Source organism: Lissotriton helveticus, chromosome 8 (genome assembly GCF_964261635.1).
Source record: "Lissotriton helveticus chromosome 8, aLisHel1.1, whole genome shotgun sequence".
NCBI lineage: Eukaryota > Metazoa > Chordata > Amphibia > Caudata > Salamandridae > Lissotriton > Lissotriton helveticus.
In genome coordinates, this window is record NC_136069.1 from 758,553,586 (window position 1) to 758,625,674 (window position 72,089).

Sequence of the window (72,089 nt, forward strand, 5' to 3'; positions counted from 1 at the left end):
ATATTTTAAAAGGGGGGTGTAAATATAAATTTAGAATTTTAAAATTTATTTTATTTTTATTTTGAGGCTAAAACTAACCAAAAATGCCTTATGTTAAGGAGAGCACTTCAAAGTGTTCTGTTTTTAAAAGATGCTGTAAGATGACTCTGGTGTGTCTGCTCATTTTAATTCTGCTCTGGTTGATTTTAGCTGTGATTATCCCTTTGGAGATGAATAGAGAATTACACAAAGTTAACATAACAAGCAAAGCTCTGGTTAGCCAAACTAAACATAGTGCGTCTGCAAAAGTTATTGATCATCAGCCTAACATTCATCAAGATAAATCAATTGGTGATTTTTCAAGTAATACATTCACAAAGCTATTGAGTGAATATGTTAAGGTAATGGATGCAAAAGACTGCTACGTCTGCGTTAAGTTACCTGCTTCTGTTTCTGAGGGAGTAACATATAATATGCTTCCTCTCACTTATGCTGTAACATGTAGTGTGTTAACTAGTTTATTTTATCAAACTGGACGTTTAGAATATTATTATTCAAATTATGATGAAATTTTTGCAAATATTAAAATTGAAAATGCTTTAAATAAGCATAAGAAAGCAAAGCAAATGAGAGAATTTTTCCTTGTTACTAACGAACTTACTTATGAGTATACTTATAAAAATAATCTAACTTGCAAATTAAGTGCTGAAGGAAAGAAATTTTTGAATATGGTTGAGGAGAGAAGAGCAATTTATAAGAGGAATGAATTAGTCAAGCAGACTAAGTCAAGTTTCTGGCAGAAAGAGGATGAGAAATTAAATGGCAAAATGCTTGAAAATATTGCAATTCACATAGACAAACCAATTAGTGGAAAGCTTTGCATTAGAAGAGATAATACACTTTTTGATAATTACTTTGTAGGTGCAAGTAACTGTGAAGATACTTATCAGATTTTGGGAGGTTGGGGATTCAAAGGTGGAAAGGATCCAATCTTTCCTGGGATTTATTTTGTTTGTGGTGACAAAGCCTACTACAACCTTCCAGACCACTGGTATGGAACTTGTTATGTGGGAATTGTTTTTCCTAAAGTGTTTCATGTTGACAGAGATTCAGAAGGAGTGTTTAAAATTCATAATTATGTAAATAGAGTTAAAAGAGAAACTTTTACTGAAGTTCTGGGAGATATTTTTCAAGCAGTAATACCTTTTGTTGGTATAACCTTAAATGCAGGGAGAATTAGAAAATTATCCACTATAGTTGATAGATTATCAACTGACACAGCTGATGGGTTTCAATTAGTAAATGTTGAAGTTATTGCAATTAGATCCATGGTAATTCAAGATCGCCTTGCTTTAGACATACTCCTAGCAAAAGAGGGAGGAGTCTGTGGCATTTTACATGTACAACATTGTTGTACATATATACCTGACGAAAGTAAGAATATTGAAATGTACATTAAGAATATTACACAAATGCATTCAGAGATAATTCCTTTAGAAGAAGATGATTTTACAGGGAAACTTTCAAAAAGGTTTCAAGCAATTAAAAACTGGTTTCATGATATCGGAAGTTCAATTCTTGGCAAGATTTTGGCACCTTTGATTATAATAATATTCATTTTTATTTTGACCAAAATAGGTTGTTTGTTACATAAAAGAAAGAAACAGTTGAAAGAAAAGAAAAGAATCTATAAACTTAGAAAAGAAGAAGAAAGGGAGATCGAATTACAGGAGTTACATAGAGAGCGTTATGCTAATTCCAAAGATTATGCAGAAACAGACTTTTAGGTTTACTGATACAAATGAATTTGAATCGATTTCTTAGAAATTTAAATTACCAAAATTTTGAGTGCTGGTGTGGTGATTTGTTAATCACCAGATGAGGGAGTTGATGGAGCGAGATAGAAAACAAAATTTTGTTTAAACTCGTGAAGTCACATTTCCATAACATGAATAATAATATTAATGATTTGTGATATGTTGTGCTAATACAACTTAGATTAAACTTTACACATGGGGGGACTAACATGTGTGCTCATAAACGTGCATAATTGTTGCATCTTTTTGTTCGTGCAAAATAATAAAATAATTTATTGTTTTCGTTTTTTTGTCATTACTAACTGCTGCAAACTTAAAAGAAGCATGTGCTTGTTTTGCTTTTCCTTGTCTGTGTGATGTCATTTCTACTATTCTAGGTGCATATAAGTCTCATGGATTAACGAAGACTGGTAGATATAAACGCTGCTTTATTTGTTTGCATTGGCTAGGTAACATTTGATTAATCGGGTGGGTTAATTAATTAGTAAATCTTGGGGTGGATACAGAATCTACATTATTTCTTACATTAATACTTTTCTTGTGTTTGTTTTATACTAGAAAGCATAAGTTGCCTGCTTTTGGGCCTAGTTTACTCGAGCTACAAAAAGATGAATTTTACTTCTGCAAAAGTCACGAGACGCCCATTCTGAAATAAAATGTTCGTCAAAAGCTGCGTTCACAAAGCAAAAACTGACGTGCTATCATCATTCTGTCGGACATGGCCAAGGTCGAAAAAGAACATTTTGTCAGCCCTTAACTTGGCATCCGCGGAAGTCAATTGGAAGCAATGAGACATTTGTAGCAAACCTAGGAAGCTCCTGGTTGCATACAGAAAAGACAATGGTCCTTAAGAAAAGTGACCTAATGGAACTTTTGAAATGTGGGTGACATGTCACTTGTCACTCTCAGCCAATGGGACGTCGAAGATTTCTGAAAACTTTCCTTTGCGTAGTTTAGTTAGCGTAGAAAGGTATAAAAAGTCATGCCCCTAGGGATGGGCTGGCTGCTGCTTTCTGACTTTCTGATGAGGGTGAAGTGCTGTCGGACATTGCGTGGAGCACGTAAGAATCCTCAAAGAACTTTACTTTAATTTCTATCTATTTAGCTTAGTTAGGGACTTAGGTTTTAGAAATGCTAAACTTTAAATATTCACTTTAATTTGATTCACTTGCTTAAATTGTATTTTTCTCACGTTTCTTTACAATCATACTTGCTTCAATGCTAATAAAATTCATTTATAAAACTATCAACTTATATACCATAATTTAGTAAATGAAATCTTACTTTTGACAAACAAGCTGGTCTTGGTTATTCAGAAGTGTAGGTTACTATTAGCTAGATCACGTCGCCAATGGTGGTCGTTTAAATGGTTAGGTTTTATTCTAATGACAATATTCTTTCCGCAGATGTATAAAATTGTATATATTTTGTAGATAATGTATATATAGATTTAATCTGACCACCTGATTCAGTAGGCCCAAAATATGTCAGGTTTATAAATGGGTCCATAATTTAGTATAGAATTTTGTTTATAGGTTATGAAGTTGGGTAGCGTTGTTTATGATATATTTTCTATAGGCCGCTGGATCAGCATTCATCAGAGTGATCGGGCGTTATGAGCCCTGAGAGGTTAGTGGTTTACCTTTCTTTGCTATTACAATGATGTCAGCCCCTCCCCATGATTCGGGAACTGATTCACCCTTCTGTGCCAGCAACATAATGTTAAACATATCTCCTATGAGTGCTGTTCGGAATACTTTGAAGAACTCCACCGGAATCCCATCCGGGCCCGCTGCCTTCCCCGATGGTAGGTTGCCAAGAGCCGAAACCAACTCCTCTATCTGAAATGTAGCTTCTAGCCCCCCCTTTTCATCCGGAGGAAGCCCTGAAGGCCGCACCTCGCTCAAATATCTTTCCGCCTCCTCCGCACCCCCAGTATTATCTGAAGTATAGAGGTCTGTGTAAAATTGTCTAAAGACTTCCCTTATCTGGTCTGCTACTGTAACAGCATTGCCCTGGGCATCTATGATTTCTTTAATTTCAGATGTCGCTCCTTTCTGCTTAGTCCGAATGGCTAGAATATGGCCCACTCTTTCACTAAACTCGTCTGCGGTCTCCTTTTTAGCCAGGTATTTCTCAGCTGTTTTTTTGGCGATTCCTTTCAGGGCATCTGCTTTAAGCGCAATAACCCTTAGCATATTCTGATCTAGGGGGGAATGCTGCCGTATAGCTACTGCTAGATCTTCTTCAGCTCTGATAAGGTTTTAACGCAATTCTTCTGCCTTTAACTTCTCCTTCTTTTGAGCAGACAGTACAAAACTCAGTGTCTCCCCCCTGACCTCCGCCTTGAAAGTATCCCACACTACCCCTGGGGGTGCAGTCCCTCTATTTATATACCAAAAATCCTTAATCCACTTCATCATATATACCTGATATTCCTGATCCTGTAGCAGCGCCCTTTCAAAAGTCCATGGCACATTTCTTCTTTGAGCCTGCCCCAATCTTAATGTAAAAACTAATGGGCTATGATCCGATATAATACAGGGCTGCCTTTCAATTTTTGACCCATTAATCAAACTATTTGAAATTAAAAAATAATCAAGTCTAACCATAACTTGGTGAGGGGCCGAGAAAAAGGTACTACCATCTAGATTCGGATGCCATTTTATCCATGGATCTTCCAGGGTATTATGAAACACCATATCTGAAAGTGCTCTATAAGTTTTTCTTTTCCTCCCTATATACTGTCTCCCAGGTTGCAGGAATGAACTATCAGGCTCATGCAAATTAAAATCGCCACAACAGATAATTGGCTCAGGCCACTGTGCCAGTTCGGCCTCCAGAAACTGAAAAATATCTGGATCGTCCTCTGTAGACCCATAGATTGAGACCAATGTGATAGTCTCCCCTTTAAAGGCTATCTCCAACAACACCCATCTCCCCCATTGATCTTCTTTTTTCCTTTTCACTAGTGTATCTCTGTTCCTACCCAGCACTGCCACCCCTCTGGTTTTGGTCCCTTGATTAGATTTAGCTAATACTGCAAACCCGAACTGCTCCCTAAGATATGCTTTAGAACCCTCTATATGGGTCTCCTGTAGGCAGACCAAGTCCAAATGCAGTGTTTTGAGAAGTGCAGCCACTCTGAGGGGCATATTATCAAGGGGTTTTTGGCTTTAAAAGTCAAGAAAGCACAGATAAAATTATCTCCCTATTACCTAGCTGTCGCTAACACCACCAGTTAGCGACAGCTTGTAGGAGATAGCGACCATCTTGGGCCCCACTTTGCATGTCAGTGATATTTATCACTAATGACATGCAAAGTGGGCGTGCCAAGATTTTAGCGACTGGATACAGTCGCTAACATCGCTATCTCCTATTACCAACTTTTGGAGATATTCGCGCTAAGCGCGAATATCTCCAAAAGCTAACACCTGCCCTGAGCAGTTCTTAGCCATGTTATCCAATGGGAGGTGGATAACATGGCTAAGAGCATTAGCTCGGTAATGCATGAATATCGCGGACTTTTCAGCGATATTCATGCATTGCGGCCGATTTTTATCGCATTTGCGATAAACCTTGGTAATGCCAAGGTTTATCTGCGATAAAAATCGCCGCAGCTCAGCGGTAAATTTTTGTCTCTAACCAAGCAATAGCGATAATTATCGCTATTGCTTGGTAATATGCCCCTGAGTCTTTTATTTATTTCGTTACGTTAAGCCCGCAGACGTTTATCAAGGCTATTCTACATGCCATACAGATAGGTTTTGTATCCAATAGTTAGCACTACTAACTCATAATGAAAATTCCGCAACAGTTGATACCATGTATTGCCTTTCATGTACTGTATACCTTGTACCTTACTTCTTACCCAAGTGTGCTGTATCGTCAACGTGATACCGTGACTTTGCATACCTTTTCCTCCCTCCTTCCCCCCTGTGCCCCCCCTAGCCCTTCCCACCCTCTTATTTCCCCCCTCCCTCTTACAGGCAAATAGGTCGCGAGACCTATGTTTGGTCGCCTTAAATTGTGTGAGTCGCTTCCCTCTCCCACCTTCCTCCATCCTGTGCTATGCAACCCCAGATTCTTACACCTATATACCTATATACAGCAGTGTATTTTTAAGAAAAACATAGATCAAAAACATTCATATGGCCAGCCCCTTACCCGCCTTTCTTTTTCTTAATTTCTTCCAAAAATTGTTGAGCTTTAACTTCTGAGGAAAACATCCATACTTTCCCTTTTACAACTACCTTGAGCCTTGCAGGGAAGAGGAGATATGCTTCTGACCCGAGGGCCTGAAAGGGTGCTATCATCTGCCTGAGTTTCCATCTCCGCTCCACCGTGACGTGACAAAAGTTAGGTCTGGCGAAGAAGGTGGTACCCTCAAATGAGCGCCTGCTATCTGGTCCTGCCTTGTCTATGATCTCTTGTCTTAGCAAAAAATTCCCTAGGTTGACAAGTATTGCCCTGGGCAGTACGCCCTGACCTTCAGCCCCTACACCCCCCGAAGCTTGACCTTTCTTCCCTGCAAAAGGGAACCGGTGCGCCCTCTGTACCTCTATTTCCCACTGCCACTGGGATTCTGGAAAGGCCCCCTTTAGCAGGTTCACCACAAACTGCCTAACGTCTTGCCCTTCTGTCCCTTCTGCCGCACCCAAAAGTCTGACATTGTTCCGTCTCTGCCTATTTTCAAAATCCTCCATCTTCCAGCTCAAATCCTCCGTTATCTTCTCTTGCTCCGTCTTAAACGACTGCCAGTTCCCAACGTCATCCTCCAGTTTGCCTTTGCATTCCTCGACCTCTGTTACTCTGTCCACAACTTCATTATACAATTTATCACTCTCCTCAGAGCACCCTGAATTTTCTTTGAGGCCTGCTTTGCTCTGCGGCTTTCTGTTCTTGCCTCTGCTTGCATCTGCTTGAGAGTGCTGTATAGAATTTCAAAGGAGTCTCGCCGGGTTGAGGTCTCAGGAGGGGCAGCCCCGGTTGTGTCATTATCCTGATATACCTATGAAGTAGCCGAGTAGTGTAATGTAATGTAATGTAAATGCGTTTTATATAGCGCGAAATAGTTGCCCAGAGGCGTCCAAGCGCTGACATTGCAAAAAATTGTAAGCAGTAAAACCAATTAACACAGAGAGAGAGGAAAGTTTATTTATTGAACAGAAAGGTTTTCAGGTGTTTCCTGAACGAAGTCAGGTCTGCATTAGACCTTAGTTGAAGGGGTAGGCTGTTCCACAGCTTAGCAGCGTTCAGGGAAAAAGAACGTCCACCTGATCTAGCCCGGTTGACTTTGGGCACCGTGGCAAGGTATGCGCTAGCTGAGCGCAGCTGTCTGCTAGGGTGATTAGGGAACGATTGATCAGAGGGCCGGTTGCCCAGAAGGACTGGTGTGCAATTCAGAGGGATTTGAAAGCAATCCTGTCTCTTACAGGAAGCCAGTGCAATCTTGCTAATCCAGGTTTGGCGGAGGATCTACGAGGGATTTGAAGCTGGGTCCGGACTGCGCAGTTTTGGATCACTTGTAACTTCCGCAGTGTGAAGTCAGGAGCACCCAGATAGAGTGCATTTCCAAAGTCCAGCCTAGAGTGGATCAATCCCTGTACAACAATTTGCCTAGCTTGGAAAGGTAACAGGGGGAGAATCTTCCTCAGCATTCTAATAATGCCAAAACAGGTAGCAGACAACTTAGCAGCCTGATGGTTTAACGTTAGGGCACTGTCCAGCCAAATGCCCAAGCTCTTAATGGCATCCTTTGGTAGTGGAGGGGGACCCAGACAGGCCGGCCAGATGGAACTCAGCGAGGACGGGACTGAGCGTCCCAACATCATAACCTCTGTCTTGCCCCCATTAGTAGTCCCATGTTAGTCGCCTTTCATTGCGAGGGGGAGACCCAGAGGTGTGCCTTCTTAATTTTGAAGCTCTCTTCCTCTGCGTGGATTCTTTACCAGAGGTGCTAGACCCTGAGTCTGTTCCCTCCTCCTCCTCCTCTGAACTTTCTTCGGTAGAGATTATTGATTCTGAGTCTTCATTCACTGAGAAAAAGCACTCCCCCTCTATTGAGCCACCTACAGCCTTTTCTGTTACATGTTTGGTCTTGCTTTTTCCCCGTATTGTTTTTATCAGCCAAGCTATCCCTGCTGCCCCAGGTACTAGCTGGCTGTCTTTGGGAGTTCATTTCTGCTTCCATCAGCATCAAAGCCCCCAACATATCCGCATTCCCCACGTCCGTGCCAGCAAGCCCCTTGTTGCCTCCACCTACCGTGTCTTGCACCGCCTCGAGGATCGATCCTGCCGTGTGCGTCTCAGCTGCCACTGCCGCTTCTGAGCCTCGGCCAAGTTCAGGCTGTTGCCTGGCAACCAGATTCTCCCCAGCCACTGCCGCTTCCGCAACGTCCTTGAGGACGCTCTTCCCGGGCTCCAGCTTCCCCTGCACATCACCGGGCTGTCCAGAAACCTTCTTTCTATCAAGGTAGGCTGCCGCGATACTAAGTTTTTACCTTTCGAGGTGTCTGCTCCTTTTGAAGATTTGTCCATAATAGTGCTCCGCGTGGCTGTCAGTAACATTTCTGATTGCTCCGGGTGTCTTCCCACGAATCTCTGTTTTTTTCTTTAAAAATGGGTCCGGTACTTTACGAATCGCCCCGTGAGCCTTCCCGACGCTTACATCCATACTCGATGTAGCCGGTGTTGTTACTTTTCCTGCCGCTGGATCCGACGAGTCTTTTGGCTTATCCTGCTTTGGCGGTCGAGGGGGCATCTTGATCACCAGGTCTTGCTTCTTACTAGCATTCGCTAACGCTAGGACTTTCCCCTTTAGCCAGTCCCAACTCGACCAACTCCAGAGAAGCTTTTTGATGTAGCTGTACTCCTTCAGACCACCTTGCCACCAGCGTTCAAAGGCCATCAGGGGGTCCACAGCATCCTAGTCATTCCTTATCATAGCACCAGGTAGGAGAGGGAAAAAATGCGACTGCCTAGCACAACTCTGCAGCGGCCATCTTGCCTCTCAGTCGCCAGAAATTCAGGTTTCCAATGAAGAAAAAGTGAGGTTCAAATTGCGATCTGTGCTGTCTGCAGTGAAGATTGCCATTAAGTGTGCCTTTGCACTTGCAGCGTGAATTTTATTATTCAACTAAATCTATAACTGATATAAAAGAAGTTTTTGAAGGAAGCATACTAAAGGGATATTGTATAGGTTTGATAGGTGTTATACTTAGTTCGGTATTGTACTTTGCAAATATGAATCAATTGTCTATTTAATTGTGAGTTCTGATGACCACAGTGTAGGCAGGAGGCAGCGGTTAGCAAGAGCCCATGGCAACGTGGCGTTGAGTAGAGCTGCACAGTATTGATAATTTAGCGTGTGTGCAACCAGCAATGATAAGTGGTACACAGAGTTAGTGGCACCTGAAGCAACAATGTTAATAAAATCAAGTTTTCTTATAAATACTTTTTGCCCTTTTACGGGACTAAGTTGCCGTAGATCTCCAAAAACTATGATATGATTTTCTTTAAATAAGCCATCTGAGTCAATACTGCTATAGTATAGATTCAAAGCTGAATTGAAGTTGCGAACCCTGCTGTCCGCACTGTAGATCGAAGGCAGTAGTCAGCAGAGATATCAACGAATGATTTTTGTCACTTATTTTAACAAAATCAGAACACATACAGTACAATTGTCTCTGCATTAAATAAATCAAGGTGGAATTATCTACTGTCCGCAGTGTACATGCAAAGCTGAATTCAAGTTGTGAACCCTGCTGTCTGCACTGTAGATGGAAAGCAGTAGTCAGCACAGATATCGACGAATGATTGTTGTCACTTCTTTTAACAAAATTTAAATACATACAGTACAATTGTCTCTGCCTTAAAAAAATCATGGCTGAATTTCCTACTGTCCATAGGGTAGATGCAAAGCTGAATTCAAGTTGTGAATCCTGCTGTCTGCAGTGTAGATCGAAGGCAGTAGTCAGAACAGTTATAGACAAATGCTTTTTGTGACACCCTTTCACAAAATCTGAAGACCTATAGTACAATTGTCTCTGCCTTAAAAAAAGCAAGGCTAAATTCAATGCTGTCCGTAGTGTAGATCCAAAGCTGAATTCAAGTTGTGAACCCTGCTGTCCGTAGTGTAGATCGAAGGCAGTAGTTGACACAGACATTGAGGAATGCTTTTTTTGTTACATACTTTAACAAAATCTGAGGACACAGTACAATTGTCTCTGCCTTAAATAAATCGAGACTGAATTAAATGTTGTCTGTAGTGCTGATGCGCCACTGGTATCAAGTGGCAAGCTCTGTTGATCGCAGTGTACATTTGAAGGCAGTAGTCAGTATAGCTATTGAGGAATGTTTTTTGTGGCATCCTTTGACAAAATTGTCTCTGCCTTACATAAATCAAGGCTAACTTGAATGCTGCCATAGTGTAAATGGAAAGCTGAATTCAAGTTTTGAACCCTGCTGTCCGCAGTGTAGATTGAAGGCAGTAGTTGGCACAGACATCGAGGAATGTTTTTTGTCACATCCTTTAACAAAATCTGAAGACATATAGTACAATTGTCTCTGCATTAAATAAAGAAAGGCTTAATTCAATGTTGTCCGTAGTGTATATGCAAAGCTGAATTGAAATTGTGAACCCTGTTGTCCGCAGTGTAGATTGAAGGCAGTAGTTGACACAGACATCGAGGAATGTTTTTTTGTGACATACTTTAACAAAATCTGAGGACATAGAGTAAATTTGTCTCTGCCTTACATAAATCAAGGATAACTTCAATGCTGTGCGTAGTGTAGATCCAAAGTTGAATTCAAGTTGTGAACCCTGCTGTCGGCAGTGTAGATCGAAGGTAGTAGTCGCTACAGACATAAGTCTACGGTGCTGTGGCGCTGAATTCGCAATGGGCCTGTATCGAATAGGCACATGGTCATGGCAGCAGCCATGTGGCAGGGTCTGTGGTGGAGTCTCTTTTCTTTGCAGAAGTGAACCACGGCCAAGGCGTAGGCTAATTATTTATAGTCTTACATTGACATTGCGTGCTTTGGAGCAGCCTATTCCGCTTCTGCTTCAAGGGGGAGAGGAGACAACACAGCTACATGACTGAAATATTTCCCAGTGTCTGAGATAATATGGTTGCGTCCACTATGCAGTACACTACACTTATCAATAGTATACCTACACACAGGAAAAGTTTTTGGTTTGTGTAGTGAGTTGTATATAGCATATCACCGGTAGTGTGAGCATTGTGTACATTATTGTTGATGTGCGTGATCCTTCCCTTATACATAGTTGGTTGCCACATCTCTGAACATTGAGCTAGTGTGCTGTTGAGGGGATATATTATTGTGGGAATGTCCGTTGTCCTGTTTTGCACTGTCGCTGAGGTAGTAGAGGGGGAAGGTCCAGGAGGGGTGGTTGTACTGGTGGAAGAGCTGGGTATTGTGATTTTGTTGGATGTCGGAAGTGTATAATTAGTACCTCTATCAAATATTCCTCTTTAAATATGGGTGTGAGTTGAATGTAATGCAAGCAGTACATAGTCAACGTCCTTACACTAGTTAAATGTTGATGTTAATTTGTTAGTGGTAAGTGGAACTATTGCCTGTTTTTTTAGGTAGCATTGCAGATTTGGCTTCTTGTTGAAAATATGGGAAAGTGGTGAACATTATAATTAGGAATTATCATTTAAAAAACCTTTAAAATTCGCTGAAAAAACCATAGGTTTCAAGCTGGTTATAGTTAGGAATTATCCTTTAAAAGACCTTAGAAATTAATTGAAAAAACCATAGCTTTGTGGGGTATTATAGTTAGCTGGAGATTTCACTCATAGAAAACCATTGAAATTCCTCCGTTATAGTTAGTTTTACTAACTGTAACTCTCGCGCCTGCAATCCACTAGTCATTATGCCACATATTACATCATTCATGACATGGTCAGTGACATCACTGATGACATCTCAAATGACATCACTGATGACATCACTGATCACATCATCCACGTGACAGATACACCTCAGCATACAGTACTATAACCTTTCATCACTCACTGTAAAATACAGACTACCATATTTGAATCAATTGACACAGCATTACAATTATCTAAAAACTCACTCAGTGATTCCTAGATCTACACACACATCTAATCAATTAACTATAGATGTTTTCGTACATGTTGTCAATGATCAATAGAACACTATCAAATATACTTATACACCTATATTGACATTACACACTAGCACACATCCTATTCACATATGCAGTCATCCTACTCACTTTTGCAAATAGCACTTTATTTATTCATATAGATAGGAACTCATACTTAGTGTGTTACGAAATCACTATTACAAGTATACAGTTATCTATATAGTCACTCATGCAATCAATGAGTTTTATGTATACTTATTTATATACAACAACTGTCACATACACTGCTTTTTAATTTTTCTACTTTGCTGGACATGTACCATTGAGAAATATATTTGCTCATCATCACACCCATAAAGATATTCACTCACCCAAACAACTATTATAACATGTAGTCTTAACGTCATATACCTACTGAATTAACTATTCACATATCTTTGGGCAGTCACAGATCCCCCACCGAACCACACACACATTCACTCTCCCATACAAATTAACTAATCGATAACTAATATAGACTTTAACGTAGCTAGTAAGCAACTGGTGCAGCAGTTTACACAACTGACCAAGTAATACAGATATTCATACAGTTTAGTCACTATCCAATATATTTAGTAAGACACTATAACTTTCTCAAGTAAACCATCAATCACACTGCTACTAAATCCTCTATCCAGATATTTATATATCCACTGATTCTTCAATGCAGATTGGTGTATATATAATACATATTTAAATACCAAACCAAATCACATTCACTGGATGATGTTATAAGTGATGTCATCAGTGATGTCATTTGAGATGTCATCAGTGATGTCACTGACCATGTCATGAATGATGTAACATGTGACATCATCACCAGTGGATTGCGGGCGCGAGAGTTACAGTTAGTACAACTAACTATAACGGAGGAATTTCAATGGTTTTGTATGTGTGAAATGTCCAGCTAACTATAACACCCCTGAAACCTATGGATTTTTCAATGAATATATATATATATATATATATATATATATATATATACATATATATATATATATATATATATATATATATATATATATATATATATATATATATATATATATATATATAGCTTCAAATTCCCTCCTTGAGGCAAAGAGGCACACTGACTCTGGCTGGGTTGTTGTAAATTCATTTATTGTGTGGAACAGCACGAAGGCAGTAGGCGTCCTTTACCCAACGTTTCTACTTCTGCAAGCCTTGGTCACGGGTTCCATCTCTGACTTTAAAATGACCCACGTGATTCTTTTAATCACCGCAGGCCGTATTCTTTTGCAGAGAGCGCAGGGGGAATTAATTGACAAAGTTTTAAGGGTAGCGCTTTAATCTGCGTGTAATCTTCCTCTTTGATTGTCTGTCCCCCAGCGCTGTAATACAGGCAGCCAAAATGCACAGTTCGTTTTTCAAATTTCCACTTACTTATAGAAATCACAGCCCCAGCTCGCAGCGTCCAGAAATCTTTTTCTTTCAGCTCCCAACTCGCCACAATTGGAATTCCCAGAGGGCAAGCCGGCCCGGTTCTAACATGTAATGTCCAAACACAAATTGCCTCGCAACTTGAACCGGGACCCAGAAGGGCGGTCAGTGAGGCTGGCGCGGGGCTTCCAGTTGTATATAGCTTCAAATTCCCTCCTTGAGGCAAAGAGGCACACTGACTCTGGCTGGGTTGTTGTAAATTCATTTATTGTGTGGAACAGCACGAAGGCAGTAGGCGTCCTTTACCCAACGTTTCTGCTTCTGCAAGCCTTGGTCACGGGTTCCATCTCTGACTTTCAAATGACCCACGTGATTATTTTAATCACCGCAGGCCGTATTCTTTTGCAGAGAGCGCAGGGGGAAATAATTGACAAAGTTTTAAGGGTAGCGCTTTAATCTGCGTTCCACACAATAAATGAACTGGAAGCCCCGCGCCAGCCTCACTGACCGCCCTTCTGGGTCCCGGTTCAAGTTGCGAGGCAATTTGTGTTTGGACATTACATGTTAGAACCGGGCCGGCTTGCCCTCTGGGAATTCCAATTGTGGCGAGTTGAGAGCTGAAAGAAAAAGATTTCTGGACGCTGTGAGCTGGGGCTGTGATTTCTATAAGTAAGTGGAAATTTGAAAAACGAACTGTACATTTTGGCTGCCTGTATTACAGCGCTGGGGGACAGACAATCAAAGAGGAAGATTACACGCAGATTAAAGCGCTACCCTTAAAACTTTGTCAATTATTTCCCCCTGCTCTCTCTGCAAAAGAATACGGCCTGCGGTGATTAAAAGAATCACATGGGTCATTTGAAAGTCAGAGATGGAACCCGTGACCAAGGCTTGCAGAAGCAGAAACGTTGGATAAAGGACGCCTACTGCCTTCGTGCTGTTCCACACAATAAATGAATTTACAACAACCCAGCCAGAGTCAGTGTGCCTCTTTGCCTCAAGGAGGGAATTTGAAGCTATTTACAACTGGAAGCCCCGCGCCAGCCTCACTGACCGCCCTTCTGGGTCCCGGTTCAAGTTGCGAGGCAATTTGTGTTTGGACATTACATGTTAGAACCGGGCCGGCTTGCCCTCTGGGAATTCCAATTGTGGCGAGTTGGGAGCTGAAAGAAAAAGATTTCTGGACGCTGCGAGCTGGGGCTGTGATTTCTATAAGTAAGTGGAAATTTGAAAAACAAACTGTGCATTTTGGCTGCCTGTATTACAGCGCTGTGGGACAGACAATCAAAGAGGAAGATTACACGCAGATTAAAGCGCTACCCTTAAAACCTTGTCAATTATTTCCCCCTGCGCTCTCTGCAAAAGAATACGGCCTGCGGTGATTAAAAGAATCACGTGGGTCATTTGAAAGTCAGAGATGGAACCCGTGACCAAGGCTTGCAGAAGCAGAAACGTTGGGTAAAGGACGCCTACTGCCTTCGTGCTGTTCCACACAATAAATGAATTTACAACAACCCAGCCAGAGTCAGTGTGCCTCTTTGCCTCAAGGAGGGAATTTGAAGCTATTTACAACTGGAAGCCCCGCGCCAGCCTCACTGACCGCCCTTCTGGGTCCCGGTTCAAGTTGCGAGGCAATTTGTGTTTGGATATATATATATATATATATATATATATATATATATATATATATATATATATATATATATATATATATATATCACTGCTCCTTCCCTCAGACCTCGCCAAGAAAAGTCCACTCTCGCGAGGGACATTCAAAAAGATATTTATTCTTTTACACGACCAAACAGCAACAGACGCGTTTCGACAAGATGCCTTTTTCGATATATATATATATATATATATGTATTTCCTTGGATGCTGTCAGCTTGAAAGTGAATACAATTAGGCAGTGTGTTGGATGCCTTAGTAAGAAGTTGTATTATCGGCTGTTGTTTAAGGAAATAAAAGAAATGCAGACATGAATATGTGTTTGAATCTGTGGAGTAAAGCACACCTGCTGTATCTTATTTGGAAACAGCATGTTCCTTCAAGAATGTGCTGTGAACTTGTGACCTACTGGTTCCACTAGGTTCCTAGGTACATTGAGCTAAGACTCTATTGAGGGGAAGGGTGTTAATGAGACAGAATTGCTTTTTAAAGTTGAGGAGTGATGACACAATGTAATGTCATACAGATATGCTTTTCCTTCACACTGTGTTAAGTTAGAATGAGCCTATTAGAAGTTTAAACGCCATTTTACCTTTCTGCTGCTTCTGCACATGGCTAATACTGTTATTAGAGATTTGAGCCTAGTAGAATATTTTGCTTCACACGAGAATAATATGTTTTGTTATTGTATCAGCTTTGCTTGGTAAGCTATGTCTGAACAGTGAGTGCCGAGGCCTTCAAGGTTATTTCAACACAGTGGTTGTTGTGAGGTCCGATCTGCGCACGTTCTAGACATAACACATATGCAGCTGCAGTCAACTCTGGCTTTAGGCGCGTTTAATATTGCACTGCACAGAGCATGCAAACACACTTGATGGATTTTTGCATGCAGAGAGCTGGTGGAAGTTGATGTGATCCCTTTCCACTAGGATCGGAGGTATGGGGCCACCCTTCTAACACCCAAAGAGACCTTCTTTAGATATAATATAATATACTAGCAAGGGAGGTTAAGGCTTAGGTGCCATTTAGCCTTCTTCCCTTTAGCATTTTAACATGCTTTCTCCCTTTGTATTTTATGGACTAGTAACTATGCTGATAACGTTGTTTCTTATAATATGTTTGCTTGTATTAGCTAAGATACTGCGCTTGAGAACACTGCATTAGAAATAAACATTTCAAACTTGCACGCGTCTTCATTTACTCCACGTTCTGGATTGATATGTTGGTATAACAAAGGAGTGTTCATGTGTTCCACGTTACCTGAGGTGTTCTAAGTCCATGTTCCAGGGTTGTTTAAACATGGGGAGTTTGTAAGAACCAATGAGACACTGATTGCTAGTCTGGTAGGGGATTTTGGGTACTAAGGTGAGTTTTGGCACACCCTAATTCAATTCAATTCAATAAAACTTTATTCGGTTTTATGTCGAAAACCATAAAAGTAACACACACAAATACATCAAAAAATTAAAATACATTGTTTGAGTTATAAACAGCAGCCATATCCAATCAGGAGCCAGGCACTAGGTGTACAGCAATTACAGTTCATCGTACAAGAATAGGATAAAGAAAAAGTGACAGTGCATTATTAAAATAGCAATCCTAGCAGCATACAGGTAATAAATTAAAAAGCGAGCACTTATAAAGGTTCACTACAAATCCATAAACTTCCTTGATTTAACAATTGATTTTAAAAATTCAACTATAAAAACTATGCAATCCCCATTCAGTAATTGTAGGTGCATCATAGCAGGCCGGATTTGATCAAAATTAAGTTTTTTTAAAAGAGGGACCAGATAGCGTTTGCGTGGGGATTCATACAAATGACATAAAAACATAAAATGCAGCATATCCTGCGGAGACTTTCCGTCGCAGCCGCAGGGAACTGCCGTTTTGTTATAAATAAGACATTTAAGTCTAACAAGCATGTGATGGAACAAGTTCATACGATATCTAGTTAAAAGAAACTTCTCGTATGTGGACAATGTGCCCAATAGATAGGGCTCTGCTCTCGGGGTAGTTTTCAGCATAATATATGTCCGAACACTGGTTTTCTTTAACTCAATCGCTTCCCTTGTCAGTTTCCTCTCAAGGAGAAAGGCAGTTTTTATTGCCTCAACATCTCCTTTTCTCATACAAGTAGGGTTAACAAATAATTCCCCTCTCCCAAGACTGGCGAAACTCTTCCTGATATAGTTCAGCCACGGTACTGCCTTCAAAATATCCAATGCCAAACAATCCTTTAAAATCAGGTGGGTCAGGGAGATATCCGGATTCAGCCACGTTTTTAGACAACAAGTCAGAGGACGCAGGGAAAATACATCGCTGACGAACTGAATCCCCAGTTCCTCATGGACAGCTAGATTTGATGTTCCTCTTGGGACACACAATAAACGTTTGAGGAAATCATTCTCCACAATTTGAAGACAGTCTCCAGCATTGTGCCCCCATACTTCACTGCCATAAGATGCTGTAGCCACGGATTTGGCCTTGTAGACTTGCAGCATGGCCCATATGGGCTTTTTCCCTAGTTTGGAGGCAAAATAAAAAATTGCTGCATTCACCCTTGCCACCTCCCTTTTCTTTTTCAGAATGTGAGCCCCCATTTGAGCTTATTGTCAAAAAGGACCCCTAAATAAGAGAACGTGTTAGTGAGGGCAATGTATGAATCTCCAACTATAAATTGGTAATTCTTTTTTGGCTGCTGCCCTACCTGCATAACATAGGATTTGGTATTGTTTATGGTCAAATCCCTATCTGACATAAAAGCATGAAAAGTAGTTAAAAGAGCTTGTAGACCCCTTTCTGTCCTAGATATAAGGACGGCATCGTCCGCATACAATAAAACCGGAATCCCATGTCGACCTACTCTAGGGCAGTCAGCCTCCAATGCACTCAGAACGCTATCAAGTTCATTTATATAAAAATTAAACAAAAAAGGGGCCAGAATGCATCCTTGTCTGACTCCCTTTTTAATGTTAAAATCCTTTGCTACACTGAGGTCCTGCCAGAACCTAACATTTGCTTTTGTGGACCTATGCATATCCTCTAAAAAATTAACAATGCCATTCTCGACTCCCATTGCCCTCATGGACTGCCAAATCTTACTCCTGTTAACACAGTCAAAAGCTGATGACAGGTCCATGAAGGCAAGGTGAATAGTCCCCTGTTGCGCCACAGTGTATTTGCTCAGTATCAGAAAAAGGTTAAGACACTGTGAGATAGTAGAGCGCCCCCTACAAAACCCGTACTGGACATCAGACATCACATTATTGTCCTCTACCCATAGTGAGAGTCTCTGCAAGAGAACCTTTCCCACAACTTTCACCACCGAGTATAAAAGCGATATGGGCCTATAACAATGAGGGCTGCTTTTGTTGCCTTTTTTAAAAACTGGGACTATAGTGGAAGTTGCCCATGACTCGGGGCATCCAAGTTGTGCTGCAGCATTAAAAACAGACTCCAAGATCTGAGCCCAAAAGGGAGGGTCAGATTTGAAAAGATCAGGGGGTATCCCATCAGGACTTTTTAGTCAAGCAAATATTCGCTTTGGGACACCTTAGTATTGAAACAAATATTTTCAAAGACACAATAACAAGAATAAACATTTAACACAAAACTGTACTTAAGGCAAAGTGAAAACACATGCTAATTATGAAAAATACTGGACAGTTTATTCATCACATAATACTCTATTAAAAAAGATATTTCCATTAAAATAAATTTAAAAACCAGGGAGTAGACATTAAAGGTCCTCTGTGGTACTCCATCCCTTCGGGTTGTGGGGTCCCTCTCTCTTTTATTAGCGGTATCCCATCAGGGCCAGGAGCTTTGCCGGCAGTTAGGCCTGCAATACTTTCCAAAATTTCTTCTTTCCCAAACCCTTTTTCCGCATCCTTGGGGCCAAGTAAGGTTGTAACATTGTGTTCAGGCAAGCAATCAAACATCTGCTCGTAATGGTCTTTCCATTCCTCCTTAGACATGTAACATTCCAGGCCTCCCCCCCTTCTTGGTCAAATAATGGTTTATTCAGAACACTCCAAAACTTCAAGCTATTGCTGAGTATCTCTGGGTCCAGCAACTCCCCCCATGCTTCATCCTTAAGAGCTCCCTTCCGAGTGGATAAAGCCAATTTGTAGTCCCTGGAACATGCGGTCACATCGGCTTGTACTCTTGGTTTGATGGCTAAAACCTCCCTCAACCTTTTTGCGGCTTTAGAGCAGTTATGATCAAACCTTCTGGGACCCACTCTGGATTGATTCTTAGCTGGAGCCGAAAGCATCCCAGCCACCTTTTCTGAAATGGCCTTAAAGGCCACTAACACCTTTTGGGGTGAGTGCCTAGTACACAGGGCTATTTCGTTAAAAATTAGTTCTGGAGTTATTTGCGACCATCTTAATCTACGTTTCCCATCAGATGGGCGTAGTTGGCCCAGAGATATCCTCAATTTTGTCTATCCAAGGCCCTGACAGGTTAATAGATAACGGATTATTGTCACTAAATTCGCTACACACTAATTCACTGAGGTTCCAAGTCTCTATGCACAGTTCTGTGTGAGAGCAAGATCCCTGCGACAGTAAGTGATGGCAAGTTTGAATTTCCAACTCAGCACTATGTAATAAACTGCTGTGTAGTATTCAAATTTCAGAAAAAATGGAGCCAGATATAGGTTTGAGCTCCCGTTTTATTTGCTTTTTATCCACGATGATTTCAAAACCATTGTGAAAATGTGCCAACAGGAACCTCATTGTGAAAGAGAGGGACATAGTTAACAGATGCTAACCATTCACAAGTGGAGATGCAGTAGTCTAAAATTAAAGACATGATTTCATTTGCTGCTTTTCTCATGATGATAGAGTGGAAAGTAGAAGAGCTTGCCATTTTAGAGTTGCTTTGAAGGAGAGTAGTGGACCATTCTTCTGCTTAGTTTCTACAGACCTTAACAGTGTCAAAAATATGCAGAAAGAGGTAAAACAACAATATAATCTACAAACTGATTGCAGTGATATGTGTATAACTTTGTAAATATTTAATAAATTTACATTAGAAATGATAAAAAGGACCATTACAATGATGAGAAAAAATATATATGTATGTATTAGAGGGTGTGTGTTTAAGAGGTTAGTGGTGAATGTTTTGGGAATAGAAGAAAAATGAATCAGTGTCTGTGTATTAAATTGTGTATTTTATTGAAAAATAACAGTAGGTCTTGTGGAAAGTTGCAATGAGGAACTAAGAATGCTTTAAGTGTCTAAACATCTGCAGATTAGATACATTTGTCATTTGCATTCTGGGAGTTGTAGTACTTTTAGTAATATTATTAAACAGGAATAGTGTAGTGATAAATAAAAGATGAGTGTAGAAAGGTGGAATAGTACTGCATGGTTAACCCCAATTTTTGCCTGGTGTTTTGCTGGTTTTCGACTTAGTTGGACTGGGATCCTGCTATTCAGGGCCCCAGTCTATCGGCTTTCTCTATAAAATGGATTCCATGTACTTTAGGTACATACCAGAGTGGTTACTGGGTGGGTTACCCTTGTGAGTCCCTGTATATGGTACCTTAGGTACCCAGGGCATAGGTACCCCAGAGGCCTACCAGGGGCGGAAGCATGTATTATGCAACCCCTGGTTAGCCTTCCAAACTGACACCACAGGTCTGCACGTGCAGCCTGTGTAAGGTGGTGTAAGCACCCCTTACTTATATATAGTATACCTATATCTCCCTTTACATATAGACACATATTAACCTATAAGTCACTCCTGTGCCAGGCCTTTACAATCCTGAAGGCAGAGTGTTTGGTTTTGTGTGAGAGGGTGCCCTAGCACGAGCTGAGCCCCTCTGCAGCTTTTGGAAATATCTCCTTATAGCTGTTCTAGGATATAGCCGTACCATATACTCTTAAGTGCATTATAATCCTCGCGTTTGATGCTAACTTTGGTTTGGCTTTATCAAAACATGTTTAGTGTCAAACACTTTGTAATACTACCCCCCGCCAATTCTGGCGGCGGGGTAGCATTTAACCCTTCTAGAAGGAGAAGACATGTACGCACTGGTTAACTCGGTTGAAGTTAAACAGAGCCCCAGCATCACAAAATGGATGCTGCTGCCACAGACACGAGTCTGCCCTCCTGCTACTGGATGAAACGCCAGCAGGGGAGGCCTGGACAATAGGTTTCCTGTCCAGAGAGGTGCTGGCTCCTCCCCAGACAGGCTTTAGTGTATTGGGGCAGGGTGGGTTGCATTCAGTGAATGCTTTTCAGACACTGCCTGAGGCATACAAGGTACTCCATGCATTTCCCAGTTTAAACCGGTTGCTGGGTTGCTCAGCCCCAGCGCTGGCACAAAACTGGACAAAGGGGAAGGGGTGTAACCACCCCGTTCCTAGGTCCTCCCATAGGTGGGACCCTAGAGTTAGTCCAACCCCTAACCTTACTATAAGAATAGGAACCCAGTCCCTAGAACTTTAGATTACCCTGGACGAAACTCTGAAGAAGAAATCCTGGACCTTCGACATTTCATTTCGACTGAAAGACTGAAGAATCTCCCTTGAGGTCAAGAAGTGACCTCCCTGTCCAAACAGGCACCAAAGAAGCATCTTTGCTGGTCTGCATTTTTGAGGCTCCGGCCGGATCCCAAAGACTCTGCGACACAGGACATGGACTTCCAGACATTTCTGAAGCTGACACGAGTTCCCAGCAGAGCTGAGACCTGTAGTTGACACAAGAGACGTGGGACCGGAACTCCTGGACATCCTGCATTTTTTAAACTACACCTACTTCCCGAGGTATCCCGTAGTTGTGCATTGGGGTATTTGAAGTTCCTGCCCGAGCACCTTTTGCACCGAAGAACAGAGGCCAGCATTCCACGAGTAAACCGTGAGTCCCCTTTCTTCACTGCAGCTCGAGGATTCTTCACGGTTACTAGTCCATTGGCTAGTGAGCCTCCATGGAGGCCAATCCTTTTTTTCTTGAGCTTTCCTGGTTGCTCCTGATGTGCTCTGACTCCCCTTCATAGGAGGAGTCCCATCAGACCTTGCTGGTCTCAACCGAAGCCAATCTTGTCATCTTGTGTGGGTTGATGTTGCCAAGGCTTGTTGGGTCAAATCCGGATTCCTACACTGCAGCACTCGACATCCTTTCTGGTAAAAGCTCGAATCTAGCTTCCGTTCATCATCAACACCTCCTGGTCCTCGTGGCTGAAGAGTCAAGCTTCACCTCTTTCACCTGAAAACACCCGACATCGGCTGGCATGTTCCTGTCGCCATCCTGGTTACTTGCTAGTGACCCAGACTCTGTCCCCTCTGCTTTCAGGTTCTTCACATCTCTGATCCACCCTTGGATCCACCCGGACACTTTTCCTCTGGTCGCCTGCAGGATTTTTTCGCAGCTCTCCATTGGAATCGACAACGAAACCCGACACCAAAAGACACCTATGCACCCGGCTTCCCTGGGTGAGGTAACACAAGTACTCCGGTGCTCCCATGGGTCTTGACTCTCGAAGTGTCCTAGTCTAAAAGGGTTTGATCGTAGTTCACCTCTAAGTGCCCTTATTCTTTTAAATTGTAACTTGTTCGTTCTCCATAGAAATGCAATGGTGATTCGCGTCTGTGTTTAGACACTGCATGTGGCCCCCATGGGTCTCCTGCGTCCCTACCTTGGATGGTTCCTGGTTGCCCCAGTGGTTCTACAGGCCCTAGGCCTGATTTCTAACCCTCACGTGGTACTTATATCACTATTTTAGTATATGGGTTGTGAGGCCCCTACGGCATAACGTATACTGTGCAACTTACCGTATGCTAATTAAGTTCCTTGTATTGTACTTTTACCTCTGACCTCATAAAGAGACCAGAAGGGTTGTGTTTAGAATAAATACATATATATTTGATATATACCTTGTGTGGTGTACTTTTATTTGATCATTCAAGAGATTATAGACTGGTAAAACAACTTGCTTAACTTGCCTCTAAGTCTTAGCCTCATGGCTGCTCCCCACAGCTACCACTAGGATATCTTTCTATAAGGTTGACTTTAAACCTACCATGAATAACGGTCATTGGGATGGTGCAAGGTGCCCACTAGAATAGTGGACATCATATGCCAGCCCAACTTCTCACAATGAGAACATGTTGTCCGCCTGTATATGAATTAGAAAGAAGTAATAATTCTTAGGTATGAATTGTGAAGTGTTTGTCAATGTGGTTTTTTACCTATATGACCACTTTGCATATGCTAAGATGGTGAGAAATGTGTTTTGTGCTTGTACATCGTTATGTATACAGCAGGATTTTTGAGTTTGCTTAAAGATGCAGAGAGAAATGCATTTTGGGAAAGATGGCTTGAAGGTGTACATCTATTAAGAAATCACATATTTGTTTACATGGTGAGCTATGTTCAGTAAGGCTGATGAAAACTTCATGTAAATGGTGAGGGTAGTATTTTTCTTTAAAAATGCTTTGTTTAAAATTGAGAAGGACTCATAGTGGAAAATGCCTCGAGAATTCTTGTGATATTTTCATTTCAAGTGTAATTTTTGTTTGAGGTATGCTGAATATATGTTTTAGAAGTGGATAAAGTATTTAAGAAATAATGTAGGTATGCCATTCACAAAAGGTTGTGTGCTTTGACAAATTTCTAAATGTTGTTTTCATTTTAGAAACTTACTGATGCATGTGCATGGTCAGTAATAAAACAATGTATGTTTCTAGACAACCATGTATGCAATTATATATCAAGTGTGATACTTAGATTTCACTCACACATAGCCCAGAAGAAAAGCATGTATACAGTAAAACAGATAGTTTGATACCGATAGACGGAGATAACCAATGAGTCAGAGATATAGTGACAACTGTTATGTATCTAACAGCAATGAAGGTACTTTCTCAGTCGGTCAGGCAGTATTCAGGCATTTGTGGAATCACCCAGCCACTACACAGGCAGTCATCAAATCAGTGATTCACTATCCATAGACTTGCCCAATTATCCATAAACTACACATTGACTTCTGCAATCAGGCAGGCAGAAATTACATGGTCATTGAAGTATGCAGGCACTATGTATACATTCACCTAATCACCTGGTTACAAACTATTGACTTATGAAATTAACAAGGCTGTAACCTTGCAATCAGTATAACATTTGCGCAGAACCTATGCAGCGATCTAAACAACCACTTAGAACTCAATAAGTCATTGAAATACCATGGCACACACGTGCAATGAGGAAATACTCAGGCTCTACTCATGCACTCATGTAATTACACAAAGAGTACAATTGTAGTAAACCTATTTCTCATTCAGTACCTAAGCAGTCATTTAATTACTGAGCCAATAGTCTTGCACTTATGCAATAACCTCTGCAGTATACTTACTTGTTACCAATCTCTCAAGCTTTAACAATGGAATCATGCAGTCACTCAGACACTAGTCATGCACTAATCTAATTAGGTAGGCACTACTGATGCACTTATTCAATTTTCCAGGCACTACCTATTTAGTTATATAAGCATCAAAACACTACCTGTTCAGTCAACCAAAAACAATCGGGCAGTATCCAATCGCTGAAACACCATTCATCCACTCCTCCAATAGGCTGGGGGATATGCATGGCTTTAACAATCATGTATGCACTATCCATGTACTGCATAAATCACCTATATACTATGCATGCACTCTTTCAATTATCCAGGTACTAGAGTTACTCTCATTTAATCATCCTACCAGTAACTTTTCACGTATATATTTATATACACACGCATACATGTATACATATATATTCACTGCAAAAAACAAGGTTACAGGGATGTTATAGTTAGGAAATATAACTTTAAAAAACCTTGGAAATTCACTGAAAAAAACAAAGGTTACAAGGATGTTACAGTTAGGCTGACTTTTCACTTGTACAAAACCAGAGAGATTCAGCAATTCTAATTAGCTCAGCTAACTTTAACTGCAATGCACTGCTTATGACCTCACATATTACATCACTCATGACATGGTCAGTGACATCACTGATGATATCACTGATGACATCTCAAAGGACATCACTAACAACATAATCCACTGACTCGGAGTGTTTTTAGAAAGTTTATGAGTGTTAAATAGATATACCAAGGTTTATTGGTGAATCAGAGGCCCCCCTCCCCAAGACGATTTTGGCCTCAGGGATCCCATCCCCCGTGATCTTGCCATTTCTTTTTTTTCTTTGTAAAAGGGAGGAAGCCCGAGTGCCCCCATGGGCCATTTTTGGCCCCGGGGACCCAATTCCCTGGGCATGGCCACCTCACTGGGGAGCATGGGGGAGCCTCAAGGCCCCATCAGCCCCTGCCTGCTCCCACCTCCTGCAGGAGCCGCATTGCTTTTTACACCCAGGGAACTGCTGATATGCAGCTTCCTGGGTGTAAAAAGAAAAGTGTGCTCCACTTTGAACAAGTGAGAGCAAAATGAAAATGCTCTCGCTTACTCAAAGTGGAGCACACTGTTTGCTCTGGCATTGCAGGATTGGTGCTCCCACCACGACATAGGAAACTGCAATGTCCTGGAGTGGGCACACTGGGACATTGCTCGAGCCAGCCCTTCAGGATGGCAGTCTGCAGGGTCTACTAGGGCTCTTTGAGGGGGACCTCTTCTTTCCTTCAAATTTGCCCCGGGGAGCTGGTGGTTCTCAGGGCTGCATTTGGGAGCCGGAGCCCCTTCAGGCTTTGGCATTTAAATTATCACCAGGAGGTGGTGGTCCCTAGGGCACAGAGGGGTCCAAGAGGCCCCCATAATATTGAAATTAACTTTGGGAGGTGGTGGTCCCTGCGGCAGGGGGGTCTGCGATGCCCCCATATTATTTTAATGAGCCCCGGTGAGGTGGCTGTCCCCGGGGCAGGGGGGTCCGCTAGGCCCCCCAACATATTTGGATATTGCCCAGGAGTGACGCTCAGTGATATCATCTCTGATGTCATTGACCATCTAATGAGTGATTTAAAATGTGAGGTCATAAGTACTACATTGTGGGGCGCAAGTAATTGTTAGCTCATGTAACTATAACTGCTGAATTTCTATGGTTTTGAACAAATGAAATATGAGCCTAACTACAACATCCCTGTAACCTGTTGTTTTTTCTGTTAATTTCTATGTTTTCTAAACTTTTTAGTCCTAACTATAACCTGTCACCTTTGAGAGTGGGTGTGTGAGTGGCTGTGTGGGGCTGTAAATGGTTGTTTGAGTAGTACCTGTGTGAGTGGGTATATGAGGTCCTGTATTGGCATCTGTCTGTTAGTGGGTCTCTGAGCACCTGTGTGGGTCTATGAGTGCCTATATGATTATTTGAATGGGGGTGTGAGCACCTGTGTAGCTATCTGAGGGGGTCTGTAAATACCTGTGTGAGTCTGTGAATAGGTGTATGAGTACCTGTATGGCTCAGTGAGTGGGTCTGTGAGAGCCTGTGTGGGTCTGTGATTGGACATGTGAGTGCCTGTTTATGTCTGTGAGTGAGTGTGGGAGTGGTGCTATACATTCTGTTCATTTTTATACTTAATGTATTTAAAAGGGAGAACCATGGCCTCTCCTCTGACCAGGAGATGACAGGAAAGAACCACTCTTCACAGTCACTACACAACAAATTGTACTCCAATGAATCAATGATGAATTTACCTCCTTTAAGCATTTCATATAATTTTCCAATGTGAAATTCTTGATGAAACACACTTGCTTTGCCTTTGCTAAACCAAAGAAGTTAGGATTGTTTGTGCTTTACTGAAGTGGAGCTTCAACTGGGGTACCTCATTTTTACCAAGTCCCCAGTTTTGCCGAAAAACGTCTACCCAACTTGAGTACTTTCATTTGGTTAATTAGTAAGTGCCACCTCATTGGGTAAGCGTTTTGTGCATATTCTATGCTACAGCTGTGTAAAGGACTATGAGGTGTGCATGTAATTTAGGAAATCTGATTGTTCCTCGAACATCTTCATTTATAAATCTGTGATAACATGAACCCTCATCAAGAGAAGACAATGAGACTACAAAGAAGTGAATCTCTGCCAAACAAGGGTAATTCCCCTTAGCTAAAAGATGGAAGTGCTTATTTGTTTGGTGGAATTCTTGTCATCTTTCTCTTCATCAATAAAATGTCACCAAAATCGGTGGAAACGCGTTCAAGGGCATTTTGTTTATCTGTCCATCAACGTGGGAAAAGGTGGGATAACCTTTCTATACCACTAAGGAAAATGGGGCCTGGCCAAATGGGAGGAGCATGCAGATGATTTTAGGCATTTGCATACTCAGGGTAAATAAAAGGAATATTCATCACTCCAGCTCAGATTGCTCTCCATAAGGTCAATGATGCATTCACATCCAGGATGGATTTCAGATTGATCTTCAATGTAGAATAGGAAAGGAAATTCAAAGTACAAAAGAGTCACCCTTTCGCGCCAAAGGACTGGGTTGGTAAATCAATCAACAAACAATTTTCTTTTTGTGCTAAAAAATCTTTATAGATCTACTAGCACTCCAATAGGGCTGCACTGAATAGCTTACAATATTTGACTTAATAATCGGTATTGCCAATAAAAAAATGGTCTCCTTATATAAAAATTTGGGAGAAATATGCTTAGACTCTTGATATACTAAATAAATCGTCTAAACATTGTACCACATTTGCACAATTTCATAGACAAATACTCTGTTGTTTATAATCACAATTTATAAACCCCACATATAAACACACAAGCTAATAAAAACATTTTGCAATTAAAAACAAGTCAGTTTCTTAAAAATTATGTTGGTGCTGTGTTTCAGCAGTGCTTAGGATCAATCCCCGCCTTCATCAGGACAATGTATGCACACACCATACAATAAAGCAACTAAAATTAAAAGGAGACAAAAAACATAACTGAGTCTCATTAATTCTAACCCTGGGCGTAGTGGGCATAGTGGGGCTTCGCGAAGTGGGCAAAAACCTACGCCCACCCACGCACTTCGCGTAGCCCCACTACGCGCCACCCGCCTCCCTCCCGCCCTCCCTAAATGCTTACATGAATATATAAATGAATTATAAAACCACTTACCTTGTCCGCCGCGTCCCCAGGGCTCCTGCTCATCATCGCGCCACCGGCGCGCGCATCTTGGATACTAATGCGCATGCGCGGCCGCCCGCGCATGCGCATTTCTCGTTAGAAATGCACATGCGCGGCCGCCGTGCATGCGCATTAGGATCTAAGATGGCGGCGCCGGCGGCGCGATGACGAGCGGGAGCCCCGGGGACGCGGCGGACAAGGTAAGTGGTTTTATAATTCATTTATATATTCATGTAAGCATTTAGGGAGGGCGGGAGGGCGGGAGGGAGGCGGGTGGCGGGCAACTTCGCTACGCCCACGAAGTGGGCGTAGTGTTGCCTGCTTCGCCTACTTTGCAAAGGGCGAAGTAGGCAACACTACGCCCACGTGGTGGGCGTAGCGAAGTTGCCCGCCCAGGGTTAATTAATTCACGGGGGCAAGATGGTGGACACGGCTGTGTCCGAGTGAGTCAGGCTGTAGTGATCTCCTCTGACCTCTCTGCCGGAACTCCTTGCTTTCATGAGGCGCTTCTAACCTTGCAGTCAAAACGGCACAATCGGCGGAAATACGGTAACTGTGTAGGCTTTCTCTGGTCCCACTTTCACGGTTCTCAGCACAGCTCATTAAATGAAGCGGCGGTCTGGCCGTGAAACACAGCTGCGTTCTCGTTTACACGCCAGAGTGTTAAGAAGCAGAAGATGAAAGATTTAAAAGAGAGGGAAAAAATAGGAGCGTTTCTGGTATGCTGACTCTCCTAATATTTCTTGAAGTATCCCGTCATAAACGCCGCTTCTTCCACTTACCGGCTGCCGGAAACTGGTGTATCCATTTAGGTCTCTCATCGTGTGGCAGCGTCTGCGGAGTCGAGCAATGCGTAGTGGAGCAGGCAGAGCTGCATTTTGGAGGCATTGCGGAGGCATTTCTGCGGCTGAATCAGGGTGGTTCCGCCGAGAAGGCGAAAGAGAAGAAAGAGGCTCTGGTTCCCAGGCAGCAGCTGGAGTGCCATTATCAAAAGCCGAAGCGGAGTACTGACTCATCTACGATGGGACCTAACAACCCAGGCTCTGACACGATGTCTAAGGGGGCAACAACATGGGCAGTGGCTGCGGCAAACACTCCTGCCCCCTCTGGTCATGCTTCACAGCCGGGCTACACCACTTTGCATAATCCTGTCAAGGCACAGGGGAATGCTGATAAGTCTAAGAGCAGAAGTAATGGGAGCGTGAATACCGAGGTTCGACAGTTGGATCCTCTGGTACAGCGGGCTCTAATGTTACTACTAAGGTCCGAAGGTAACAATCCCACCTATTTTCAATAAGAAAAAAAATGTAGTGCTTAAAGTTAAAAATGAGCAAGCCCTGATTTCTTGTGACTTGAATTCAGCAACTAAGATCATGGGGGCGGCAGCAGCTGATTTATCTAGCGTGGTCTGGAGCACACCCATTGGAAATAGCCAGAACCTACAGATTAACAATGCTTCTGTTCCTCCAGGGGTAGAACCAGGGGTAGAACCTATTCGTAGTAGCCCTGAAATAGACATAGTGAGTGATCATTTGAACCCCCCGCTAGAAAAAGAGATTGTGAATGATTTGGATTTGTGTGGGTCAGGGGGGAAATTCTATTCAATGTCAGATGTCTCTTTGGTATCAGAGGAGGAAAGTGTTGATCTTGATTGGGCAGATGACAGAAGTTTAACTAGTTCTGTCCTTATGGAGGAGGAGGAGGAAACCTTTTCACCAATGACAGGGGGAGACAGTACGGTGCTAAGGGAAAAAGAGATACTCAATACAAGATCTGTACATATACTCAATAACGATGGTTCTCCTCTATTGGACCCCAGGTCAGCCACACAGGCTTTCGATACTAATGAAAACAGAGAGACTCAAGGGCTCCCTACTGTGGAAACTGACAGTAGTATTACCCTTTCCACGTTATACCAGGCTATTATGTTACATCGGGAGGAGACGAAGGCTGAGAGTCTACGTATCCATGGAGCTGTGCACAAGTTACAGAATACTGTGCGCCGTGTAACAAAAACATGCTTTGAACTCTCTGTAAGAATGGGTGAGGCAGAAGGAAGAATCTCAGTAAGAGAGGACGACTTGTCTGCATGTAAAGTCGATGTTTCTGCCCTACACTCAGTCCGGGACGATATAAACAGGAAGCTGATCGATATGGAAAACAGGGCGAGGAGAAATAATCTTCGCATACTGAGGGTCCCCGAAGGGTCAGAGGGGAAAGACATCCGCCAATTTGTTATTGATTTGAGTACTGAAGCCTTTCCAGAGTTAAAAGAATGGAGATGGGAGCTTGAGCTCCAAAGGGTACATAGATTTCCCTTTCAAGTTTGGGGTGGTTCGAAGGGAATGGAGGCCAAACCAAGGGCAATAGTCATTTGCCTTAACAATTTCCTACTTCGCGAGCAATTATACGATCTTGCTCGCCCTGATCGTAAGCGTAAGGCTAAGGGTTGCAAGTTTTTTGTTCATCCTGACTACTGTCAGGCTACTGTCCAATTAAGGTGGCATTTGCGCCAACTCATTTCACCTTTCCAAGGAAAAGGGGCACAAGCATTCTTACTAAATCCTTCTAAACTTAAAGTTATCTCCAAGGATAAAATTTTATTTTTTACGTCTGAAATTAGGGCAAAGGAATTATTGGAGACTCTTTAGGGAATAGTGTCCCTGTTAGTTTGTCTGTTTGCCGCTTCTGCTTGTTTTTTTTAGCTTTAATACTAGTGTGTTGTGCCTCTCTTCTCTGCTCTGTGCTCTTCTTTTTTTGGTCTTCACTGCTAAGGCAAGATGGGGGTGGGGGGAGCGGGGAGGGCACTCACTCCTTTCTCGCCATCACATACAGGGACTATTCAGTCCCTTTGCCTCACATGGGTGGATTTGGGGGTTCATTGGGGGAGTAGGGGGCGGGAGTCCGAGCTGGGTGGGGTGTGATGGGTGGGCTTTGGGGGCAAGGAACAAAAGGAACAGAGTTAGGAAAATGAATCAGGAGAATTTGAGGCAGGTGCGGCTTAATAATAAATCCTCTGGAAGTATTGGAAGTATTGGTTACAGTCTGCATTACAGTGTTGAAATGTGCATTCAGAAGTGTGTATTTGTCTTGCCAGTCATGTTGATATGATTCTTGTTTAAAGATGGGTAAATTTGCTATCTGTTCCTGGAATGTATGCGGGTTAAACAAAAGAAAGAAAAGAGGGATTACGGCACAAATTCTTAAAACAATGGGGATAGAGCTGCTTTGTGTCCAAGAGAGACATATTGTTTGGAAAAATAGGGCCTGGTTGAGAGACTTGGGATATGAAATTCTGTCTTGCACCCGACAGGGATCTACAACAAGAGGGGTCGCTATCTTAAAGAAATATGGATGGGGTGAGTGCAAACGTGCGAAAGCAGATCAACAGGGGCGGTGGGTAATAATTGAGCTCAGGATCGATAGCTTTCTAGTCACAATATGTTCCCTATACGGTCCTAATCTGGACGATCCTGATATGCTCAATGATATTAGCATTGAACTTGCTTCTTGGCCGTCACCCCTAATTCTTTGTGGAGATTTTAATCTACACATGCGAGGAGATTTTGATATTCGTAACAATATCCGCTATGAAGGTAAAAAAACAAGGTTTTTAAATCTAACAAGGGTCTCCTTAATGAGTTTGGATTAGTGGATGTTTGGTGGCTTAAAAATCCGAAGCCCCTGTCTGTACATTCTATTCTGCCCCACATCAAAAGCACATTCAAATTGATTACTTTTTGCCCCTCTTGAATTATTATCTAATGCCAAAATTGACATCTCATCTAAAATAATATCGTACCATAATCCAATTATTTTGGAATTAGAAATAGAAACCCCGTCTCGACCTAATAGGAAACCATGGACATTGGAACGGCAGTTGTTGGTGGATCAGGCTTATATTGATCAAATGGTCAAAAGGATACCAGAGTTTTTTTTAGTTCAATTCTGGTTCTGTCAGGAGGAGCTTGGCGGGCATCCGAGATGGCCGCGTGAGCACAGCGCTCCCCGGACCCCCGCCGCTCCCGGCATAATATCCTGCATGAATCCTGATTTTTCGCGAGGATTTCTATAGAGGACGTTGGGCTGATCTACCTGGACCTTTCAGAAATTTATTTTGACACCGGGTGCCTGAGTTATGGTGAATTGAACTTTTGGGCTCCGCCCTTGAGGTGCGCCCGGGACTGGGTGAGGTTCGGTGGCCGTCTTGGAGTTGAACAACAACGGCAGGGGGATTGGACTTGTGGGTCCCCTTCTTAAGTTTCGGTTTCAATTCTGCCTCTGACTGGGACATTGGCGAGAGGGTCGGGCCAGAGCTGGTTCCGGGACACGCGTCGGCTGTCGGGCCTTTGGCTGGACTGTTCTCCTATTTGGCTGCCCCTATCCTGGTGATACCCTTGTTACGGTCCTTTGGTCCCGAGGCCTCCATTTCTGGTGCCCGGTCCGTTGACCCTGGTGAATCTCCCTGTGACGCATCTCCAAAATGGCGGGCAGAGGGGACCGGGAGACGCGCAAGACAAAGACACCTCTGCGCGGGGGTCCGGTCCAATCCAACGTTATGGACCGTTATACCCATTCTAAGGGGTCCCCCGGAGCTGCCCTGCCCGGTCCCAGTGCGTCTGACCACGTCGTGGATGCGTCGACGGAGCCTTCCTTGCAGGACATCATGGGCGCCATTTCTGGCATGAGGGAGTCAATAGGCCAACAATACGAAACCTTGACCCACAAAATTGACACCGTGGCAATCGATTTGAATCTAATTCGAGCCGATCTCTCCAAAACGAACGAAAAGGTGAAGTCGTTGGATATCAAATCATCCAGCCTCACGGCGGACGTCTCTGAGGTACAGATGGAGATTGGCAATCTCCGTAGGGTGAACGATTTCATGACCCGGCGCTTGGAGGATTTTGAGAACAGGGCACGTCGCTGTAATGTTCGCGTGGTTGGTGTCCCGGAGAACCCAGAACCCCACTCGGTTGATCTCCTGGTTGAAGAACTGATCCAGAACCACCTTTCTCCGTCTGGCCTTAGTAAATTCTTCACAGTGGAGCGTGCACATCGTGTTCCGGGGGGCCAGGGTAAGCCAGGCGCCCCGCCGAGACCTATTGTTGCCAAGCTTTTCCACTATAGAGATTGGGACGCTATCCTGCAGGCGTCGCGGGTGAAGGGCCCGGTGGCCTTTGAGAATGCCACGGTGAACTTTTATCCGGACTTTTCCCAACAGGTCCAGAAGCAGCGGATGGGATTTCGTGGTGCCAAGAAGCGTCTTAGGGACATGGGGATGCGCTACGCTATGCTCTTTCCGACCAGGCTGCGGGTTGAGTATAATGACCGGACTTTCTTCTTTGATCGGCCGGATGCTGTGAATGACTGGCTGGACTCCTTGCCTAGCCGACCTCCTGAGACTGAGTCCGATGCCCACCCGGGCGGTGCTGAAGGTGGTGTAGAGAGCTGAACATTTCGTCTATGCCGGGTGCCTTGTTTTGAGTAACTCTTCCAGGAGTGTGTGCCTTTGTTCCTCTACCGCTTATGTGATTTGATGTATGTTCTTTTTCTCGTCATTGGTCTTGATCGGGGTGGCGGGTGGGACGGAGCCTTTTCTCCTCCGGGGTCTTTGTGTAGAATAGGGGTTCTTGGGCGACAGGCACACTGCAGGTTGGGGTGGCTTTTTAGCTTTTTGCAGGGGTGCAGGGTGGGGGGTGTTTTCTTGTTATTTGGTTGGGAAGTTCGTTGCTTGTGTGTTCTGTTTTCAAGGCGACTTTATCCTGTATTTGAAGATGTTTCTGGTGTCATGCTCATTGGTGGGGGGTTTTGGCTTTGTTGGGTGGGATGGGGGGTAGCGGGTTGAGATTTGTTTCGTGGAACGTTAACGGTCTGGGAGATCGTATCAAACGAAGTGTGGTGTTGAAATGTATACGACGTTTATCTCCTGATATTGTTTTCCTACAGGAGACTCATTTGGTAGGCAATGTTTGTCATGCAATGAATAGGTGGGGCTATCGCCTCGTAGCACATTCGGGGTTTACCTCGGGTTCTAGGGGTGTGGGTATCCTTGTTCGGGCTTCCCTCCCCCTAGCTATTGATGATGTGATTCAGGATGATCGGGGGCGATATGCTGTCCTTGTGGGTCGCTATGAGGGTCGTGCCCTCTCCTTATTTACTGTTTATGTGCCCCCCGGCTTGCAGACTTCTACCTTTTCAGATTTGGGCCGCGTCTTGTTGGACCTCCCTGATAGTACTCTCTTTTTGGCTGGTGATTTCAATTTGGTGTTCTCCGGTCTCCACGATCGCCACCCCCCTAGAGATACTCCTGCGGCCCAACAGTGGTTGGGTGGATTTTTGGATACCTTTGGCTTGGTGGATTGCTGGAGGCTTTTGCATCCTACTCAGCTTCAATACACCTTTCATTCTGGGGCCCATGGGAGTCTGTCTAGGCTGGATTCTTTCCTGATGCCTGCGGCTCAGTCACCAGCGGTGCGTGAGATTGTACACCTACCCAGGGGTATTTCTGACCACTCTCCGCTCTGGCTTCGTTTTGAGGTTGGAGTGGAGGCAGTGGGCAGAGTAGCTCCCATCAATCCGTGGTACCTTACCTCCCCCGAGACCCGCAGCCTTTTGCTTAAGTCTTTGGACACGTATTTTCTGGATAACGAGGGGTCGGTTTCCTCAGCTGTGTCCCTATGGGAGGCCTTTAAGACGGTGATTCGTGGGCAGGCCCTCTCCCTTATTGTTGAAGCTAAGAGGGCGAGGAATGGGGAGGTGGTGGACCTTGAGGGAGAGATTTCTGCATTGGAGGATGCTTTGGAATCTGGTGTCACGTCTGCGAAACTCCACGCCCTGGGTCTGAAACAATTTGCCTATAAATCCATGGTCACGGATGCTGCTAAAGTGATGTTTCGGGAGCAACAGGGTCGTTTGTATGATGTGGGTGACAAAGCGGGTAAATTGCTGGCATGGCTGGATAAGAAGGAGAGAGCTAATCGTGTGGTACGAATGGTGTGAGTGTGAGTGTGACGGACCCGATTGGAATAGTTGACCGTTTTGCTGAGTACTTCCGTGTGGTGTATACCCCTGTGTCTGTGAGAGATGTGGCTGACTCTCGCCTTCTATTGCGTGATATAGCTCTGCCCAGTGTCTCTGATTTGGATCGTGTAGCGTTGGACTCCCCCTTTACTGTTGATGAGATAGCTACTGCCATCCGTTCACTCCGTTCGGGCGAAGCATTGGGCCCGAACGGGTTGCCTATTGAACTGTACAAGTTGCGTCCCGACAGAGTGGCGCCATATCTTCGCGCCATGTTTCTGGAGTCCCGGGAACGGGGTATTCTCCCTTATGATCAGCGACTGGCCACGATAGTTGTCATCCCCAAGGATGGTAAACCGCGAGACCTTTGTTCATCCTATAGGCCCATATCCCTGCTAAATGTTGAACCCAAGGTATTGGCGAAACTCCTGGCGTCCCGCCTCCTGACGGTCATTAGTGGCTTGGTCCATCCAGATCAATCCGGATTCATCCCGCATCGCAACACGGCTCTGAACCTACGTCGTCTCCACGGCGCGATTGCGAGGGCGGGGCTTCTGACGGAGCCGGCCATTTTGGCATCGTTGGATGCCTCAATGGCTTTTGACACTGTGGAGTTGCCTTATCTTTGGGCGGCTCTTGAGAAATTTGGTTTCGGGCCTGAGTTTATTGGTTGGATCAAGTTATTATATGCGGAACCTCTGGCACAAGTAGTGGTAAATGGTAGAGTTTCGGCCCCTTTCACCCTTGGTAGGGGTACCCGTCAGGGATGCCCCTTGTCTCCGTTGCTTTTTGCACTCGCCTTGGAACCATTGGCTGCTTGGCTTCGGTGGAAGCCTTCGCTCAAGGGGATTCGCTGGTCTCCGGACTTTGAGGACCGCGTTTCGCTTTACGCGGACGACATTCTTTTATATCTCACCTCCCCGCGTAAATCTCTGACAGTTTTGTTTGACGTTCTCACTTCATTTGGTGCCAACTCAGGCCTCGTTATTAACTGGACCAAGTCCTGCGTGTATGTTCTTTCGGGTGTTTTACCCCCATTGCCGAGCAGACTTCCTATCCAGGTGGTCCAGTCTGGCTTCAAATATTTAGGGATTTTTATTACGTTGGACTCCTCGCTCCGATTTGAGCGTAATCTCATCCTCCCGTTGCTTCGATTGCGACTGGACGTGGCCCGCTGGCGTAAGCTTCCTTTGTCTCCTCTGGGCAGGGCGGCCCTGTTTAAAATGATGTCCTTGCCGCGGTTCCTCTACGCGCTCCAGAACTCCTATGACGCTATCCCCAAGACCTATTTCCGAGAGATCGAGAGTCTTCAAAGGCAATTGCTTTGGGACGGGCGTCCACGTATTGCCCTCGCGAAACTCACCATCCCTTGGTACGACGGGGGCATGGCGCTCCCCGATATCAAGCGATATTATTGGGCTTCCCAGCTGTCTGCTATTAATCACGTGATGTTTTCACCGGGTCGAAATCCTGCATTCGAGATGGATAGACTCCAGCTGCCGGGTGGGGACTTTAATAGAGCGCTTTATTCCCGATCGGCCGGGCGCCATCTTGTGGGCCCGTCCAGGAGTGCAGTAACTGTGTGGCGAGCCGCAAATGTGAGTTTGGGATGGGAGGATCGAATGACGCTGGCGACGCCGCTTTATGCCTCGGAACGTTTGGGGTGTCTCTGGTCTACTAAGGGCTTCGACCGCTGGGATATGATTGGTATAAGTAAGGTGGGTGATGTATGTTCGAAAGGTAGTGTGAAGTCGTTCCAGGCCCTCCAGGAGGAATATGGTTTGAATGGTAGGGAATTTTTTCGTTATCTGCAGGTCCGGCACGCCCTCGCCTCAGTCTTGACTCCTGATGAGGCCCTGCCCGAGTCTTCCCCCCTCGAAGATCGTGTCCTTGATGGGCACCTGCCTGATAGCACTATTTCCCTGATCTATAAGAAGCTGATCAATAATCGGGCGAACTTATTGGTCCGACTTCGGGAGGCTTGGGTCGGCGATGGGTTGGAACTGGACGACGAGGATTGGCAGTCGGCACTCTCTTCTCCCAAGGAGGTAGCCATTCCTGCCCGTCTCCGTTTGGTTCAACTTAAAATCCTTCATCGAGTGTATGTCACTGGTCCGCGTCTGGTAACGATGGGCTTTTCCTTGGATGGGTTATGTAAGCGTGGTTGTGGGTCGAGTGCTACTTTTTTACACATTCTTTGGGAGTGCCCGGTTGTGGTGGCTTACTGGACTGCTGTGCTTGAGGTGATGACTGCTGTGACTGGTGTTGCCCTACGGCCGGAGCCTCGACGATGTCTGTTGAATGTGTGGGAGCCCACTGACTACTCTGTGGCCCAGACCAGATGGGCTACCTTGGGTTACATGATTGCGAAACGGGATATTGCGCAACTCTGGGGCGCATCCAGGCCCCCTGAGGTCTCGAAATGGGAGGACAACATGGACTGGTCCATGTTTCGTGAGAAGACTGTTTATGTGGCCAGGGGCAGACCCAGGGCATGGACGAAGATTTGGGGCCAGTGGAATGAATATCGTGGGGATATCTGTACACCTCCCCTTGTAGGCACTACTGATGTTGTCCTATCTCCCTAGGCGAGCGTTCCCGGAACCCTTTCATACTGTTTTTTGTATTTCCGATTCTCCCCGCTGCTCCCCCCCCCCCCCGACCTTGTTGGAGCCTCAGGGCTCTTGGTAGGTTCTCCTGATTGTAGACCATCCCCTCCGTTCTTTGGGCTGACCTTGATTACCGTGCATTCGCCTTTCTGTGTTTGTTTTTCTTTTTGTATAAAATAAAAATTCAATATGCTCTGTGACATGTTGGGAGTAATGCTTTGTGCTGGATTTGTGCCTGACCACGGGTGTACACTTCTGATTCGTGCCTTGTGCCTTATTATTAGCGGCCAGCCCGTGAGGTTGTAGGCCCATTCTTGTATTTTTCTATGCTTGCTCAAATAAAGGTTTTTGAAAAAAAAAAAAAATATTCTGGTTCTGCCTCAGTCAGTACAGTATGGGATGCTTTTAAAGCTGGTGTGCGCAGAGAGACGCTCAGCTTTTCTATAAATGAGCAGCATAGGATACGGGTAGAACAAGATAAGGAGCTGAGCAAACTGCGTGCTTTAGAGATCGGATTGATGCAACCAAATAATACCAGTCAAGAATATGAACAGAAGGTCGCAGGTCTTGCTATTCAAAAAATGAAAGTATACCAAAGCTTTGCCGATAAATTAGCTGCTCAGATAGCGGTCCACCGTGCTGATCTGTATGACGTGGGAGAGAACTTTGGCTGGTTACTAGCTAAAAGGTTAAGGCTGAGGGAGGCTGCCAGGAGAGTGGAAGCGATACAGGATTCGCAGGGTCTAATACATACAGATCCTGTGAAAGTTCTGGGAATCTTTAATGAGTTTTATAGTCACCTTTATTTAAACGAGTATTTAAATAAATATTGACATTAATTTAAATTATTTCTGTACAAACCTTGCAATACTTTTCACCAAATAATAAATCAATTTGAATTTTGTACTATATTGGCAATTTATTTTATTTAATCCTTCAGGGAAAAAATATTTGAATTTAATTTAATATATTCAAAATTCCTAAATGAAGTTAATAATGCTTTATTTTTATTTTATTTTGGTATATATCTTAAAAAACATATGAAATATTGTATATCAATATTTAAATGTGAAATGTTTTTAAAAATGTTGTTTCATTAAAAAAACTTTTTAATAAACATTTCAACATTTCCCTTTGCATCTTGCAATTTAACACTCATAAGTTAGGCTCCAGCCCCTAAAATCAGGGGATTTGGACAAAGGACTCTACACTTTTGGGTAATGTTCCTTTCATAAATGGTGAACAGCTAAAAGTAGTACTTTACACAAAAGTGTAAGAATAAATTTGCACTTGCACATTTACGTTTGTGATTTGGGCTCACTGGGCCTGATTCCCAAAGTGCATTTTGTATTATACAAATTAATTCTACAGTTGTAATACTTAAATAATTACCAAAAAATGCATGCTTCTACAGGAAGAAAATTCAATTTTTCCCTTTTTTTTATATAGCGAGACCTTCAAACATGTAAGTCCACTTCTCAGTAGTAAATATGCGAGTGGGTGGGGGAGTGGCTAGAAACTGGGGAATGTCCACTAATAAAATGGAGGGATTAGGGAGGAGTAAGTAGGGGTTTTGTGAAGGCTAAGGAGGGCTTTCGGAAGGGAAAGACATTGACCCAACAAAGAGTAAGGCCATTGCTATTCACAAACTGCAATTCTAAAGTTACTACAGCCAAGAAGGACCCAAAACAGTAGTATATGCGCTATAGCACAGATCTGGAGTAAGCTCCACACCACACATAGCCAACGACTGGTTCTTCAACTCCCTCTCATAGAAATAAATGGAGGTAGAGTTTTAAAATAGGACCGTATAGGAAATAATGCAAAAAAAGTATTTATTTGGGCTTTTCACAAATATATGCACATATTAGTTTACTGTTATCACATTATATATCAATTAAAATAAGAATTATTGTTTGACAAATTGTTTTAAAAATCTTTTTTATATTTTAAGATATTTTTTTCAAAAATAATTAGTTCTATATGCAACATTTTGTGATTTTTATTTATTTTTAATATAAAATAAATATAAATGAACATTTTACTTTACGTAGGATCTTTTTGAATTGAGATTTACACAATATTTTAAAGTTAGTATATTTAAATTAATTAAATATTTTATTCAAAATTCAGCTAATTTTGCTGTAGTCTTGTCTCCACTTTGTTATATATTTCAAACAAATATATGCAACTAATTTATATTAATATTTAACATGATTAATAAACTTTTAACATTTTCTTTATACTTTATAACAGAGAGATTCCCACCCTGGTGGTGGTGAATTCTGTCTAAATTACTAGCAATTGTAAATTTGGTTCCTCCCGCTGTTTCAAGGGGTAGAGCCATGTAAGTCTACGCTTTGTAGTAAGTTTGCACTCAGAAATGGTGACTAGTCAAAATAGTAAATGTACTACAAAGTGTAGTAGTAAATTTACACCTACAGATATACATGTACCCATATAAATAGGTTCTTTAATATTGATGCATGGATGATGGAGACTCAAGGGCATATTTACAGGGAAAAAGGCAAAGCGTGTCGTTAAGCCTAGAAGACTAATAACACACTTGGTCACTTAAAAAATGCAGGGCCGCAACATATTTTCAAGAATATAGAGCAGGCTTGCGTTTCCTCCTGCGCTGGTGCTAAATTTAGCTGCCTACCGCCAATGCAGGACACCCTTGCATCATAGTAGAAGGGTGCTGGCATTGATCAGAGTGATTGTTTATGTGCAGGAAAGTGTCCCTTCCTGCACATAAACAATCAGTAATGGCACTTTGTAAATTAGTAGCAAACGTCATTTTTTAAAAATGATTGCTTATGTGCAGGAAGGGACACCTTCCTGCACATAAACAATCAATACCGCAGCAAACTTGGAAACAGCAAAAACAAGAAGAAATTAAAAATTTGTCCTCGTTGCACCAGTGTAAGACCAGGTTTTTCCTGGTCTTAATGTTGGCGCTAGCCCATATTTACGCAACTTTGTAAATAGGGACAGCGTCAAAATCAATGGGTGTTGCGGTGGAAAGCCAACAGCAACACCCATTGCCCTCCCCTTTCACGCTAAGTATAGCATAAAAGGGTGCCTTATTTATGAGGCAGTGTTAAGCCACGTTAAGTGGCTTAACACTGCCTTGTAAATAAGGTGAAGCCCATATCACCACAGGAACGTCACTAAAAGTGACGTTCCCATGGCAATAGGGGCTTGTAAATATGCCCCATAATTTGTCACAGTTGATTAATCTCTTGTCAATACTATCTCGTATGTCTCAGTGCTGTCTGGCATGATAAAATCTTTGTTCCATATATGCAAGGAGGATTCTTAGTGGGCCCTGGTACAAATTCAAGGTTACTTGAAATAGAATGGGTCCTTATTTTTGCAGCTTAATGGTGGAGACTGGTATCTAAAGTGGCGCCTCTGCCTAAGATGATGTTGGTCAGACAAATAAGAACAGTAGAGAAAGATATTCGTTGTACTGAATATTAGTTCCAGGATGCTGATGAAGGTGTGCAGTTAACCAGAGGCTGGGGAGATAGCCAGTACCTTTGGCATCGATGTGGAGAGAATCACCCACCACTTGGAATATAACTATAAATTCCTGCTGCAATTTATGTATCTGCACTTATTATTTTGTGGAATGTGTTTTTTTTAAGCTGGGATTTCTTGTAACTGAATAACACTGCTATTTCTTTTATTTTCTGTTATTTCAAAGGTTCCTATTTAAATTAAATAATTTATTTTACGTGCGAGAAACTGTGTTCCATGGCACTTGGTATGAATGTTCTACAAAACTATTGTCAACAGAGGCTACAAAGACAGCTGCTTTGTGCTCATCAGTGTAATTTCTAAGATCTCCGTGTTTGCAATTAAAATGTCACATGCCTTAAGCTTATTGCTGCGTTGCCCTACATGCACACAGGGAGAAATTAAGCATATCCCTTCAAGTATAACAACATCGTGCAAGCATCATTTGACCTGAGATGCTCAAATGCGTTTTTGCATATTTAACTCTCCAGTGTTTCAGGATGGCACACACATGTAAAAAAAAACTGTGCCAGCTGCCGGCGCATGATGATAAAAGACTATTCCAAAACATCTAATATATTCACATTATAGAAACACGTACATGCGCCCCCCCCCCCCCCTCAAGATGCTGATTACTCAAGGCTGCTTTGCGCGTGGTCTCTGTCCCAACGCATATTGCACAGGCTTCCTAACAATGTACTGCTAATTATCTTGCAATGTTGTCTTTGATAAACATAATTAATCTTCGTCAGGGGTTAATAGAGCTGTTTTTTAGGCACATGTCTTTGCACAGCGTGATTAATTGGTGCTATTAGCCCTTTACTGCCCTAATTAGACACCTACTTAAATAGTACATGTGAAAATTCCCGATCTCAAACTACTTGACACACCAGTGTTATGGTGCCATAGCCTGAACCGCAAGAAACTGTAACATTCATTATCATTTTAGAAGCCATATGTGTAAACGGAATTTAGTAAACTCTCACTGAATCTACATATAAATATGCATTTTGTTTCATCAGGTATGTCAAGTTTACAACGTGGTGTTAGTACGCTGGGTGGTACAAAGCAGGCCTTTACACACAGGTTAGTTTTTTTTCTCCATTTAATGACATAATTAAGGGATACAGTATTAGGGACCAGGGTGGGTAGATGTATAGGGGTAATGTGTTTTTAGGGTGCAGGGACCGGCAGAAGTAAAGTGTGGTAAGGTAAGGGTATTTAGCGGTTCAGGGATGGGTAGAGGTAAAATGAAGTAAAGAGTGTTGAACTTGGCTTTTCCTGCAGGGTCATCCCCAAACGTGTTGCCGTCAGTGCATGATGCTAGGCCTTCAAGCCCATCTCGCTTCTAAATCAATCTCCCCACGTTCATGATCTTAAAAATGTTGTCAAACCAGAAAAAGGGAGGAATAGATATCAGCTCATTATTTTAACCCTCAAATAAGTTTTACTATTTTGAATGTGTATAATAAGATAGTCTTTTTGCTCTAAATGATTTTATTAAATATTACCTATCTATAGTAGCATCTGTTTAAGAAGGTCTTCATTTGTTAATGTTTTTCAAAGAACCATGATGTCATCTATAATGAGACAAAACAATTAAAATGGAAATGTGTAACATAATTATCTTCCATTTCCTAAACCTTTTCAGGGTTCATTCATTGGATGTACCTGCTAATTCAATCTCCTGTAAGACAACTTACTTATCCTCTATGTGTATCCATTTTCCCACTCCGCAAAAATGTAGCCCTGTCACTGTATATATGTTCTCCCTCATTGTTTTTCTAGAGCCTCTTCTGGTTAGTAACGTCGGAAGACTTCTTAAGCACAAAGCACCCCAAAACTTTGTTTAACTCTACCATGAAAGTCTCCTATGCTCCAGATATCCAACACCTCAAACACTGCCTCCATCTCTTCCAGACTTGAATGTCAAGTGCCTACCTGAAGCTCAACTAAACAACGATAGATTTATTGATATTTGCCAACAACAAAAAATAATGCAAACCTGGCTCAATAACATGAACATTGAGGGTATTGAACCCTAACTTTAGCCAAATTTCAAATCACTTGGGTTCACATTAGACACAAACTTCTCCTTTAAGGAACACGTTGTCAAAAAGAAAATAAAGAAAACCTGTTACTAGCTCTCTAACAACTTCGGAACTGCCCTCACACTCTCGCATCTGGATGGTCGTAATGCCCTCTTTCAAGGCTTCCCAGAAACCAAACTGGCATCCCTCAGGGCCTCCTACACACCACAACCTATCTCATCTTCTGTCTGAGAAATATATCATATCCAGCCATCCTCATGAAACTCCATTGGCTACATTGTTGGCCAACACCATCTTCAAAAACATATTTATTTTATTTTATTTTTATTTATTTTAACGATTTATAGAGCGCGCAAATACCCGTGGGTGTCTCAGCGCTAGAGGATCGTGGACTGGTTTCAAATATCAGGGAGCCGCTGTTTGAGTAACCGGTTCTTGTCTTCCGTCTATTTGTTGAATAACCAGGTTTGTGTCTTTTTTCTGAAAACCAATAGAGATTGGCTGGATCTAATCTCTGCTGGTAAGGTGTTCCAGAGTTTTGCAGTGGCCACGGTAAAGCGTCTATCTCCCAGGTAACAGTTCTTGTGCGGGGGATCAAGAGGAGATTAGCCGTGGAGGACCGGAGGTCTCTAGAGGGAACATATGTTTCTAAGGCATTGTTGAGGAAGAGGGGGCCAGCTTTGCGAGATGCCTTGTAGGCAATACACAGAGCTTTGAACCTTATGCGGTTTCCCACAGGAAGCCAATGATAGCGTTGGATGATGTGCGAGATAGATTGTCGTTTCGGGGTTCCAGATAGCATTCTGTCCGCGGCGTTTTGCACAAGTTGAAGTCTGCTAATGAATTTAGTTTGAGCATTCATAAAAAGAGCATTACAATAGTCGATGGTAGACATTACTAAAGTGCTAACCAGAGTTTTCCCTGCATTTAGGGGTAAGAATGGGAGTAGTTGCTTGAAGAATGAAGATGATACCACAGTATTTGCGTGAGTGCAAAGGACAATCTGTCACCAAATATGACACCCAGGTTTCTGACTTTGGTGACAGGTACGGGGGGAGGGCCCTGTGATGCCGACCACCAACTGGGTGAACAAGTAGGCAGTAAATTACCAAATATCATGACCTCTGTTTTCTCAGAGTTCAACTTGAGACAGTTTGTGGTCATCCAACTGCTGATGGCGAGCATGCCCTTCTGAAACTTGGCTTCTATTATGTCACCGTCATTATGTACCTTGAGCACCAGTTGGGTGCCATCGGCGTAGGATGTGAGTCCCATCCCGTGTGATTTGAAGACTTTAGCTAAGTCTGACACATAGATATTAAAGAGTGTCGGACTTATTTATTTATTATTTAAGGTTTTTGTAGAGCGCGCAGTAACCCTGGAGCATCCCGGCGCTAGAACCTGTGGTCAGGAGGGGACATCACGGAAGGGGAGGAAGATCAAGGGAAGAGAAGAGTTTTCAGAGCCTTCCTGAACTGCAGGAGGTTCGGTTTGGTCCTTAGTCTCCGGGGGAGGCTGTTCCATCGTTTGGCGGTGTGTACCGAGAAGCGGCGGCCTCCCGACCGTGCTTTTTTTACTCTGTGAACAACAATGAGGTTCTCTTGGTTTGACCGAAGTGCTAAAGTGGCTTTATAGGGAGTGATGAATTTATTGAGAATGGGTGGACCTTTGTGGTGAAGTAGTTTATGGGCCAGACAGAGGGCCTTGAAGACAACCCTCTCTCTGACTGGGAGCCAATGAAGCAGCTTCAAGGCTGGCTTTGCTGAGGATCTGGCCGGGGTGTGAGTGAGTAGTCGGGCCGCTGCGTTTTGGATTTTCAGCAGGGTGTTGAAAGTGGCTTCCGGGGCGCCCAGGTAGATTGCATTGCTGTAATCTAACCTCGCTAGGATAAGACCTTGGATCAAAAGTTTACGTGAGGTGACCGGGAGCAGAGGGAGGACCTTCCTGCAGACCCTGAGAAGTCCAAAGCATATTCCTGCCGTCTTTTTGGCCTGCGTTCTGAAGCTCAGATCTTTCTCGAGCCAAACGCCTAGGCTCTTAACCTGCTCCTTAGGGGCAGGGGGGTCACCCAAGCAGTCGGGCCAGATGTTAGGCGGCAAGGTGAAGGACTGGACTATTTCTAAGGTCCAGCGGTGCCAGGGAACAACACCTGAAACCTTCGTGGGATACCTGTTCAGCGCACAAATGACAGAGACACGGGACACTTCCTTCGGCGTCAAAGATCAGCGTTTATTACTGCAGGGAGGCAAAAGTCACAAGAAGTACAACAGAGTGTAGGTTCTGAGAGTCTGCTTCAAATTGCAAATGTGGATCGCTCCTTTTATACACATTTTAGTCATTGGACAACATACGAACAAAAGGTTACAACTCAGTTCCCACAATAAACTTCAAAAGGGCTTCTTGAAACCCGGAACATAATTACAGTAACATTGCCGGTTCCCAACTGTAAAAGCACATCTTCTCACCGTTAGGCACATTCCACTCTAGTTGTAAACGAGCAAAAGAAAGGGACAAGAACAGCTGCAAGGAAGACAGACAACAGTAGAGAAAAGAGTGTGAGGGTAATATCGGAAGCATGATCACAGGATCAAAGGATTCGATCCTAGCACATGCACGGCTGAAACAATAGACCGGCACGGCAAGATTACCCTCGAGCGGAGCCATCTGCCTTTGCAATGTCATTCCCCTGGTCATAAAAGAAGCATGAAAGGAATATGCGTCTTCCGTAAGGCTTGGGAACTAAGGGTCATGACGCGGACAATTGCCTGCTAGCTAACTACGTGAGGGCAAGAAACAAAATGGATGCCGTATCTAAAATGGAACCCGAGGGTTTAGATGAAGAAACGCGTAAATAAGGCGAACCCTGTCAAGTAGTGTAGCGAAAACGTGTACACTTACTAAACTCGTCATTTACGGTTCATAGATACCAAACTTGCCCATATTCGATCATGTCCACAACATCATAACGATTCTCACGGAACCTCAGACGCTCCTTTTGCCCTCATGTAGGCAAGCACTAGTTGAAATCAGAATCGATTTCAATATTCATCAAATCATTCAGGTGTTGCTGGAACATTATCCTATCCATCAATGCCTCTTTGGTAACAGATGGCCTTCTTATACACGTAGTAGCACAAAGGCCACATAAGACAGGACCACACTGCACGCAAAGACAACACGTGAACAGAAACGTCACAACAATCCCTATAATCATCAGAATCTTCCAACCCCAGGTCGACATCATGCCCCAAAACCATCCTAGAAGCGTCCAATCTCCCTCGTCCACGTGTATGGACTCTAAGATTTTATGCAACTTTGAGATGGCTTGATAGACAGTTGGAGCATTATCAGGTATAAATATGCAACAACTCGAATGGATGACCTTACACACACCACCTCTATCTGCTAGTACAACGTCTAGAACCATACGGTTCTGTAGCATCATAAGTCTATCCGCTTGAAGCTCTGCTGTCAGGTTACCAAGGGCGCTTGCAGTGATATTAGCAGTCAATTCAACCACACGAGTCAGCTGTCTCAAGTTCCTACTATTAACCATAGGACCCCAAAACGGTAGGAAACCCTTAAAGAAGTCTCCTGCCTCTTGACCAGCAGTATCCTCTCTACTAATAACGCCTCTCACAACTCTAGTCTTGTGATAGTCTGAGGCAACGGTAAAGGTCGGTGGTAGAAGATTCGCGATATAACAGGTGCCTGAGAAATCACGAGGCAACCATGTATAAGCACGATCGTAACACACAAAATAAGTACCCTTGGCAGTCAGAAAGACAGGGGAAGAGAGCATCGGTAAGACATACGTCTCAGTACAAGCACTCTTCCCAAACTGAGCTCTCGGATTTTTACCAAGACCTTGCAGACAGAAGTGACCAAGGTGTGGTACGATCCAAATCGGAGACGAGCTCTTAAGCTGTCTATCACCCACTGATATACTATACTCAATCTCATTCAGATCCTTATATGCTCGCACCTCCTCCTCTGGGATGAGCGATGCATCAAAAATGTCTCTATCTAAATCAGCAATAGCTATCGCCAATGACTTGTGGTACGGACCAGGACCAAGGTTTACTGAGCGTGGTTCTCGATGGGGGTAGGAATCTAGTGCACTACGGAACATAGTTTGGAATGCCCGAGCCGACCCGTGGGAGCTATAAGGAAGAACCAAATACGGAATACCCTTATCCATGGTATGTGGCATTAACCTAAACACCCAACAGTTGGTAGTATTCATCACCAACTGATGCTGATGCAGGAGTTGAACAAAGGAATTATTCATAAATTCCGCACGTCTGACTTGTTCATGTTGAGGCAGAAGATGAAAGGAATGTGGAGAAATAGTGGAGGCAAAATTCAAATCATGTGAAGGAGGAGTAGGCGAAATAGAAGACAATAATAATTGAATCCCAAAATATACTCCACCCACTAATAGCATAGAAACAGTTAGAAATAGTATAAAAATCTGAAACAAAAAACATTTTGTACGAAACACCTTATGCAATTTAGATCTTTGCGCCGACATTTCCTCTCTTTTCGACAGCATAGTAAATTCCATCCTCTAAAAACCGTCCGTGGCGTTCTTGACGCACTTCGTTCTGAGTAGCGATTATCAATTCCCAGGAGTTCCCAGAAATCGACAAAAGAAATCGACCTAGTGTCAATAACCTGCTAAACAGAAGGAAGTACCCGCACGGCCCTACGGCCAACCCAGATGATAGGTTTTAAATGAATTGAGCATTCAATTTAATATAAGTCTCTTAGATGCCCGAAAAGAAAAGGGTACACACAATATAAAATGTCCACAATATTCAAGGCAAATGTGAGGGGGTAATGTAAAATCAAAAATAATAAAAGGAATTTATTTGTCCTTATTGCGTGGTCGAAGAAAATATCGACATCTCCCGGGTCGAGTCTGTTCTTCAAACAACGGTTCAGATGGCAAAGCAGTGTTCGATTGCTCAGGTAATAATCCTGGACTTGAACTCTCCACTAGTGATGATGTAGGTAAAGTTTCGGTTGATTCAACAGGGATGTCTGATTGCACTAAATTGGTCTCTACAAGCTGAGCATCACTGAATGGTATAAAACCTGGGACCGTACTGGTCTCTGTCGAGCCGACTCCTTTCTTGATCCATGCATCTGCTGGCAAAGGAAACGGAACTTTCTTGGTGTGGGTGGCATGTACCCAATGCTTTCTGCCTTCCAGTCGAACCGCCGTCCTTGTTGCCAGTAACACCTGGTGGGGACCCACGAACCTTGGCTCAAGATTTCGTTTTCGTCCAAAATTTCGGGTAAGCACCCAGTCACCTGGTTGGAGCCGATGACCAGGTCCCTCAGTTTGTGCCGGTAAAGCTTCAAAGACCTGTTGATGAATCAAACTCAATTTAGCAGTCAGATCATAAAGATAGTCAATCAACATTGGATATTCAATTCTGTTAAACTCCTTAGGCCTCGGAACTCCCCAAATATTCGCAGGACGGCCGAACACAATCTCATATGGGCTAAGCCCTACTCGAGAGTGCACGGTTGCCCTGGTCGATAAGAGAGCTAAAGGCAAAGCATCCGGCCACGATAAACCAGTCGTAGCCTGGATTTTGGCAAGTTTCAGTTTCAGGGTGCCATTATATCCTTCCACCAAACCTGCCGACTGAGGATGATTAGCGCTATGAAATATTTGGACTATGCCTAGGCCACGACACACACTCTTCATCACACTTCCCACAAACTCCTTTCCGTTATCTGACCATACAATTCGTGGCATTCCATACCTAGGGAAATATTCCTTGAGCAGGATTTTTGCTGTTGACAGGGCAGTATTGTCCTTAAGAGGGTAGGCCTCAATCCATTTGGAGAATGCACAAACCACAACCAAGACATACTTCAGATTATTGCATCTCTCCATATGGATGAAATCTAATTGGATAACTTCAAAGGGACATGTAGGGGGAGCAAAGTGACCAGGTGGAGTGGGGGTGCCCTTACCAGGATTATACATCAAACATACCATACAGTTCTTAACCACCCTCTCCGCACACTTAGTAATCCCATCATTCTTCCATACAGGAGACAACAACTTGCATATGCCTTTCGTGCTAATATGTGCTGTGCCGTGGGCCATTGTAACAACAGCAAGCACATATGCATCCGGTAACATCCATCTCTGTTTTTCTGACAAGTCAACCCAACATCCATTCCCGTCTAACTTCCCCGTGCTTTCTTTCCACTTAGTCTTTTCCATCTCAGTGGCCTCGTTCTGTATTTCCTTCACACTTTCAATTGTGTCTTCACACATGCTAGTCTCCGCTGGCCCTCTCACTGAGCTCGTAACGTTTCGTTTCAAAAACTTTATTCGATTCAGGCAAGAATCATAAAAGTCAAAACATACATGATTTGAATTTCATTTAAAAAGAACAATTTAAAAACTATACCACTATTTTAGTGGTAGAAAACATTGATTAATATAATCACAGTTGTAGCCCATAGCTTTTCAATCATATTAGGTTAAGTTAATCATGATTTCCTAATACCTATATTACATAGAAATCTAGAACAGAAAAATCATGAACAACAATATACATGGGCTACAAACAAATTCATGGGAACAAATTTAACCGTACCGCTTCCTAATCGAAAATGACACACGTATAAAATTTAGCATTGCACAGCAAACATCAGATGTGGACAAAGTTAACAAATGGTCATAACCCTCTTTATAGTGGCATGATTGCTTTTCCTTAAGGATCGGCTTAATAAACCTAATTCTCGGATCCTTATATAAAGGACAGAAAAGAACAAGATGCATAGTACTTTGGCTAACCCTGTTGTTACAGGGACAGGGGGGCAGTCTATCACACCAACTCCCCTGTTTAGGAAACGCAAAAAGAAAATGCAGAATGTGTAACCTAAACCTTGTCAAATAGAATCGCCATTGCACATGATTTGTAAAGGTTAAATAAAACTGATGCTGTAAAGTAACCTTAAAAGCGTGAGGGCTAGCCAAGGAATGCACAAGTGAGGAATTCCAATAACTTGTTTTGATAACAGATTTAATATCTCCCTGAATATTTTCGGGGTTATCAAAAATGTCACCCAGACCTATTTTATGGAGTGTTACATTAACATAGCGTAGCCACGGGATCTTATTCATATTTGTCAATTTTAAACAATCCCGGAGGATGTCTCTAGACAGCTGTAGATCCTCTGATAGCCATATTTTACCCCATAATAATAGGGGGGAAAGATGAATAGTATCACTCACATAACTCAGACCCATCTCCTCGTGGGCAAATTTATTTGAGGAACTTGATGGAATAGCCAATACACGCTTTAGAAATTTGTTCTCAGTGGTTTGTATTATGTCAGGGCTTTCGATTCCCCAAACCCCTGCCCCATAGGTAGCTACCGACAAACATTTTGCTTTATACAAAGTTTTTAGATGTTTGACAGGTTTTTGACCCAGCTTCCCACAGAAACGGAACAAACCTTCAATAGAGCGACTAGCACTCTGGACTCGAGTTTTCATTAACGGGGCCCAGCTTAGTTTGTTATTGAAAAGGTTTCCCAAATAGTTAAAGTTTTCCACCTTTTCAATAATGGCATTATTTACTACAAACTTTCTGGTTTTTGTGCCCTTTGGGCCACAAACCATGGCAAAGGATTTGGTGAAATTTACCTTCAGGTCTAGGTCCAACATGAAGTTATGGAAGGCATCAAGACAGTGCTGCATACTGTTTCCTGTAAGTGTCATTAATACCGTATCATCGGCATAAGAGAGCATCGGCACGCTCCTACCATTAACCTTGGGAAAATCATGGCAGTGGTCCAACAAATATTTTTCCAGCCCATTAGTGTAAACTAAAAACAAAAAGGGGGCTAAAATACATCCTTGACGGACGCCCTCAGTCGAGGGAATGGATTTAGTTTTCTCTCCCCCTGGCCCGAACCTTATGGCTACGGTTGTTGCTTCATGGAGTCTACGGAGCAAGTGAACCAAGGGTTCCTCGAAACCCATAGCCTCCATCATTTTCCACAGCTTGCTTCGACACACAGTGTCGAATGCACTGGAGAGATCCATGAAGGCAAGATGGATGGAAGAATTCATTGCCTTCATGTATTTCCCTATAATCAGAGCCAGGTTCAGGCACTGTTCAACAGTGCCTTTGCCTTTTCTGAACCCATATTGGGAATCAACAATAAGGCCCACCGAGTCAGCCCATGTTTCTAATCTGGCTAATATGACCCTTCCCAATATTTTACATGATGCATCAATTAGTGAGATTGGGCGATAGCACCGGGGATCAGATCTGTTGCCCTTCTTAAAAATCGGCACCACTGCTGCCTCCTTCCATGAAGTTGGAATACGGCAAATAACAACTGCTCTAAATACGTTTAACAAAAGAGGAGCCCAAATCTTAATGTTATGCTTAAAAAAGTCCAAAGGGACTAGATCAGGACCAGGAGCTTTTAGTGATATGCCTTTCAATAAAGCATCTTCCACTTCTTGCAGGGAAAGTGATAGACTTAGGGACAAAGAGGATTCAGGAACCACCAAATCCCTAGGGTCTCCTGTTGGGGGTTCGTTAAGTGAAATTCCATGTGGATTAAAAATATCCCCAAAATGTGATTCCCATGTTTCACATGCGATCTGCATCACAATATTGTCCTTGCCATTACTTATAAAAAGGGGACGATTAATTACTTCCCAGAAAAGCCTATTGTCCTTCAATTCTGAGGCCTTTTCTAAATCTTCCCAAGCTCTATTTTTTAAATCCAGCTTCCTTATTCTAATGGCTTCTTTATAGGCCAGTCTAGATGCCCTAACCAAATCTATATCTCTTGGTTTTTGTTTTAATGCCACTTTCAGGGATCTGTGTGTTGCCGAGCATGCAACATCAAACCATCTGGGCCCTAGCCTTTTATTTTTCCCAATTGGTTTTGTAAGCCGTTCGGCTACATGCCCACATAGTAACTCAAAATTCCCTATAACCTTTTCGGGGTTAGCTGTCGATGATAAACATGCATCATATTCTGTGCTATATCCATGTATTATTTCGTCCTCAAGACCTGCTGCGTCTATTTTGCCCCACTTAAGAGTGATACCTTGGTTTCTGTTATACTTTATTGGTTGTTCCCAGACAGAATGTTTGGGTTTAACAGGACACAAGAGGGATAAGATCAAGGGGTTATGGTCACTGGCAGCATTAACAATTACTTCCAGTTTGTCAACATAGTGAGAATACCCACTGGAGATAATTGCAAAATCGATGAAACTCATTGTACCTCTACTTCCCTGGAAAGTTGGTATCGGAGCCAAATCTGGACCGACCCAGGGTTCTACTATGGATAAATCATTTAAAATAATGATATTATTTAAGGCGTCCCCTTGGGGTGTATGTTTAAAGTGAGTCAAGGGAAAGTCATAAGAGTCTCTCAAACCACACACCTTCGAGTACCCATGGGTGCATAACGAGCAGTTGAAATCACCCACCCAGATGACAAAGAGTAGGGGTTGCTCGTGGCGTGCCCTGGCTATGGCTTCCTCCAACTTCAACATAACAGTTATCTCATTGTTATCAAAAATGTTATAATACCAGTTAATTAGTAACAATGGTTCAGGGAACAAATTCACCAGCATCAACACTTGAAACCATGAGGTGTCAACTATCTTAGTGATTACAAGTTTACACAGTTTTAACGCAATTGCTGTCATTAAACCACCCTTGGCCCTACCCGCCTGTGAAGGTACCGCTAGTGTGTTAAGGGCACAAAAGCCCTCAATATTCTGAGTGGAACGGCTCCATGTTTCCTGGAGGCACAAAATGTCACAGACACCCACAAAATCTAACCATGCCTCATCCTCCAGTCTTGAGGCAAGCCCAGCAATGTTCCATGAAATTAGGCACATCCTTGATTCGCTTTGGTTCTTTCTGACTGACTCAGGTAATATTTCCGGGATTTGCACTAGGATAGTTGGGCTTGGTGCACTTTCTATATTAATACCAGCCTCAGGGGCTTGGGGGTTAGAAGCACGATCGTCACTCATGGGAACATTCTCCCATAAGTTATCGTTACGACTTTCTCCCTTCTCCCTCTGGCTGGGCTCTCCTACTATCAGGGCATTACCAGGGGAATTTTGTGATGGTCAGTCTTGCTCATCCATGCCCACAAGTGGATCAAAGCGGTTTCTCAAAGGAATATTATTTGGAAACCACCCCGCCACCTCCTGTGGGCAACCAAACATGTTGGTATTGGGTGCCCCTTGCCACCAGTTGTGCTGGCTATACCCATCAGGCCTATTTGTTGTCCGTCTGGTGTTATGGACAATAGTCCATGGACTTTCCTTAACATAGTGATTTCTTGGGGGGTAAAAGAAGGTAAGGGGTCTCAGGACTATTGTGGGATTAGCTTCATACGAAGGCCGTGCACATAGGTGCTGTGCTGTCTGAGGATCAGCAAAAGTAACCACTATACAGTCACCTGCCAGGGACTTAGGTGTAGGGCCTATCCAAGGCACTCTTCTAACCATTAATGCACTGCTTCTTTGTTGGACAGGAAGCTGTGTGTTAGAATTAAGCCAATAAATGACTTTATTTCTCAGTGAATGGTTGTTCTCCTGGGAGTGCTGGTCCAACTCGGGAACTCCGGCTAGTATGATGACATAAGGCCCAGCTTCTGGTGGAAGGTCAATAAAACCTCCACGAAAGTTGGGACGGTTAAATGGCCGCTGAGAATTATAGTTTTGCCTTGTGGGATTTTGTGTGACAGCTCGTGGGTTTGGGTTCTGCCTATGGGCCGGATTAGGCAAAGGACATAATTTTGGTGCAACAGAACTAGGAGTTGAAACGGTCTGGTTTACAATAGTAGTCGTACGGGGCTTCGGTGTGGGTTTAACTATTGGTAAGGGCATAGGAATATTTTGAGGTATTTGTAAGGGTAATGGTAAGGATACTAGTTCCTTTACCTGAGGGGATGATTTAATTTCGCGCGGATTTTTAGCTTCCATATCCTTCAGGCTCAAAGTGGCCAGGGTAACTATCGTCCTGTCCATTTCCAACAGATTGTTCTCTATGCGAGAAAGCCTCAGTTCCAAAGGGGTTAGTAGTTGTTTTAACGTGGCCCAGACCATTTTTAGGAATTCTTCATCTCCCCCTCTATCATTTGATGATCCACACACCTGCCCCACCTGATCATCCGTTCTATTCGACTCTGGGGAGGCAACCAAAATACTAACATCCGCTGAGATGTTTAAATCCGGAGCGGCTGTCCCACCCAGCGTACCTGGGTTAGTTTTCATACTGGCATCTTTTAACCCCAAAGATCCTAGAGCCCTTCTAGTATTGAAGAATTGTGATCTAGCAATTTTCGCTTTTTTCCGTGCATGTATGGCCCTAGCAATACATTTCTTTTTATAAATTGCTGCTTTCCTGGCCCTACCTAAATTCATGGGTTTTGTCAATTTTAGGGGGATACAAAGTGCCTGAAGTGCAAGTTAATGTGGCAAGATCCTTAAATGGTTCCAATAGGGTGGGTGAAGGGATCAAAGGGGAAATTGGAAAAGTGGTGGAAGGGGCTGGGTGGATGGCAGCCGTAATCAACAAAGGCTGAGGACCTGCAGTATGCTCGGGGGTACGTGCAGAAGCAATATTCCCCATGGAAGATTTTCTAGTACTAGCTAGGTGCTCTGATAGCCTTCGTGCAGCTTCAAGATCTAATGAGACCCTGTGCTGCATTTTGTTAATTTCCTCATCTATGGCTAAGTTGGTTTTGACTAGGAAATCGTCTAATGTTCGATTAGAGTTACTCGCGGCCATAAGGGTTTTACTCCGACTGCCCCGTGAGCACATTATACAGATTAATAAAAACCCAATAAATAATTAAATATTTAAGAAATAACACCAATAAGAACTGTATAATGCACCAACCAGGGGGCGTAGCCCAGCCCAGTCCTCTTAGTCCTCGAACGGCCTCAAACGGCCCAGTCTTTGCCCTGTCTTCGCCCGGGCTGCGTCCCGCGCTGCGGGAGGGCTAGGACAGTAAATAGGAAGTCGTAAGGGGCGGGGGGCGTGGCAGCAGGGAGAGCGGACCGGAAGGTCGAAAATGGTCTTGCAGGGACTCCTGGGTACTGGAGTCCCCTGCACGCTCGCAGCCCCGCTGACCGCACTCACCCGGTACCCTGGATGCAGCCCGTCAACAATGCCCCGCTGTCTGGAGGTTCGAAGCGGCACCCGCGGAGCGGGTGCGGCGAGCTGTGGGCTGGTGTCCTGGAAAATGCCACTTCAGGTCAAATTAGCAGATAAAAAGCCTCCGTGCTCAGGATAGCGTCCCACAGGTGAGGAGGTGCAGGAAGGTTTAAAAAGCCACAGAGGGGCGGGGGGCGTGGCAGCAGGGAGAGCGGACCGGAAGGTCTGTGGAAAAGTAAATTTTGCCATGTTCTGTGTCCCTACGTGTCATCCATCATATGTTATGTGTGCATGATTAAATATGCATATGTATTCCCCATGTTCGATTAATGACGCAATTACAGTTGTGTCCACCTCTAGTATGCCAGTTTCCAGTCCTCGTGAATAATACGAATATCAGGCCTATGTAAAGCTACGTTGCCACGTTTCTCAGTGCGCACGTTATTCTATTATAAAGTCCCCGTTTCTAGGCCTCAAAAGGGCCCGGACACCAGATTCAGCTCCTGTCTCCTGAAGCCTCGCTGAGGAGGGATACAGCCCCCACCTGTATCCTCGACCCTTCACTTACTTCCTGCCTCGCAGTGCCCGGCCCAGCCTGGCTCAGTCTCTGAGTCTGCCAAGAGTATGTTATAGTTCCAGTTATCAGTTCAGTCCTCCTTCTCTGCATTCCTAAGCTACTGAACTGCATCAATAGTTTCCGTCATTGTCTAGCCTTCACGTCTCCACGTTAGAGAAATACTGCATTTAATGGTCATTTAATATTCTTCAACACGTACTACATGTAGAATAATGCATGGTCCAGTCTTAGAATCAAGTTAGCCTTTCCCCTCCTAACTTCTAGTTTATATCAACATGTTCTCTAAACATCAGATACTAGATACTGTTTAGGTACATGTCGCTCCGACCCTCCAGACTTCAGTCTCTGCTCCTAGCACAGAGTTCATAGCCCCCAGCTTCTCCTAGTGATACGTCATTGCTAGTTTGCGCGCACCATCAGGTTAGAGGTCCCGGCTCCTCAGGTAGCCCCCTCCATGGTTTCCGCCCCATTCATGACATATCCTGTTACGTCTGCACCACATGTCTATGTATACGCCCAGTTACACCTCTTTTTACCCTTATCTTTCGCGACTGCTACGCGTCACGCCTTCTGCTCCACCCACTGCTACGCCTACTGCAATGTAATGCTATGTGTTTGCGTTATGTATATATGCTCATGTATTGTTATTAAAAGTCAGCGCGCTCATCCCAGACCGAGCCCCAGCAGCTGCTGGGCCCTGCCATCCTATTCCTATGCAGGTTGTCCTGTTCCTGTCCTTATGCTGTATTAAACCTGAAAAAACTCCTACTACCTCGAATCTTGACTCTTATTTATTGAGCTATCTGTTATGATATATGTCTAGTCAAAAAGAGAGGTATTATTTATTTATTTACCACATAATGGCGCCCGAACAGGGACTTGCCCTTTCCCCACGCGTCGGTGAAGCCACGCCGACCCCCTGACCCTCTGCAGTCGTGACGGAACTCTTCTGCGCAGTGGCAGATATTTCTGCTCAAGTATCCCTCAGGCCCACGGAGGAGACGGAGGAGGCGGTCCAGCATCCAGACGAGACGGTGGAGGAACGCGGCGAGTCCCGACCAGAGCCCAAGCCAAGAGTCCAAGGTCCGAGGTATCCGGAGGTCCACCCGTAACTGAAGTCCGAAGTCCGAAGTTCGTCGTCCGTCGTCGTAGCAGTCCAGTCCAGTCTGAGGCCTTCCGTTCTTGCTGCCCGGTGAGTACCGTTACTGGGGTGGTATCTAGACAGGGTCCAATTAATTGACTCTGGTCTGTGGGTTGGTGGTACACAGTCCCACAAAACGAAGTGCCCACTTCGGTGGATGCGGGTCCTGACGTGTCTCTTTACGAGACCGGTAAGTTTCGTACTGTTTCAGCAGTGCATCTAGTTTCTGTTCTAGCCAGTTTCTGTTCTCGAGAAAATTTATGTGTTCTGTTCTCAATATTTCCAGGTAGTATTCTGTTCGAACTGTTATTTTAAATGTTTTTTATGTATTTTAATGTCGTGGTATGAATGGGGAATAAGTATCGTGTTCATTGTGTATTAATCGAGATAGGTGAACAAGTCAAAACTGAACAGAGAGACAGACAGAGGAATGCCCTTATTAAGGGTATGTACCCTCTTCTTGCCGAGGGCTTGCCAAAAGCGACCCCAGAGGCATCCAGTAATTTCCCGCCACCATTAGTTCCGACCAAGCTACGTCACAAACCGACCGCAGCTGATATTTTCATTTCGTCCTATCTGGACGACACAGTCCCTGAATATGCAAATCCTGTTCGCGCTCCGCCAGTCCCTGTAAATCAGGCACATCCTGCTCCTCCAGACACCGGGGCACCCCATGCAGTACCTGCTACGGTACCCCCGGTCCAGCCAGCATTTCAATTTCCCGCTCCGCCACGAAGAATATCAGTCGACGATTCTAGTCTAGGGGCCGCAGGAGGAGGTCCTCCTCAAACCCCGCCGCCACGCAAGCGTTTATCAGCACTCGAATTACATGCTCAAGCATCACAGCGTACTCCCAAGAGTAATAAGTCTGTTGCAGAAATCAGGCAAGCCCTTGGCGAATGTGCCTATGACCCAGTCCCAGGCGAGAATAATATGGTTTTATATTCAGTACGCGTAAGGAGGGTGACCGAGTATCTAGTCACCCTACCCAATATGAAAGAAGACCTAGACAGAATCTATCGTTTCATCCGTACAGGGGATGATCCAGAAAGTATTAGTGATGCCATGTCTCAAAGGAAAGCTGAGATCCAGCGTATGATATTAAAGTTTTTAATTAACTGTCTAATAAGAGAACAAGATTACCCGTCTAAAGATCAGGCCGAAATGAAAATCCTGACAAAGTGGAGTGATAATATAGCCGAGGGTAAGCACAATACCATTAGTGCCATGGAGAGTATGTACAAGAAAATCCGTAGAGAAATAATAAAGATACACGAACAACGTAAAGCAGCACAAGTAAGCGAGAAAGAAAGTAACTCTGATACTGAAGAGGTAGAGGACGAGAATCCCGCCAGAATAGCGTATGCAGGAAAATCTAGATTTCCAGATCGCCATTTACGCCTAGAACACAAGTCAATTTTCCATCATTCAGCACCAGAACAAGGTTCCCTAGAACAAGTGTTCCAAGCTACCGATCACATTCTGAAATCACGAATCGGTTACAGTGAGTTAAGTACCATGCATGAACAGGAACTAGCCCGATCAGCAGTCCGATGGATTACTGATTCTACCACTTTTCCAGACGAAATAGTGGCACAAATGTTTCTGAAATTGCCCCCAGCCGAGCAGCGACTGGTGGGTATGTATATGATTCAGCACCTCATTACTTTGTATGAGGGTCAACACTCTGATCCAGGTCCGTTACATGATATCCTGAACGAGTTACTCCAGTATAGATGGAAAGGTCTAGGTACCGATTTAATTAGTGTCATTCTAGAGCAGCGCCACAAATATAGAACGTTTCTGAACCCGCATTTTGTTCATGTCTCACCCCCAGAAAGTAAACCCTTTTACATAGACAGACAGAACCCGTTACGAGAAGTGCATCCAGTTAAGACAGAGGACGGTGAAATGCAACGAGTGTTTGTATACACTCCAATAACAAAGATGGAACTCCTCGAAATGAAGAAATTAATTCCCTGTCATGACAAAGATCCAGCAGGGTTCCATAGAGAATTAAAAGACATGCTCCGTATGGGAGAATACACTTACCCAGATATCATTAAAATGTTAAAGGTCCTGTTGCCCGCAGGGGTGTATGAAAAGCTAAAGGAAAAAGAATGGGAGGTGGGAGAGAAAAAGATAGATTGGGCAGTTCTAGAAGCTGAAGACAAGGCACGAGTACCAGGTACTGGTCTTGGAGATAAATGTAAAGAATTACCAGAATTATTGATTCAAGTTTTACCCAGATTATTAACAACGAAAAAGGAAGACTGGGATGCAATCTCAGCCTGTAAACAGAAACAAGAAGAAGACATTAGTGATTTTTATTCTAGATTTGAAAAATGTTTCAGTATCAACAGTGGCCTCAAGACAAGTAGTGAGTCATACCCTCACCTTTTTGTTACTAAATTAGTCGAGAATTCAAGCCCACAAATTAAAAATCGAGTTCTGAAAGTCGAAAGTACCTGGCAAGCTAATACCCCGTCCCAGATGCTCCAGATGCTCCAGTACCACCAGAATAGAATCAGGGAAGAGCAAGAACACGAGAGAAAACGTATGAAAGACACGAAAATGAAAGTACTAGTTGCACAATCTGTTCCTCAAGACAGTCAGAAGAGGGGTCCGAATCAAGCCAATCATCCTGCGGCTCCCGTTAAAGGGAACTGCAATTATTGTAAACAGCCAGGTCATTTTATAAATGAGTGTGCAGTTCTGAAACACAACATAGCTACTGGTAAGACTAAAGAAAGACCACGTCCGCCTAGACAAGAACAAGTTTCACAGACTCCTCAGCCACAGAATGCACAACAGACAGTTACAGCACCGCAGCCTATTGCTGCAACACAGCACGTTACATCGCAGATGTACCAGTATGCACAGTCCGAGTATCCAGAGTACCAGCAGTATTCATGAAACAGCCTAGAGAGGGAGGTAGGCTTGCCTCTCATCGAGATACCTGTAGATCAAGAAGGTCCCTATGTTCACAGTCAAGTATTAGGGAAAGACAGAAAGTTTTTGATTGATACAGGGGCAAGTAGGACCACAATTAGTCACGCCGAAGTTCCAGGGGCTCCGCTCTCAGGCTCAAGAAATGTTTCCCTTGGATTTTCAGGAAAACCTATCGTAAATGAGATTTCAAAGCCAGTTACTCTAGAAGTAGGTCCATTGTCCCGTACTACTGATCTGTTACTTACTAAGTCATGTCCAGAAAATCTATTAGGCATTAAAACACTGAAAGAGTTAGGTGCAGTTATATGCTGTTCCCCAGAGGGAATACGATTGTTCCTACGTGACTTTAAGGGTCACTATGTATTACGAGATTTTGATTCAAGACTGTCTAATGTTCCGCAGCATTTATGGGCGCAAGGTCCAACTGATGTAGGTTACATGCAAATCACACCCTATCGTGTGACTCTCAAGCCAGGTGTAGTGTTACCACGAATCAGACAGTACAGATTGCCACCAGAGGCTGTAGCAGCCTTATCCAAAATTATTGACGAGCTCATCGCTCAAGGAGTGGTTGTAGAAACTGACTCCAATGTATGTAATTCTCCGATCATTCCAGTTATGAAACGTACTGATCCTAATGCACCCCCAGTATATCGATTAGTGATTGACCTACGAGAGCTTAATAAATGTATTGTTCCTCAGTACCCAGTTGTCCCAGATATCTCTTCCCTATTGACAGCCATTGATTCCGAAGCCACGTTCTTTACTGTAATCGACCTCAAGAATGCATTTTTCAGTGTTCCTATTCATCCAGACAGCCAGTTTCTTTTCGGATTCTGTTTAAATGGAAGGAGCTATATGTTCACACGCGCTCCTCAAGGTTTCACGGAAAGTCCTAGTATTTACAGTCAAGCACTTAAGAGACAACTTGATAATGTTCACATGCCAACTGACACTGCCCTGCTCCAGTATGTCGATGACCTACTGATCACAGCCCGTTCTGAACGTGCTTGCGAACGAGCGTCACTTACAGTCCTGTATTTCCTGGCCGAGATGGGGCACAAGGTGTCCCCTTCGAAGCTTCAATTCTGTGTCCAGCAAGTGGTATACTTAGGACACTTACTGTCCAAGAGGGGTAGGCAGTTGACACCAGACCGTATCCAGTTAATAGCGAGTCTTCCTCAGCCCAAGACCCAGAAGGAGGTACGTGCTTTTATCGGCCTTACTTCTTACTGCAGACAATGGATTCCTCAGTATGCATTTCTAGCCAAGCCACTGATACAGTTAACGACACAGGAGGCAGCCGTATCGACTGTTCTCCCTTGGACATCTGAACATACACTTAGTTTCAACGAGTTAAAGAAAGCTTTATGCCAAGCTCCAGTTCTAGCCACACCGAACTACAGTAAGCCTTTTACACTTTTCGTCACAGAACGTGAAGGTACAGCATTATCTGTTCTCACACAAGATCAAGCAGGACAATACAAGCCCTGTGCTTATTTTTCGAGCACATTAGATCCTGTAGCCCAGGCTCTGCCTGCGTGCCTCAAGTCAGTTGCAGCCACAGCACTAGCTATCAGATAAAGTGATTCCATAGTCTTAGGACATACCTTGACAGTACAAGTCCCACACTCCGTGGAAGTTCTTTTAAATCGAACACAGACTCAGCACTTGACAATTGCACGTTTAACAGGTTATGAATTGACACTGTTCCAGCCACACATAGAAATCAGACGCTGCAACATTTTAAATCCTGCTACATTGTTACCATCAGTTAATTCAAATTCTGCCACACATGATTGTGTGGAAGTAGTTAACATTACGACAAAGCCAAGACAAGATCTGACAGATACTCCGTTACCAGATCCCGACCTGACACTTTATGTGGATGGTTCATGTATGAGAACTAGTACAGGAGAACTAGTCGCCGCGTATGCAGTGACTACTGACACCGAAGTTATTGAGACACACCGTATTGACACTCTGTCCGCTCAAGCAGCAGAGCTAGTTGCTCTGACACAAGCCTGTATACACGCCAAGAACCTGAAAGTTAATATTTACACAGATTCACGCTACGCATTTGGAGTCGTACACGACTTTGGAGTGCTCTGGCAGGAGAGAGGTTTCATGACTTCTCATGGAACCAAGATTCAGCATGGTCTCCTTATTCAAGCTCTGTTAGATGCCATACACTTACCGACATCTATCGCTATCATGAAATGCAAAGCACATACGAAAGTCACTGACATTATTTCCCAGGGTAACGATCTAGCAGATCGCACAGCCAAGCTTACAGCACAGACTCTAGACATTCCAGTTAACCTGACACACACTCCAGATCCGATTACATGTATGACAGTTAAGGACCCTACACAAGATGTCATAGATATCCAGTTACATGCTACTCCTGAAGAAATCAAGAAATGGTCCGAACAAGGAGGGGTCCAGACAGATCAAGGATGGTTAACGAAGGGTAGAGCCACATGGTTTCTCCCCGACTCTATGGTTCAAGTCATTATTAATACCGCACATAGTCCAGCACATTTAGGAGAAAAAGCTATGTTAGACAGTATCCAGAACATTTGGTTCAACAAGCATTTACGAGCTGCAGCCAAGCAGAAAGTCCGTACCTGTATGATAAGTTGTCAGTTTAATCCAGGTAAAAGTGTCCCGGTGGAACAAGGTGGATTCCAGCCCCCTGACCACCCTTTTGAAGTCCTCCAGATGGATTATATTCAGATGGAGCGATGTCGAGGTTTCAAGTATGTCCTTGTAGTTGTATGCGCTTTGTCCAGGTGGACAGAGGCATATCCAGTCCCAGATTACACAGCCGCGACCACTGCCAAGCAGTTGGTTCGTGAGTTCTTCCCTCGTTATGGACTCCCTAGAGTCGTATATTCTGACAACGGCCAGCCATTCTCATCCGAACTCATGAAGCATGTTTCCCTTTTGTTAGGGTACCAGTGGAAGTTCCATTGTGTACGCCATCCTGAAGCAGCCGGTCTCGTTGAGAGACATAATCAGACTCTAAAAATCCGTATTGCAAAAGTGTGTAAAGAAAAAGGTGTGGACTGGCTAGTAGCTCTGCCAATCGCTTTATTTTATATGCGCATGGTCGCACATTCCAGATCAGGTCTGTCCCCGTATGAGGTCGTTTTCGGCCGCCCCCTAACATGTGGGGTACTCCTAGACCCCGAAGTATTACCGATGTTTCAAGTAATATGCTGACAGATTACCTAGCTTCCTTGATGTCTGCCCTCAACTCATGTCGTTCACAGGTTGCCGCCGCGTTTCCAGACAATACCGAGGTGGCACCGCATGAAATCGTTCCAGGATCCATGGTGATGGTCCGCAACTTTGACAGATCAAGTCCGCTGGAGCCTCGTTGGAAAGAGCCCCGACAGGTCCTCCTCACCACCCGTACAGCCGTGAAGTTGGAAGGACGCAAGGGCTGGGTGCACCTTTCTCATGTTAAACTTTTTAATGGACTGAAACCCGTCTTTAAGAACATTTCCCAGGATTTGAAGGATTGCCAAAGCATTGTTCTCAAGGACTGTCCCGCAAAAGACATTGCTACAACCCCTCCCCTGTTAGAGAAAACTCCACAGCAGGAGTATAAACAGAAACTACGGTCTAGTAAATTAAGTCAGTCAGTTTGATTGTCTAAGTCCTCCCCTAGGTGAAACGGTTAGACTGTTTCTGACATGTATAAAATAGACCCCCATAGTGAGAGAGTCAGTCAAAACTCAATCCGATGTATCGTTTTTCTATGTTTCATATTGTTTCTCAGCATTATGATTTCCTGCACCAGTTATGCATTTTACCTATGTTTCCCAGTTTCACATGTAAATAAGTCTGCTAATGCTACAGTAGAGCACACGTTTAGTGATCTGCCCCCTCATGAACTGTCCTACCGCCTCGCTATGCGTAATAACTCCTTTATCCGCATGTTACATTACTCACACCAGACCAGCAATGCCACTAATTGTTGGGTGTGTGGTCGACTCCCCCCTTTCCAGACACCGAAGGGAGTTCTGCCACTCTTTCCTTATCCTTTTTCACATAATGGTTCGTGTGGGGCATGGTCCACGTTAACGTCATCCTCAACAGATATGTCTTTTCTTAACAGTACATGTTTCCCAGACAAGCAAGGTCTCCCCCACAGAACCGGGTTAGATCTAGAAAATGAAGTGTATAATTTAGGTAATTATTCGTCGAATTTCATGGTCCTGAATGTTCAGTCTGATACTACTCCAGACTTACCTGCTATTTCAGTACTACCAGTCAAAGGCGAATTATGTGTCCGAAATAATGGTTCCATACATGTAGGACATAGTGATTGTACTACTGTTGTCAAGTATAGTGACAGTGGGAAATCTATTTTCAAAGCTTCACGTCATTCATATTTTATTTGTGGTCAGACCGCATATGTTCGTCTGCCCCTCGATTGGGAGGGAACCTGTTACATTGCCTTCCTACTGCCACCAGTTTTCCTAGCCCCACCTGATTATCATAGAAATACACATCTAGTACACATTAGACATAGAAGGGAGTCCCCAATTGTCGATTATACTGAAACTGCTCTAGAACAGTATACAGATTTCAACAGAGGTTTCTTCTTCTTTATAGGACCTGTCCAGAATAGTAAGTTAATCCGTAGATTAACAAGAACCCTTGAAGCTGTAGTAAATGAGACTGCCTCTGCTCTAGGTAACTTAACTGAAGAGCAATCTGCTATGAGATTTGTCGTTTTGCAAAATCGTCTCGTCCTTGACGTCATATTGGCCGATAGGGGCGGGGCCTGTAGAGTCATCGGATCTAGTTGCTGCATTTTCATTCCAAATAACGCGCCGTCTGTCTATTCAGCTATAACCAGACTCCATAAAATTGCCCATCTGATACACCAAGATCCAGGCACCTGGACATGGTCCGGTTGGTTCTGGAATATAATTTCCGCATGGGGATGGAAAATATTGTCCTTTCTAGGTATTGCAGTAGCGATCATATTCAGCTGCTGCCTCTGTATACAATGTGGCCCTGCGATTTGCGGCATTTGTGCTACCTCTTGTATTCCTAGTCCCAAGCCCCGTTCTAAATCCCGTTCCAGGATAATTCGAGACGAGCAAATGATACTGTATGAAATGATAGACGGTATCATGAAAATTGATGTTTCCTGATGGAAACGTAGTGACAAGGAGGGAATGTGGAAAAGTAAATTTTGCCATGTTCTGTGTCCCTACGTGTCATCCATCATATGTTATGTGTGCATGATTAAATATGCATATGTATTCCCCATGTTCGATTAATGACGCAATTACAGTTGTGTCCACCTCTAGTATGCCAGTTTCCAGTCCTCGTGAATAATACGAATATCAGGCCTATGTAAAGCTACGTTGCCACGTTTCTCAGTGCGCACGTTATTCTATTATAAAGTCCCCGTTTCTAGGCCTCAAAAGGGCCCGGACACCAGATTCAGCTCCTGTCTCCTGAAGCCTCGCTGAGGAGGGATACAGCCCCCACCTGTATCCTCGACCCTTCACTTACTTCCTGCCTCGCAGTGCCCGGCCCAGCCTGGCTCAGTCTCTGAGTCTGCCAAGAGTATGTTATAGTTCCAGTTATCAGTTCAGTCCTCCTTCTCTGCATTCCTAAGCTACTGAACTGCATCAATAGTTTCCGTCATTGTCTAGCCTTCACGTCTCCACGTTAGAGAAATACTGCATTTAATGGTCATTTAATATTCTTCAACACGTACTACATGTAGAATAATGCATGGTCCAGTCTTAGAATCAAGTTAGCCTTTCCCCTCCTAACTTCTAGTTTATATCAACATGTTCTCTAAACATCAGATACTAGATACTGTTTAGGTACATGTCGCTCCGACCCTCCAGACTTCAGTCTCTGCTCCTAGCACAGAGTTCATAGCCCCCAGCTTCTCCTAGTGATACGTCATTGCTAGTTTGCGCGCACCATCAGGTTAGAGGTCCCGGCTCCTCAGGTAGCCCCCTCCATGGTTTCCGCCCCATTCATGACATATCGTGTTACGTCTGCACCACATGTCTATGTATACGCCCAGTTACACCTCTTTTTACCCTTATCTTTCGCGACTGCTACGCGTCACGCCTTCTGCTCCACCCACTGCTACGCCTACTGCAATGTAATGCTATGTGTTTGCGTTATGTATATATGCTCATGTATTGTTATTAAAAGTCAGCGCGCTCATCCCAGACCGAGCCCCAGCAGCTGCTGGGCCCTGCCATCCTATTCCTATGCAGGTTGTCCTGTTCCTGTCCTTATGCTGTATTAAACCTGAAAAAACTCCTACTACCTCGAATCTTGACTCTTATTTATTGAGCTATCTGTTATGATATATGTCTAGTCAAAAAGAGAGGTATTATTTATTTATTTACCACAGGTCGAAAATGGTCTTGCAGGGACTCCTGGGTACTGGAGTCCCGTGCACGCTCGCAGCCCCGCTGACCACACTCACCCGGTACCCTGGATGCAGCCCGTCAACAATGCCCCGCTGTCTGGAGGTTCGAAGCGGCACCCGCGGAGCGGGTGCGGCGAGCTGTGGGCTGGTGTCCTGGAAAATGCCACTTCAGGTCAAATTAGCAGATAAAAAGCCTCCGTGCTCAGGATAGCGTCCCACAGGTGAGGAGGTGCAGGAAGGTTTAAAAAGCCACAGAGGGGCGGGGGGCGTGGCAGCAGGGAGAGCGGACCGGAAGGTCGAAAATGGTCTTGCAGGGACTCCTGGGTACTGGAGTCCCCTGCACGCTCGCAGCCCCGCTGACCACACTCACCCGGTACCCTGGATGCAGCCCGTCAACAATGCCCCGCTGTCTGGAGGTTCGAAGCGGCACCCGCGGAGCGGGTGCGGCGAGCTGTGGGCTGGTGTCCTGGAAAATGCCACTTCAGGTCAAATTAGCAGATAAAAAGCCTCCGTGCTCAGGATAGCGTCCCACAGGTGAGGAGGTGCAGGAAGGTTTAAAAAGCCACAGAGGGGCGGGGGGCGTGGCAGCAGGGAGAGCGGACCAGAAGGTCGAAAATGGTCTTGCAGGGACTCCTGGGTACTGGAGTCCCCTGCACGCTCGCAGCCCCGCTGATCACACTCACCCGGTACCCTGGATGCAGCCCGTCAACAATGCCCCGCTGTCTGGAGGTTCGAAGTGGCACCCGCGGAGCGGGTGCGGCGAGCTGTGGGCTGGTGTCCTGGAAAATGCCACTTCAGGTCAAATTAGCAGATAAAAAGCCTCCGTGCTCAGGATAGCGTCCCACAGGTGAGGAGGTGCAGGAAGGTTTAAAAAGCCACAGAGGGGCGGGGGGCGTGGCAGCAGGGAGAGCGGACCGGAAGGTCGAAAATGGTCTTGCAGGGACTCCTGGGTACTGGAGTCCCCTGCACGCTCGCAGCCCCGCTGACCACACTCACCCGGTACCCTGGATGCAGCCCGTCAACAATGCCCCGCTGTCTGGAGGTTCGAAGCGGCACCCGCGGAGCGGGTGCGGCGAGCTGTGGGCTGGTGTCCTGGAAAATGCCACTTCAGGTCAAATTAGCAGATAAAAAGCCTCCGTGCTCAGGATAGCTCGTAACATACATTCGATTTGTCAGATCTCTGGCTGTTTCTTTAGCAGTCTCATCCGCAAACGTATTACCACGGCCCACATCATCTGTCACTTTCCGATGCGCACTACATTTAATTATTGCCACCTGTTTAGGCAATATGAGTGCATCTAAAAGGTCATTCACAAGCTGTCCATGCTGAATCTTCGTGCCATGCGACGTAAAGAATCCTCTTTCTCTCCACAATCGACCAAAACTATGCGCTACGCCAAATGCATACTGACTATCGGTAAACACATTCACCCGCTTTCCTCTAGATAACACACACGCTCTTGTCAACGCAATCAATTCAGCCGCCTGAGCTGAATTCTGACTCAATCTCGCAGTTTCCACAACCATACTCAATGTCACTACAGCATACGCAGTCGTTACATCACCATTCGGCAACTTAAAGCATGAACCATCAACATACAAAGTACCATCGGGATCTACCAATGGAGTGTTTTTCAGGTCAATACGACCTTTCGTCTCTTCTTCAGTTCTTAAGTAGCAATCATGTGGTGCTACATCACCTGATTCCATGCTGATCGGCAACAATGTTGCTGGGTTCAACACATTGCAACGTTTTATCCTAATATGACTTGCCAAAAGTGTCAACTCATAGCCAGACAACCTTTCACTCGTCAGGTGCTGGGTTTTTGTCCGGTTCAAAAGAGTGTCAACTGCATGCGGGACCATCACCGTGAGCATATTATCCATGACCAGACCTGCGGACTGTCGAATAGACACCGCAGCTGCCGCTGTTGCTCTTAAACAACTTGGCAATGCTCTAGCCACTGGATCTAAGGTCGAAGAGAAATATGCACATGGACGTTGTTTGTCGCCAAATTGTTGCATCAAGACACTCAACGCACAGCCATCCCTCTCGTGAACGTATAGTGTAAACGGCTTACTGTAGTCAGGGGTACCTAACACAGGAGCCGAACACAACGCATCACGTAATTCAGAAAAACCTTTCTGACACTCTTCAGTCCAAGGCAAAGGAGGCGGAACATCCTTGCACGTAAGAGCTAACAATGGTTTAGCCAATAATGAAAAATTCGGAATCCATTGTCTGCAGTATGATGTAATACCTAGAAAGGCACGTACATCTCTCTGAGTTTTTGGCACAGTCATTCGAGCAATCGCTGCTATTCTTTCTGGGGTCAACCTTCTCCCTTCTTTTGACAATAAGTGACCTAAGTAGGTTACTTCTTGACAACAATATTGCAGCTTGGAAGGTGACACTTTGTGATGTAAGTCACATAGATGTTGCAACAACGATACTGTAGCAGTTCTGCAAATAATCTCAGTATCAGCAACTACCAACAGGTCGTCAACATACTGAATCAAAGCCGCACCCGTCGGTAACACGAATGCGTCAAGTTGACTTTTAAGGGCTTGACTGTAGATCGATGGACTCTCACAATAGCCCTGTGGTGCGCGTTTAAATCTAAAACTGCGACCTCCTAATGAGAATCCGAATAGGTCTCTGCTTTCCTCAGCGATCGGAATACTAAAGAAAGCATTCTTTAGGTCGATCACTGTGAACCAGGAGGCAGAAGCTGGAATCAGGGTCAGCAAGGCCGTGATATCAGGCACCACAGGAAACTGTGGGATCACAATTTTATTCACTTCTCTCAAATCGATTATAAAACGGTACACAGGAGGCTTAGATGGATCAGTTCGTTTCAAAATGGGTAACACAGGACTATTACACACATTTCCCCGAGTTTCTTCAATGACATCCTTTTTAATTAAGTCATAAACGATCGCTAATAGCGCTCGCTCACCATCAAGAGAGATACGATACTGAGGTACACGCGGTAATCGAACATTCGTTTTCAACTGGACCACATAGGGTGGAATGTTTAACAGGCCCACATCATTGGGACCTGTTGCCCATAAAGACGCAGGAAGAGAACTCAATTCCGGTGGGAACTTATCCATCGATAGGTACATAGGAGAGATAACCCTCTGACCTAACGTAAGCTCCACTCCTTCAGGAGAGCAATACAAAGTCGCATATAACCGTTTTAACAAATCCAGACCCAAAAGATTCTCACCACACCCAGTGGATAGAATCAATGGAGCCTCCAGCTCACGAGGACCAATCGCAAGGGACAAAGGGCTAGAGACAGGATTGCTAACAGGGGCGCCAGAGAATCCAATGGAAACATTCGTTAAGCCAGACAAAGGTGCGCCAGGGAGCTTGGAATGCATGATGGAACTTTTTGCTGCACCAGTGTCCAACAGAAAAGGCTCAACTACGCCAGATGTGGCAACCGCGACGTAAGGCCCTCTCTGATCAACCGGAACTGACACTACTCCCTCTCTTTGTCGATGGCTGTCCTAGTAACGGTCGTCTGCAACAATCTCATGCTCAACATAATAATCGTCCACATGGTACTGTGCAGATTTATCGGACCCCGCATTTCGCTGGTCGAAACAATTATTTGCGTCCGATGAAACAGTAGAGCGCTCATGATTTTGAACAAAACCTTGACCTCTACCTCGAGAGGCCTGTTGAGGACCACCATGACCTCCCCGAGCCGAAACATTATTATAACGATCACGTAAAGCTGGACAATCGAATTTTATATGGCCCTCTCTCCTACAATATGCACACTGATTATACCCAAGCGTAGATCTAAAGTCAGAGGAGTCAGAGCGCGACTGCATCCTAGTGGACTGGGCTCGTGGTCGATACTGCTGTTGTAAATCATTTTGATTTGAACGTGGAGGATATGCCTGCTGCAACAAAACCTTTGTTTTGAGCTCCTTCGTTTTCTTGTCTGAACGATCACTTTCTTCCTTTTCCCTATTCTCATAATATTGAGCCGTCGCTAATATCTGTGCAGTGGTTGAAACAGCCCATGCACTTTCCGAATTCTTCAATTTGTTGCCTAGCTCAGGCAACAAATTTAACACAAACTTGTCAACAAATAACCGTTGGCCTCCTTCGGTGCTCATGTCCTGACCACTATGATCGACAAATGCTTCCTCAAATCTAGTAAAGAAATCGGAGACACTCTCGTCTTTCTTTTGCTTGCAATCCGATAATTTATCCCAATTCACCTTCATCGCTGGCATGAGTGTTTTCATAAGTGTAATGATTTTCTGGGGTAGATCCAAAATTAATTGCTCGGGCTTAGCCCCACCAATTTGTCGTCCATCAGCCGCTACTAGTGTAGCCCAGTCACCACCTAACTCAACTAAATGATTCTCTTGGCAAATTTTTGCCCAAATCGGTTGTGGTACGATATTTCCAAACAGCATGTCGATGTCAGCAAGGTTCATAATAGAAGCATCCACCAGTTGGGATAACTCCTTATAATAACCTGCCGGATTCTTGCGTGGATCAGGCAAGGATTGTTTCACCTGCAAAACTTCTGATCGCTTCCATGGGAGGTGTATCCAAACTCTTTGGAAGTATGGAAGAATCACAGGATTAGCATTAGCATCACCTGGCATCCATACTGGCGGAACCTCTCTCATAGGATACTGACCAGAGTTCGTTTTCGTATTATCGGTGTCATCATCAAATGACACACGAGAAGGCACTGTGGATCTAAAGGCTAACAATCGCTCTAATGCACGTCGTACATCTCCACCCACAATCATACCGTTCGAAAATTGACTCTGAAGTTCAGTCATATCGGGCGGTACATTATCTAAATCATCATTATACCATTCTTCTCTCAAAAAGTTACACATTTCTTCAAATACGAATCTCTGAGTGGGCTCATTAAACTGAGAGAATGTATCAAAATCCATGCGCGGAGGGTAGTTAGCAGGGTGTCTTATCCATCTACGCGCCATAGTTACCAACGTGGCACTCTCCCTTCCACCAGGGATTTGACTTCGCCTCTGAGGAGTTTCAGAGACATCGGATCGAATTACGATCCAGAAAGTGGGGAGTAAAGAGTAGCGACAGTATTAGGGATACGATTACGAACAGAAGGAGAAAGAAGAACAGGAGCAACAACATTAGAAGTGAACGTAGGGACAGCAGAGGTAGCCGGGACAGTAGAGGTAACAGAAACAATGGACTGAGGAGGTACAGGCAAAGGAGCAGTAGGAATAGGAGCAGGTGGTGGGACAAACGCAGGACCAACAACAGGCTGACCAGCAGCCGCTGGAACAACAGGAGGAACTACAGGAGGAACTACAGGGGGAACTACAGGGGCTGCAGCACCCTGTGCATAAGGAGGTGGCGATTTCATCAAATACGCTAACAGAGGATCCTCCTTCGAGTCCTCTTCTTTCTTATCAAGACTGGTTGATAAAACCGGGTAACATTTGTCTATCCTCAAGTG